The sequence below is a fragment of the Homalodisca vitripennis genome, chromosome 4, assembly GCF_021130785.1.
Source record: "Homalodisca vitripennis isolate AUS2020 chromosome 4, UT_GWSS_2.1, whole genome shotgun sequence".
Lineage (NCBI taxonomy): Eukaryota > Metazoa > Arthropoda > Insecta > Hemiptera > Cicadellidae > Homalodisca > Homalodisca vitripennis.
This window is the reverse complement of record NC_060210.1, coordinates 174,000,389-174,072,477: the sequence shown is the minus strand read 5'-3', so window position 1 is coordinate 174,072,477 and position 72,089 is coordinate 174,000,389. Positions and strand designations below refer to the sequence as shown.

At 33.3% G+C, this 72,089-nt stretch overlaps 1 protein-coding gene across 1 annotated transcript; it reads right to left on the bottom strand.

The window, feature by feature from the left end:
- Positions 1-22,415: 22,415 nt before the first annotated feature.
- On the bottom strand, positions 22,416-53,442 carry LOC124360678. Its single transcript, XM_046814500.1, has 4 exons — positions 53,423-53,442; positions 38,331-38,517; positions 34,278-34,396; positions 22,416-28,025 (listed from the first exon to the last, which is right to left on the bottom strand). Exons 2-4 carry the CDS (start codon positions 38,461-38,463, stop codon positions 23,232-23,234), a joined length of 5,046 nt encoding a protein of 1,681 aa, XP_046670456.1. The 5' UTR covers positions 38,464-38,517; positions 53,423-53,442; the 3' UTR covers positions 22,416-23,231.
- Positions 53,443-72,089: the final 18,647 nt, after the last annotated feature.

Sequence of the window (72,089 nt, the reverse complement as noted above, 5' to 3'; positions counted from 1 at the left end):
GTACCGTGTGGGACTCAGGTAGCAGAGCGTACTGAGTGTTTAAAATTGTATACGCTCACTCTTGTTTAATTATGATATAAATTAGAAACCGTACTCGGTCGCTTGAAAACTTCCATCAGCTAATAATCCAGATTTAATTTCTTATGACGTGACTCATTATTTCCATTGCTCAATGATCAATGTTTAGCCATCATATGATTAAATTAATTACATTTTAAAACGTTACTGAGAGATTCAATATTTTTAGAGTCCAAAGATTTAAAATTTAGAATATAATCATCAACTAAAGTAACCTTATAAATTGTAAGAGCTTGTTCAAATATTTTATATTTCCTTTAAATTCAAAAAGCAATTTGAATATTATGAGCTATGTTAAAATGTATTCTTGAAAAATATATTATGCTTCTGAGTATTTCAACATAATTTTCAATAATATCTTTTTACATTTTTTATATTGTGTTGTTTCAAATTTCCCCAAAAAATTATAATAAATCTGAGAATTTAACATTTAAAAATTTATTAAATTTGATAGGAATACGTTCTTTTTACAAGAGATTATTTTGGGTTACCTTGAATCAAATTATGCATAGAAGTGAATATTTGGCTAAAGCATGGATACTTTAGGACAGTTTTTAATACGCTTATATAACATTCATATGCCATTATGGCATTGCTAGTGTACGAAATACCTACTATATATTTTGAGGGAGTTTTACTTGAGAAGTGGTAATAGAGGTAACAATTTAATTTATTCTACCAGAAGTATAAATCTTAAACTGTTTAGGTTACCAAAAGTCAAAAAATCACAATTCAGACAATCTTTTTCCTACGCTGGTCCAAAAATATTTAATCAGTTGCCTTTGCACATTAGGCAGATAGAAGACTTTAAGGCATTCTGTGCACAAGTAAAAAAGTGGCTTTTTAGAAAACCAGAATTAAGTTGTTTATTTAGAATACTATCATAACTATATCAGTAATCTTTTGACATGTTAATAACTGTATAATTTAATATATTTTAATTAGAAATCAAGTAAAATTAGTGTAAATAATTAACTATTAGTAAAATATAATAATTGATTTTAAGTTCGAAGAATGGTTGTGGACGCTGCAGAAGCTCATATTTTTAGATATGTTTTAAGAAGCTAGACATAGAAATTTATTTTGTTTTAAACCTTTAAATAGGATATTAATTGTTGTATATATTTTAGATTTTTATTTTTTTTTTCTCTCTCGCTGACCTCATTACTTGTAAAAGAGGTCAGTGTATTTTTCCTATCATTGTTAAGTTAATTCAATTTTGTAAGTTTATAGGAAAATAAATCATTTATTCATTTATTCATATTGGATCATTTTTGATTTAACGAAAAATAATAAACCATAACTCTATAAAACTTGCTAACTGAACCAAGCACAAAGTCAGTAACATTGTGACAGAAAACGATATTTTGACATATTATGAGTATTTTAAAAACATAGCCCGTCAGTTAAGTACGTTTTGAATCTTCTAAGGTTATTTTCTTCTGAACGTTACTGCTTAAGTTGATAGTATATGAAAAATAGAATGTTAAACAATAACAATTATTGTATTAAATAAAAATTACACTCATTATTGCAGATACAAATGTTAATAACCATGAATATTTAAAATAACACGTTTTAAAGCTTTGGGTTGTGTTTAAAGCTTGTGAAAAGTGATGTCACACTTAATATTTCAAAATAAATAATGCAATTAAATATATGAGATAACCAATTACATCAATAAATGCAATGTAATTGTTGTATTTAAGTGTAATCGTGTGGCCGGACGTTGTGGCAGTTCGGCCGTGGAGCAGAAGGCCGTGTGATGAGACGGGCGGGTTACCGCGCCACTGCCGGGGGGACTCTCTGGCCCACTTGTATAACCGACCATTCCCAGTGATGGCATCATATTAAACATCCAAAAATCATATGTATCGAGTGTGGACAATCTCCTGCATACATCTCAACCTTCCTGGAGATGCCCAATACTGTGATGGCGTCATATTAAAAATCCAATAATCATATACATATCGAGTGTGGACAATCTCCTACACACATCTCAACCTTCCTGGAGATGCCCAATACTGTGATGGCGTCATATTAAACATCCAATAATCATATATATGTGTGTGTGTGTGTGTGTGTGTGTGTGTGTGTGTGTGTGTGTGTGTGTGTGTGTGTGTGTGTGTGTGTGTGTGTGTGTGTGTGTGTGTGTGTGTGTGTGTGTGTGTGTGTGTGTGTGTGTGTGTGTGTGTGTGTGTGTGTGTGTGTGTGTGTGTGTGTGTGTGTGTGTGTGTGTGTGTGTGTGTGTGTGTGTGTGTGTGTGTGTGTGTGTGTGTGTGTGTGTGTGTGTGTGTGTGTGTGTGTGTGTGTGTGTGTGTGTGTGTGTGTGTGTGTGTGTGTGTGTGTGTGTGTGTGTGTGTGTGTGTGTGTGTGTGTGTGTGTGTGTGTGTGTGTGTGTGTGTGTGTGTGTGTGTGTGTGTGTGTGTGTGTGTGTGTGTGTGTGTGTGTGTGTGTGTGTGTGTGTGTGTGTGTGTGTGTGTGTGTGTGTGTGTGTGTGTGTGTGTGTGTGTGTGTGTGTGTGTGTGTGTGTGTGTGTGTGTGTGTGTGTGTGTGTGTGTGTGTGTGTGTGTGTGTGTGTGTGTGTGTGTGTGTGTGTGTGTGTGTGAAGAGTCCACGGGTAAAACGGGTTTGTCCATTTTTTTCATTTTTGAGGTTATGGTGGATCCTTATAGCTTTACATCTGATCTTTTAAGTGTATTAATCAACACGGGTAGAACAGGCTTTGTCCCTTAGTTACAAGAAGAAACAAAAACTGCTGTTCACGGGAAGGACGGGATTTGTCCAAAAACAGGGGGGGGGGGAATGTGTGTGTTCTTTGTCCACTTCTACTAATCAGCTGTTTCTTGGCCCAGCTGGTTTAGTTTGGCAGTCATTCTGTTAGTTGTGGTTATGCTCTGTCTGCTGTGATTGTTGGTAGTCTTTATTAGTGATTGTAATTAATTTAGCAATAAATAAAAATGGAAGTTGGTGATGCAGAAGATTTTATTGAAGAATCATTAAATCCCAGAAAGAGGCAATCTTACGGTTGGTTACGTGATGCTACTAAGAGACTTAGGGCTCAATCGTTTGAGCTTGGTGAAAATTGCTTTTGTAAGAGTTTTAGATGTTTTGAGGTTATCCCAGTAAATGAGAAAAAGCGCATATTGGGTAATTTCAATGAAATAGGAGCTACTTCTCGTGAACCTTGGAATGCCCAGTCATCTTATTTGGCTGGATTGATTTCTGTATTGCCTGTAAATAGGCGTAGGTCTCGGGAAGCTGATCAAGCGGCTGCTCGTACTCATGATTGCACTTTTGGCTACCGGGTAAGAATGTCAAGAGTAATGAAGGAAATTGTGACGTTCAAGTCTGTAAAAAAGCCTTCATGGCCGTACATGGGATCACAAAAAGAAGGCTTACCACTATTCAAGATTCATTAAAAAAATTTGGCGTTTCACCTAGAGACAAGAGAGGGTCTCATAAAGACCGGGCTCACAAGCTTTCCCCCGAACAAATAAATTGTGTATGTAACCTATTTCGATAGATAGTACCTACCGAAAAACCGTTTTTGCTACTACACAGCTTAAAAATTAAATAGAAAACCCTGATAAAAAATACAAATTTCTTCCACTAGATTTACGGTTATGCTCCTTCAACTTTTCGAAAGGAATCAGAAGTAAATTATCAAAATAATACCCACCATCTGTTTTAGGGTCAGAAGTTCTTTATTAATATACAGAATAACTCTGCAAAATAGCGTCAAAAATAATAAGTAATAGTAAACTACACCAGGTGATTCAAAATAACCTTTTTAATTAAATATTAAAACAAAGTCAGACTAATTAAAATAGCACTTAAGTTGTTGTTAATGCTAAAATAAACTAAATCTTAAACAGGCCTTTCATCAGAGATTAAATTAGTCTGACCAGTGCACTCAACAAAATCCCTGACAGTGTAACAAACCCGCTGTACCAAATGCCGCTTGACCTTCCTCGCAAAAAAGTACTTGTTTTTATTTTCATAGAATCTGGGAGAGCATTGTAGAGTTTAATGCCGCTGACTAATAAATGTATATCAAAAGACTTTTTCTATTGGGAGGAATGGTCATTATATTGGAGTGACATAGATTGTGGTGATGGTGGGGATTATGTGATTTGAAAAGGTGGAGGTTTTTGTTAACAAATATGACGCAGTTCAAGATATAAATCGATGGGAATGTTAAAACTTTGGCGTCCCTAAAAAGCAACTTACAAGTTCTACAAGGTTACCAAAAAACCGCTCTCGACGCACTTTTGCTTTTACAATCAAACATTTTCGGTCGGTTTACTAAAGGGTTATGTTACCTTTCATTTAATTCTTGAAGATTCTGTTATGTTAATCTGTAATTGTTTTCAAATAAAGAATAATAACTGAATTGTTTGGGAGACTGAAGTTTGATTAAACCATATTGTTTATTAGTGAATCCGTTACTAATAATATATTACATAATACAAAAATTATATTATAATACTATTTTTTTGGGGTAATATAAAAATACCATCTAAGATTTTATTGATGAAATGTATTGTTTTGTTCAGGTCGTCTTGTTGGCGGTTGTAAGCACGGGTGTACAGATGTACTCTGGCGGCAACAACAGAGCGGTAGTGGAGCAGTCAGCTGGTGATCGCTCGTCGTGCTCCGCCTAGGCGGCAGCGGCCACATGCTGTCGTCTCTTGCGAAAAGTCTACATTTTCGCCCTGAAGAAGAAGAGAGAAAGGATCACCATTGCCTCAGATGCCCTCTAATTACTGCGCTTAAACACTATTAAATGCTCCCGATCCTTGTTGTTGCGGACTCTGACCACAGTTACGTAGATCCAGTGACAGGCTTTCGTTACTCTCGTACATTCAATAAGTCTACCAAAACAGTATAATATAACAATAGTATTTAAAAAAAAACTTTAAAAATACACAATGTGAGGAAAAATAAGTCATGAAATACTTTTCAAGTTATTTTCACGTGCTTATAATAAAACAAGTGAAGAAACGCGTCAGTGTGCTGGGCGTTGGGTATTATACAATTCAGTACAGCTGGCAGCTGGGTAGTACAATTAAACACATACACAACATCTTCTGTGCTTGTGTAATTCCTACAGATATATACAGAGCTACAGCTAGTAACTGACATATACACGAAATTAATAATGGGTTTTATGGCTAATGCTAATAAGTTCATGTAACTGTTTCAACCTTAATAGGTTTTCACAGTTCTTTCACTTTCATATGTAATTTATCTTAGCGTTTATATAAATAAACTGCCATTTATGGGTGAACTTAAGAATTTGATTCATTTTTTTAACATTGTTGAAGGATCCAAAAGCACGAACGGAATCAGAAATGTGCTCACTAACACTGTACTGTAAATGCTCACTGTTTAGTAGGCTACATCAGGTTAGAGAACTAGTGGCCTCCAGTAATGAGAGGTTTTCAGACATTTCTGATACTAGTGATGGGTATAATCTCTTCAAAGAATCTATTTTACTTTGCACCATGGCTGACAGCATTGCTTACATAAAAAACGTGATACTATTGATTCTAAACTCATTGCATGTATAGCCAAACATAATTTATGAGTAACACATCCATTCTCAACAACAAGGATATCACAAAGTTAAAAAAAAGAAAGTAAAAAGAAAAGTAGAAAGAAAATTAAGAAGAAATAAAATAAAGAAGAAAGAAAGAAAATAAAGAAGACAGAAAGAAAATAAAGAAGAAAGAAAGAAAATGAAGAAAATAAAGAAGAAAGTTATTTTGATTTAATTTCTGAAATAACTTTTCTCCTTTTAATTGGATAATACCATAATATATATATATATATATATATATATATATATATATATATATATATATACAACATGGTCGTTTTCAAAGATATTCTGGAAAGTTTTTGTAAATTTATCATGCAGTTTACTAAATTAAATGTTTGCCATTATCTTTTCTCTCCTACCAGCCGCGTTACACCACCATTTAAGATACACAAGCTTCACCAAAATCTGTCATTTCTGTCTCATTGTCACAATAAAATCGGAATATATCCTACCTTAAGACAGCATTAGTATTTTCAATACTGTTCTAAGTGGGGTGCGGTGTAGGCTGGTGAAATTATTTTATCCACGTTATAACGTACCACTAATAGGGTTACGAAATAAATGGTTACAGAATAAGCAAGGTTTACGTGTAGTGGCTGTAATGAGATCAAAACTATCTCAACTTTTCACGTAAGTAATGCAGAAGTTATCAGTCTTCATGAGAACAGCTACCCAGAAGTAATAACTAACGCACCAGACACGTATTTAGTTACTGACAAGAAACTTTACGCTCAGCTGTGCAATAGCCAGGATGTGGAAATACTGATGGTAAACACGTATCAATATCAACGCCTCATGAATAATGGGACAATTAACCATTGATAGCCAAAATGGTTGAATTTATTTATAGAATGTACAGCAGTAGCTTCTGAACCACTGCTTTGTCTACGAACCTGAAGTTTTTTTGACGGATTTTGGAGATGAAGAAGATATATTGTCCATCATGATTATTTGATATTGTTGTTTTAGATTAATTAATTACGAAAATCCTGTACTTTAAAGTTTACGATTTATGACTGACACATAACGTTTAACATTTAAAACTAGCAAAATTAATAATTTAGTATGTGGATTATAGCAACTCAAAAACAATGAATAAACTGGATTGCTGACTGAGGGTATGTAGTGGAACTATTGAAACACTAAACTTAACAGTCGGACAACAGTGACTTTGACAAATCCAACCATAGAAAATGCATCTTTCAATCAGCATCTGTTACGATGTCACTTTAATAATTATTGTAACGTTGATAATAATAACTAATTTAAACTATGGAAAATACATTCCGCAAAGCAGTGAAATGTACAAGGACACCTCTTCGTAAAGCGCCCATGTTTCCACAAACGTTATTTAGACACACTGAAGACGTTATCTTCTATATATAAACCATTATGAGCTTGCATATAGAATAGTTTTTTTTATTTTTGAAAAATTGTGTTTTTTATTTATGAATAAATACTTTCAATTTATAATAAATATGTAAGATATATTTACCTCGTGTTTTCTTCGACTATATTATGAGAAAGAAATAGTGTTGAACTGATGATTTACATGTAGTGTAATATCCGAGAACGTTGGACAAACACGATTTGGTCAGATCGCTATATGCCGCCACAGGAACAATCCGGCGATGATTGGCCGGTAGCGCCGGTACTGTTACCTAACCTCCACCTGCTATCGGGACCTCGCGGTCGCCCCACAATCTGACGCTATTGTGTGTGTGAACCGGGAAGTGCGGCGCGGCTCGCTTAAATGGTGCTGCTCAACTTCAAACAAGTCATGGTTAAACGTGTGATTAAACTGGACGCTTTCAGACCTTCAGGAAGTCTGTCCGTACATCCACACGTGGAGAACAACAATACTATTTCTTTCAACAAACTACAAACTTGTATCTGGCAATGGTAAGAAATTTAAAGCAAGTTAATCCAAGTTAAAAACCCAAAATCAAAATCAGAAAAATGTTCAACAACATGTTATTTCCAAAACTTCTAATCAATAACGAATGTTGTAAACGCCATACAAGCTGAATATTTACACCAGGTACATTCAGAGTAACGTACATCAACTACCACGAACTTATCAAGGTCAATACAGTGTTGAATACAAGTTTTAAGCTTACATTATCCATGGTTGTTGATATCAATAAACAGTTTTTCGTTTCTAATTTTTGGGAAAAAAAGCAGTAATCATCATTGCTTATTACGAATTATTTTTCACGTTATTCGAGATAATTACTTTGACCCAACCCGTGACGTTGGAAAGTATCTGTAAACACGATCACTTCACAAGTGTTTAATGGTTAAAATGTCACTCTCTAGCCAGTGTGCTCTAACTTTTCCTACGAATCACGATTTACAATTATGATTAATTCTATTACTTTTTTAATAATCTGCCTCCTGTCAAGTTGAGCCCACCACTCGGGAAGTAAGTGAAGTTTCTACTGTAACCGTTTGTTCGCCATAACCCTGGTAAACGTAAAACAATAAACAATAAAATCAGTTTTTTGGAAATTTGAAATAATTAATTAAAGTGTTGGCAGAAAGCTCTGTAGTTCAGGGCACTACAATTTTAGTTACATAAAAGACATTAGTTGTAAAGATTTCACTACTTTTACAATATTTACGCAGATAATATTAAATACATGGAAGTGAAGCGACAATAGTGGTATTCACAATGTTATTGTACACTGTTCATTCAAAATTTTAAAAATATATTTAATTTTTAAGTGTAAACTTAGTTTTTTAATGTAATCTTTTATAACTTCATGGTAACATATAGAGTAGTAGCGTCGCTTTACAGTAACTTATTAATATAATTAATAATTAAATGGTACATAATGTAGCTATGTCTAAGGTAGCTACGTAGGTAAATAATTTTGTACTGTAGTTAACTAGCTAATAGCTAATAATAATAAATTAACAATATAGTTAGAATTGCTAATAATAATGATTAGTTCATATGGCTTTAAAGGAAAAATATTTATTTGTATATAATAAAAGTTGATAAACGATTGAATAATAATTAATATATTACAATTACAATTATATTATATTACAATTTTGCTCAACTCACGAGTAGTGGGCGCGGTGCAGCGCAGCGCCTTCATTTCGCAGATCGCAATCGAGATACACAAAACACGACCAGCTACACATCATAGAACACACTGTCACATACCATATTCCAATTAGAGAGACTATAGTCAAACGATCTTGAGTTTTATCTCATAAGATCAATGTTAAACCTCAAACAATTTTCGCCCTTGTTTTCGGTAGGTGTATTATTGTAGATAATGAATTTAAAGATGCTGTATAATCAATCCGCATCTAAACGCTATTTCGTTTTTCTTGTAAAATGTATACTTTTTTAGTATTTAAACGTGAGGTACAAATACATTTGAGAAAATTCATAAAAATAAATTCAGATACATACCAATGTACATCTATCCATAATTTTAAATAAAATTAAGGCCGTAAAATGTTTTGAAATTTAACATTATTATGGAGCTAAAATCTAAATGGCCGCCAGTACATTTGGCTCTTAATGTATATTTTGAGTTTTACTAGACTAATTAAAATTAATTAAAGGGGAAAAAAGACATTAAAAACATAAGTTTTTACTTTATAAAGTTATTTTTTATATCTAGAATCACTTTATTGTTTATTAACAAATTAAAAACGTTGAGAAAAATAAGTGTTTGTGGGCAGGCTAGATTATTTTTCCTGGGCTTCAGTGAGATAACTGGCTGATACGGTCTGAAAGGAATCTAACATGGGTAATGCTCCCATTTTGGGATTCCCTAAACAACTCACTTCATTCGTGGATTTGTATTTTAGTCATTATGTTATAGAGATGTGTGTTTTGATTAGGGCCCAAGGGGTCATGTCATTCGAGACTGTCGTCTGAAATGTAGGTATTGAAACGACCAATGATAGTGTTTCACCGAGGATTTCAATACGCTTATAAAGAGCTGTAGAGAGTATGCTAGGGAGGGATAATACCTAGTAACAATAAAATATTGAAGTTTAAAACAAAATTAACCTAAATAAAAGTTTAAAAATATTCTTCCCAGAGGAAATATATATCCATCCGTCTTGGGTGTTCAGCCTGGTCGCACATAAATGTTAATTTTAGGGGGAGTGTGAAAGGTAACGCCAAAGGCAGTCTGAAACCTCCAAAATAATTAATTATTTTCCCCTGGGTAATTACGCAGGTTAAGCTTAGTTCTGTAACCTGCTGGATGACACAAACACACACACACACACACACACACACTCACACACACACACACACACACACACACACACACACACACACACACACACACACACACACACACACACACACACACACACACACACACACACACACACACACACACACACACACATAAATGTAGATGATTTTATCCGCTTGTCTAGACGTGTGTCTATACAGTTGTTTGATAAAATTACTATGAGGCAGCTGTGTTAGAGCGTGGAAACTTGTATATTTGTCACTTTTCAAGTAATAAATGCCACAAGATATGTCCATATTTTATGTGCGAAGAAACTATCAAAACCGTTGAAATGTGATGGGATTACTAGCTTATTTAGTACTGTGAATATAAATGGCATACATGACGCGCCTGCAATACGTCTTTAATGACTTTGTACAGTTCAGTACAGCGCATAGTATCCATTTAAAACAGGCGTTGCAGAATTTAAATTATTGCACTGACAGCGAGGTTTCTTTCAACAAAACGATAAAGACAGCCTTTGCGCCTCAGTCGGAAGGTAAACTTCATGCGTATTGTTATCTCGAAATGTCAAACTGAAGATGTATTATTATTTTTGGATTAATTTGTAAAATACAGATAGTGTGATAATTCGTATGGTTGGCACGTTAATAAACTCGAAAGAATTTTAAAATTTAAGAAACCCTATCACTTAGTACATTAAAAAAATTTTATTAACATATAAAGTAGTTTCTAAAAATGAGGACTAAAACAACTTAAATTAAATTGTAAAATTAGTTAAAAATTATGTAGTTGTAAACTTATTTGTTTGCTGTATACTTTACAAACTTTTTGGTATAAAAAGCCATTTAAAAACGTAACAAGATATGAACAAATTATTTCGTTACAAAACATTAACTGTCGTAAATTACCTAGGACTTTACTGTTTTGTTAAGCGATGTATAATGACACATATAACCTAACCATTTCTTTTCAAAAGTATATTCAAATAAAGGCCGTCGCGTCGTCTTGATCTCAAGAGGTTTCAAAACAATTTATAGTAATAAAATGCGCTTTAAATTGGTAATTTATCTAAAGTGACATCTAATAAAAAGTAATAAAATGTAACATATTACTTTTGGTCTCTGTAGTGAAATATTTAAAATAAATATTTTTGTAAATTCATTGGTGTTTAATTTGAAATGTTTTATTTGTTGATACTAACTCACGAACATATCTAAACCATATATAAGTAATAATTCTGTACGAAGATTAGTTTAGATTAGCACAGTTATAAATTACGATAATAATCGTCCTCACACCCTCTGTTTTTATTGTTGTGTTATGTATAAACTTATGAAAACTTGGACGGCTGCTATCTTGGAAGCATATGAGATGTAAAATCCTTACAATTTAAATATTGTTACAAATTACATAAAGACTCGAAATAAGTGTTATGTTTTGCTTTTCGATGCGTAATAACTTACATTTAACCATGTCGTTTCCAAACTTTGATCGGCCGTAACGTCATTTTGAAACCCTAAGGTAAAAATATTTATTAATAAAGGTGGCTTTTAATTGCTTAAAATTTTAAGAAACTAGTTACTTTTGTTGTATATTATTAACACAAAAACAAAATTCGGTACAAATTCGAAATATATGGTAACAATTATTTAATCATGGAGATGTTTTGGGAGTTGTATCGGTGAAATTGCAAAAAACTCTCTCGGAAAAACTATCATGACAGTGATTGCAACAGCATACTTTATAAAATTTAACTAGAAACTATTATGTTTATCTGCCAATGCCTCCACGTATCTACATTTTAAATCTTTCAATGCCCTTAAAGAGAAGATAGAAATATAAATAGTTATACCAAAATAATCTTTTATCTTAGCATACGTGTAGCGTATATTAGACGATTCTCCTGCGGGTCATTTGCAATTAACTACCGTAATCTATCTGCGCAAAACTTGTTCTTGGTGAAAACGTAGTTGGGAAATTAACTTATTTGCAGTACTTATTAAAGTAAAACTAGTCACATTGTTATTATTATCATTAATTTAGTATACAGTACATGAATTGATGGTTACAATTTTTAGCAAATGGCGTTCTTTGTTATAGTTTAAGGATACAGTTCACTGCGTTCTTCAAAACTGTAACGTAACTAATTTCAACCTCGTATATCGTAGCTATCAAAACAGACCAGTAACTGCTGTGTTAAACAACTGTTGTGTAACTACTATAATTATTAAACATTATAATTAATTATACTAGCAGTAAGGAAGGAGTACACAACGACTTGCAGAACAGGCTCGCTGAAGTTACCTACATAGTTAAGGATATAACTCATGTCATATATGAGATATTGCTCATGCCATTCTTGAAATGTCCTGCAGACTTATACACAGAGAAGCGATTACAGATAAGTAACTTTCTTACTTACCCCCTGCGGTAGACAAAAGAGACATTGTGTCAGCTTACCAAGTGATAGGCTTCAATGAAGTTCAGCCAAATTCCTTAGCGAAACTTACTCTAGATATAAAATAATGAAAATAATGATTTATTCCGATAATAGAATACACATGGTTAACAAAACTTAAAAAACTCTGGAATGACTGACCACTTTTACAAGTAATGTGGTCAGTTAAAAACACAAATATAAAAACAAAGTTAATTCTTGAGTCCAGGTGCCAGTTGAGCCGCACTCTGTGGCGTCTGTCAGACTTAGCTGACTCTATTCCATAGGTGACTTATACAAAACTAACTAAAACTACAGTAGCCTATACAAATTATGCATTACTCAGAGTACAACATATGCAGGGACGGCTAATTATACTAAAACAAACAAGTTCTTAAAATATTTTTTACATTAAAAAGAATAAAAATAAATAGTTAAGCATTTAGGCCAACATCTGTTTTTATAAACTCAATATCGTGATGACTAAACAACCAAAATTTTACTTTCAGACTAAAATGCTTTACATTATTAGTTTCTTTAATATGTTGAGGTAATCTATTAAAAAATGATGGTCCACTATATATAAAAAAATGTTTAAAAAATGATTTATTTACTTTATGAATTCTGAAATTTCTTCTATTTATACTTCTAGTTGCATATTAAAGATCAGTCGTTCCGGTATTCCCACTCCGTAAACAAAACAACCTTAGAACCTTAAATACGTAAAGATGTTGAATAGGTAGTATTTTAAAATCTACATACAAAGGAAAAGAACTGTGTCTCTTTTTTTACCTAGTATTATTCGTAGAAAGTGATTTTGAACAACCCTTAATTTGTCTATTAAATACTGTCCCTCCCCAACAAACTACTCTATATTGCATTATAGAATCAATTAAAGCAAAATATAAAGATCTTAATAGGTCTGTGGGGCAAAAATTTTTCAAAAAGTAGAATTTCCTAATCGATGATTTTAATTTTGACAAAATTTCTTTAATATGCGACTCCAAATTTAGTTTTTCGTCCAATGTTACTCCTAGATATTTGAAAGTCGGCACTTTAGTGATGTTATCGCAACAACAATTCACCATTAAACAATCCGTATCGTGATATTTTAAATCTGTTACCAAGTCAAATCCCTTAAAGTCGAAATTGACACACTTTGTCTTATTAACATTAATGGACATTTTATTTATTGAACACCATTTTCTAAGTGACCTCAAATCGTCAGTCATGTCATTAGATAAGGTTTCGATATTTTTATTTGAATAGAAAAGAGCCACGTAATATAAAACATGATATCTTGCCTCATGATGCATTAACATTTTTGATCGTCTCGTTTCATAACAGTGTACAAATAACAAAAGTTCCGGTGAGATAAAGAGGTAAGCCTACTATAACATACATCGAATAATGCCACCGACTTTAACGTTGACTTTCCACTCTATTAATTTCTCTAGTAAGATTGTCACATATTAAGTTCTCATATGTCCTGTACAAATATATTTATTCTGATATTTTCTCACTGCCATCATGGTTACTCATAAGACCAAGTCAAACATATTCACTAACGCTCAGCCAAATCCCACGGAGTGAAATGCACCGTCATTGAACTCAGTGTTGCCTATATAGAAATGAAGCTTCATGCGAAATATCAAGTCTATAGGTCGGTTTGTTTTCGAGCATCATGCAGACAGACATACAGATACAGACCTCGAGTGATATGCTTCACTAACGCTCAGCCAATTAATTACAAATGTATTGTTATATTTTTCTTTTTTTGCTTTATTCATTTATTAACCCGTTCTTTGCCCTTGCTTAACTAGCTATTGATATAAAATAAATATTTGATTTACAATTATTGTTATTGAGTTTATTTGTCACATACAGGGTTTCTTGGATTATACTGCCATGGGCACATAAAACAAATTATATCTAACATAGATAAAATTATGGTCCATGTTAAGTTTGAATTTATACAAACATAGGTTTGAATTTTGAAAGATTTGGAATCTTAAATTGGGTAGATCTTACTTGAGTTCAAATCCAGTTTTACTTTATATGTTCCATTGACACTTATTCATATTCCAATCATCCTTGTCGGTTTAGTGTAGATTTAATACTGGTAGTAGTAATCCTTGCAGATCTGAGAGTTCTGGTTGTCATCCAATATTCAAGTGTTCATCATCTAGTAAATGTCTTTTCTGTTCTTGGATTCAAAAATCGAGATTTACCAATTTAATACAAATAATAAAAGTATTACTGTATTTAATAACTCAAACGTTTATTAACTTTGATGAGAAAAGCTTCTTCCCAGTCTCCTATTAAGCCATCTTTCAAAAGAATAAAATTCCATTATTGTAAAGTCACCAGCTGATCTAAATTCACTTTATAACTCCAGGTGTTGTAAACTTACTCTGCATAACAATCTCCTTGATATTAAGATTTAATGTATTCTGTAGTATTTTGTCTAAAGAAATTATTTTTTTTATCTGATGATTCAATTTTACAATAGTTTATGTATTTCTATCTTATATGTATGATAATTTGTTTTATGTTAATTTTAACTAGGTTGCTAGTTTTTATTAATTTTAAAATCTATTGATTTATATATGTTTATTGTAAGTTATCAAAATTGCATGGGTGTATGTTCTTCTTCTTGTATGGATTCCTGTGTGTGTGTGTGTACTTATGTGGTATAAACTCCTAAGTTATTCATTAATCTTTTATAAAAAAACATAAAATAATATGAACTATTAACTTTTCAAACCAAAACTGTAACAGTATTTATATGTACAATATATTATTTGCCAAATTCACGTGACTATTTTTTAACCTCGGTTTAAGAGTCGCGTATTTATGAATTCGAACACACAGAGATGCATTTGTAAAACAATTCTTATATGATTTTAACTGAACAATTTATAAAAGCAAAACCGATCAATCGAGAAGCAAGAAAAGTTCACTTCTGTGTATCTATTTGTCAGGCTGTCCACACGATATCTCGGAAACTAATTGAGACATTGATTGACATTTGGTGTAAGCTTCATTCTGCTTGAATATTCTCATTTACATAAATTAGAGTTCGATAGTGGCTACCTCAATGTTAATTGACTGAACGTTAGTGAAACCAAATACTCATTGAGACATTTCAAAGTCGAATGAAGGCATGGGCTGGAGGTTTAGATGAAACATCATTTATACACAGGTAAGATCAATGTCTCTTCAGTGTAAGTTCCCCATCTTGCCAGGAAACCGTCAAAGATGCACGAAGCCTTAGTTATCAGGGGGGGGGGCAGGGGCGTCAGTCCTCCTGGCATGATAACATTTACTTTTGGCGGTATTTAAGTCAAGGGAAGTCAATTTTTTTTTAAATCGGAAGCACAATTATCCCACCTTGTTGTAGAAACAACACCTATAGTCTTGAATCTTAGAGAAGGCTGTTTGTTACCCAACGTGTGGTCTGGCTTACTCCTACCTTGGCACTATATGATCTCTGGAAGGATAACTTACTAGTATCTCTTAGTACTGAAAACGAGTAGATGTCAATCTATTTTATATACTAGTCAATAATGAATTCCAATAAATATTCCGAAATAAACTACTTTTTACTGAATGATTTTTAATTACTGCATTCCGTAAAAAGTGTATGTTTAAAAGAGTTTTCTTGGGCCATATGAAAGAAAAATACTAATTACTTACCATAAAAAATATTATTGTTAAAGTAAGGGCATCATAAACTAAACAGACATAGGGCAAATCTTTAGATGCTAACATGAAAACACCTTGACATCGAAATTAAATCGTTCAGCTTTAGCAGTTATTGTATAACCCTATTCTTCTGTACATATGTGTGTGTTTTACCTTAAAATAACGGTCAAACACTTTAAATATTACAAGAATAAATAAAATGTCATAATTTCAATGAATTTCGATGTTGTAGAAATTACAGTATAATCAAGCTATAAGAGCTGTGGTTATACAGTTCTGAGTAAGTCTGTGTAAATTAGCTGTTGAACTAATTTATCCAGACTTTACCCTGTCGCCCTAACAATTTTTCTATGGCAGAAACTCGCCTGCGACAGTTGGATGTTTTATGCCAAACATAAATGTAAAGATATTGCATACTTACCTATGTAGGCGTAGCGAAACCAGCACCACCAGTCTACCAGCATTATAAACTGTCATAATCTTCGTAGAAATTACTATCAAGGTATTATTATCAACATGTAAGAGCTGTGATCATACAGTACTAACGTAGCAATTCTTAATAGATTAGTTATTAGTTCAATATTGAGGGCCAACAACTGGTCGGTAGGATATCTTTTCATCCATATCGGCTAATATCAGATATGCAATTATTATACCTTAATACTTTCCGCTGTTGTGTCATGTGATAGGAAGAGATCTTGATCATGATCTTGTCATGTGATCTTGTGTGCAGATTCACGACATGCTGACACGTCTCTATTTATTACAAGGAAAATTTGTTCTAATATTTAATACGGATAGTAAAAATATTTTGTGTTTGTATGATCTTTCGACGCACTGTTAATTTCTTTTATGCTATAGTAAACAGATTTAATTATGATTACATTATGTACTTTATGTATGTATTCATGCGTCCACTAGATTTTTAAGATCACGTAGTAGTTTTGTAATTTGTAAAAACATAGTATTAAATAATTTATCTAACTTACTCTTAAATGTCTAATCTTACTTCAAATGTGCCATTATGCAGTATAAATATTTGATAAGAGTAAAATAGGTTGATGCATGTTTGCTGTAAAGGAATTATTAATGGATACAAGCAGTTTCGGCCAGAATAAAATGAAGTGAAGAAAGCTTTAGTATAAACCGTGTATTTGACATAGTGTTTAGAGTCTGCTTGAGAGGCAGATACTCGTTCAATGGACGTAATATTTTGCGATCCAATGGTCATTGAAATATACTATAATGATTATACATATCAGCATTATATTATGTACATTTAATAAGAAACTGTAATGTTATAGAAATCTGCAGGAATAAGTTAGTTACTTTTCTTTTATTTGGACGATTCTTTCTTCATTTACCACCACAACCTTTAAACATCATTAATCTTCAGCTTGTGCTATAACAAGTAGAAATACTTCTAGCTCTTTCAATGCATACCTCAATAGTACTAGTATATAACAGGATGTAATTTTGTTGATCCATGTTTACTGTAATTGCATCCAAAATTAAGAGTTGTTTGAACCACCTTGTTTTGGATTAATCAGTGCTGTGTAAAACTTTCCCTTAACAACATTAAAAAAACACACGTTTTAAGCTTTAAACCCTTCTGCGTTGAAAAACATTAAAGCAGTTATTGAGTAATTTCAAGTTACAAATCACGTACAATTAGTAAATAAATCCTGGTACATTAATCATGAGTTGTTTTAATATTCGGACTCAATTTTATTTAAGTAAATATAGGTATTTTGATTTCATCACTTAGATACAAATGGTATAGTTGTTACATTGTTCTCTTAATGAAAATTTTATTGTGCTTTGTGCCACAAAAATAACATTAACATTGCACGCACTATGTCTTTCTGTAAAGATTGCAATTTATAATGTATTAGAATGTTTTAGTTCAGTCATTTTGTTTTGTTCAGAATTTATTTTGAAGTTATACCACTACATTTTTGGTAGAATAATACAGAAGAGAGCAGTGTGATATTTTGTCTCTACCTCACATAAAGTATTCTTACAGTACTTCTTTATTTATCTCATAAGCACCACTAACCATTTACTTCTAAAACAATCAAGTACATTATATTACCTACTGAAAAACTTTAAAATTACACAATTTAATAAAAAGATATTTGAAGCATAATTTTTCTAAAAAAGTTCTTCTCGTATCACGATACGAAAATAGCAATATTCTGGTATTTACTTTTCAAATTGCTCTAAAAATGCTTTAAATCAATGGATTAGGCAATATAACAACAATTGCATAAATTCATTGGAGTATTTTATAATAACTAAGAGACTAAGAGTTGTAACAGAGTTTAATTAGTAATAATACCTTTTAAAGGCATTATTTTAAAATATGGTTATGACACATTTGGACAATGAAGATTAAAGTTTGAGTTTGCAAGATTCACAAGGTGCTCGGTAAATAGTGTTCGTAAATATTATAACAGCGGATGATTGTAAAGATGTTTGATACTTAATAAACAGAATAGACTGAATAGACGAAATTTGGCATCTACGTTGTTTGGGTATAAAAATAAAGAGAAGAAGGTAATTAATTAGAATATTTTGAATTTCTGAATAACATTTAATAGTTATGTTTCACAATCAAAATTTAACTGACACTAAATAGCTGTTGACACCTTCAGTTGAAGTTCGTCAAAGAGGCTGAACTTAATCTGCTTAGGTTAAATTTAGAAAGTATTAAGTATATAGTGATTGACCAGTTAAAATCTAAATTTTGAACCAGTGACGAATTAAAACATCTAATGCAGTGTAAATATTATTTAAATACTTTTATAAAACCAAACTTAATAAAAAAATCTGTGACTGTTTTCATTTAACATACTCCAAACTGGTGGGTTTCTATGCCATTTAGAAATGGAATTTTAACAGTGGCTTACTAGAACACGGTGAAATGAACAATAACATGACCCAAAGATCTATTTCTTACTAAACTGCAGTCCGAAGAATAACAAGATTTATGACACGTAAAGCCAAATAAATGACTATTTTGAAATGTTGCATGAACTTAATACAGTTTTATACCTTATATCGGAAATAGTTTGGAATTAGGTAGGATTTTCTTTTAGATATTAATAAGTTTCTCATTCTACGTTTGTATGCATTATTTTATTCATTGGGATAACGAGGCAAACTAACCATGATACTGGAAGTATCTTTTTTGTTCTCTTATTACAAGAAGCTTAGAAATTCCACAGGACCTTTGTGTTGCTTCTGGAGTGACAGCATATTCTAGATGGATACAGTTGGGGTAGGGGCCAACTCGTGCCAAAAAGGATCTATGAGAAGGAAAATTAGGGTATTAATCTCAGTCATGTATTCTCGAAAAAAAAAGGGAAACCGACTCTGAACCAGCCTGTCCAATCAAAGGTGCAGAGAGTGGCGCGGCCTCATGTCTAAGCTAGCTTGAACATTTGACACACTTAACCCCCCCCCCCGTCAACCCCAACAGTCATCTCCCGCTGTAGACTAGACCTATCGATCTGCCCTTGAACCCCAGCATCTAGGCATTTGCTGTGAGTGATGTGCCACTCCTGGACATCCATAGGGTTGCCCAGATTTAAGTGACATACGTTTTTTCTGTACCCAGTGTAGTTATAACTTGAAGGTATAAAATAGCCAAAAGTGAACTCTTCTGGGAATTAGACTGGAAATATCTTAAACCGGAAGTAGATTAGAAGAGCTTTTTGATCGGAGAACTTTTTGATCGGGGCAATAATTCAACAACCTAAGAAAACTGTGACACCGTACACTTACGGTGTATTCACTGTGTAATTCACTAATTTAATCGATTAGAAATTAGACACGTTTTATCTGAAGTAGCCTTCTTAGTGCTAAGTATGTATATTTTCTCACCGGGAAAGCAAAGCATAGTATAGACTATGGCGCTGGAAGTATATGACAGGATAAGTAAACACCCCTTACCGAAGTAGGTTTCTGATACATTATGTATTTATTCTTGATCGGAGCAACAAGGCAGCTATGGCGATGGGAATAAAATTAACGTAATTATAATTGGAACCAGGAATAGTCATACAAGAGCAAAACATGATATAAGAATTAGGCCAAAATCTGATCCTCTTACTCTTGATTACTAACATAATATGTACTTGATGTATTCCTACTTAAGTTTGGAAAGTTTAATGGGACTCCATCATACTACACCATGAGCGCTTTTCCTAAGTAGTATAAGTAGTTGCGTGCTTAACTGTCGGTAACCGCTAGTGTATATAGTCACAATATATCTGTAATATGAATTTTCACTATCAAACTCTACTTTACTTGCCATCCAATTGACGAATAGTACGTGAAATATCGTCACATGATTATTGAACTCTAAGAAAAGAGCCGGAAGTCCAACAATTTTCATTGATCGGTTATAAGTAAGCTGAGGTTGGTAATAGATTTGTCGTTCACCATGAAACAAATCTTTACAGCTCTTCTCTAATGTAGTGGTTAGAAAAAAATAAAAAAGTAACAATTTTTGCTTATCGTATTTCACAGTTAAAAAGCTGAGCGTGATAATACATTGTTCATTGTTCACGTGACTTTCCGACTTTACGTTCACTCTGTACAAATAGGTCAAATTCTTGATAGTTTACCTATTGCAGTGTGGAGTTGCTTAAGTATATTCAGCACATCAGTAAGGTATTCATTACATTAGCAATACAAGCGTGTAGAAGAACTCAATTATTCAGATATTATTGTATTTTAAAACTAAATGTTGAAATATATTCCAGCGGAACAAATAAGAAATATTCCTCTTCTGAGTACGTATCCAACTTCAATGTTCATAAAATACAGGGTGAGGCAGACCACCCGTACAGTACGTATAGCGGCCAAACCAAACGAGGTAGATTATTCATAACAACTTAAACCCCCATATTTCCATCCCAAAGAATTCGGAGAAATTATTTTGAAATCTCTAAAACTCCCCAAACGGGTAGTTTTTGGGGGGGGCAGGGGTGGTTTTTGGAAAAGTTTCAAATGTAAAGGTATGTTGTTATACCTCATTTTAAAGGTATTTCTTCACTGATTATTTTTATGCAAAAAGTTTGAACCTATCTTGCCGCTTATGTACAGGGTACACCAAAACGTTAAAAAATCAGGGGTTTGTGGGTAAATTTATTGCAACTACCTGCACAAATGTAGAGAGACGATATTTTTATTCAAAACTAATGATGAGACGGCTTATCGAAAATTATCAAATGCCACCCTACCCCAAAATTTACACATTTTTTAAATACATAGAATTTTGAAATACATCGTCAAATAGCAACCTAGGTTGTGTTGTACATAATTAGAAAGGTCTTTAAAAAATAAACATTTTGTACATTTAAATTTTTGTCTCTTTCTCCAATGGTTTCAAAATTTTTGTACTACAGTTGAATACTGTTTACTCTACTTATCCTCTATAGAAGACATTATAATTGTTAGGGTGTGTACAACAAAACTAAAGAGTTTATATCTTTCATGATTCAAAATTAACAGTCTCTCGTAATTTATTAGATCATTCTTGCTTTCAGCTTTACTGGGTGTTTTGGAATCACTTTTTGAAATTTAGCTTATATGTATACATGAACAACATACAAATTTTAAGCATACAACACATTTCATTGTATAGTGATATTTATATTTTGTGTTTTTGGTTAAGAAAATGTAACTCTAGCCACATAGCTCATGTACTTTACAAAAATATACCCAAGAACATACTGGAGGCTGGGGTGAAAGCGTAGTCGAGTACTGTCTGGGTGGTGCTGCTGCGGTGGTACTGACTGATTCGCAATACTAATTATTGATTGAGTAGCTAGCTAATAGAAATTATTTGAAAATGGTGTCCATATGATTCTTAAAAGTATTGGGTTTGCTTAACTTGTGTGATTGGATTGTCATCATTGGACAGTTAACCTTATATGTGGTTGAGCGTGTCTATAGTTAGTAGATGTATATTCTCTTTATATAATAATTTATTGATACAATCTTAAATAAATGTGTTGCACTTTTTTTATAAAAGCCATACAATGAAGCATTCTGTTTTAAGGTAAGACTGATATGTGGACTCTTCCACTCACCAAGACCTGTAGTCTGTATAGGGAATGTTTCATGTGAAATTTATTGAATATGCATTTTATGTGAGGGAGTAAATAAATACAATTTGTAATTAGTAAAGTAGTTAGGGAATTTAAAAAATGCATATGAGTGTGCAGCAACACAAATGTTTTATTGGATCAAATGTTTATTTTCTTTATTGGAAGTGATTTTGTTTCATAAATATTTTTATGTTGAATTAGGAAAATAAATAAAAACGCACAACAACATTTACATACTTATATAATTACAATTTATATTACACTAAAATTTTAGCAAATTTCATATACACATCATACACACACGTAACAGACTTAGTTAAATAGGCAATGGCAAGTAACAGTACAAAAAATATTACTAATCTAAAACAAAATCTTAAAAAATACATCCATAATTTACTTCTTTCAGTAACGGTTCTGTTATTTGTTAGAAAATATTTAAGAGATTTAATTTCTTAATTTAGTTTCGTATTGTGTGAATGATACTTAAACATTGAACACAAATTACGATGATTAAAAATAAAATGAAATAACTTTAATAATAAACGTTTTTAATTCACTTGGTTGAATGTGAAACTAACGTAAAAATCGTAGAAAATACAACAGTCTTACTGAATTTGTAAACATCTTACAGAAAACATTATAACTAATGTATAAAAGTAATAAATCTATATAATACAGCTTATTATATTATTGCACTAATATCATGTGAGGTACGACAATCTCTCGTATCCTTAACATACGATAATATCTCTTGTCAAGATCAGGAGCTTGGTAACCGATGTGAAAGTATGTATAAATATCAACAGTTTGATTATTTACAACAGGAATTACATTCATGATCAGTAGAGCTTCTAAATTGAAGATCCAGTAATCATAAAAATATATCCAGGAAGGATCCTAGCACTGATTGACTAGTCCAACCGAGGGAACAGTTGAATTACGTACAAGACTTTATTGGGGAAATTGATCCTAGGATTGAACGTCATGAACACACTGCCTTTGGATCGAGACTCGGTAGATTTATCACAGTGTGAGTATTTTTATCCCCATCTTGCAGCAAGATTGTACAAGGATTTGAGTAACTCCACAGCCCTAGCATCTGGGTCAGCACCAAATGTTACAGAGGGGTTTGACGGAAATAGATTTGGTGATCTCAGATATTGAGGTTCAGGTTTTTGTTCAGGACTCGAACTTGTTAAAGCATCCGATTGTGTACCACTGAAGGTTTTTGAACCTCTTTCCCTTGTATTTTGGGTTGTTGTAAAGGAAGTAGGTGATAAAGTCGAAAAATTTCTTCCTCTATTCCTCGTTCGTCCTGATTTCTTGTTTGACTGATTATCTGATTGATATTCTGTGGTATGTTCTAAAGAGGATGTGTGGTCGTCCATTTTCTCGGATGTTTTAAGCAGTGCTTGTATTAATTGTGCGCGAGATTCCTCATATGATTTTCTTTCTCTACCGTTCCGATCTGCAACCAGCAGCAAAACTAGGCGTCGAACGGTCATGTTTGATTCTGCTTGATTCATAACGTTCATTAACATATCAGCACTAGTTTTGTTAAGTTTTCCAAATATCTCTTCCGCTTTTTGTTCTAACATGCTTTCCTCAGCAGTTTCCATTGTAACATTGGGTGGTAAAAGTGTCGAAGCAAAGGTGGAGAATGAATATGACTGATAATCTTTTCCATTTCGAGAGGCATTGTTACTATTTATGTTTGGAGGTGTTCCTGAAAGATTGTCAAGTATTTTTGTGGTTTCTAAGTCATTTGCTGTTTCTGCATTCCATTGCCAAGAATCGCGTAGAGACCCACGAGGGTCAGGATAATCCGATTTTTTAGGAGAACTTGGGTGATATGTAGTAGCTCTCACCATATTTCTTGTACTTAAGGATTGTGTAGATGGATACTTTGTAGTAGACTCAACTTCTTCTGAAACGAACCCTAACTGCTCATTGATTGACAGTGGGTTAATACCTTCTTCAGAAATTGCAGGCGATATAGTAGATCTGTAAATATCTCTTATCTCAGGAGTCGAATATCTTATGGTTTTGGTCCTTTCCAAAGTAACTCCATTACCAAGATTAACATTCTGGAATGTTACTTCCTTAAGAGGTCTTCTTCTAAAACTTGATATATCTGAGCGGTCAGCAGATGTTGGAGGGCCAAATCTGATGGACCCTCTATTATTTGCTGGTGTTGTTGATTGCAACTCTGTTATCGCTTCAGTTGACTGTGTTTGTTTCGTGTTTAAAAGTTTGTCGGAGTTAGGTTTATAATCAACATTTTGTTTTGATCCAATCAAGCGAACAATATTGTCTCTTGAAACAAAAGACTGGCTTCCAGAAGCTACAAGTACTTTCTCTTCGCCCGTATTTTTGTCATAAATGTCTTCTTCATCACTTCTAGGATTTTTATTTTTCTTTATATCAAAAGATACATTGTCGTTTTCAAAATCATTTTCATGAGAATGTGTAGGCGTGTTACAATCTTTATCATGGTCTAGTAAAGAATTGATAGCTTCTGCGGGAACTATGCCTAATTGATCAGGGATCGATTCTATTTCAATTTGATTTGATGATAAAGTTGATACATTGTTATTGAAGAATTCTAACCTTCCTGATTCATCAATCGTAGTTCTAAATGTAGATCCCTCAGTTACGTAAGAAGCTACCGTTATCGGTTTTCCTGTTACGGTTTCTGATACATCGGATCCATAAGGCTTGTAATCGAAATTTACAGAATTATTGTGGAACCCTCCATATCTAGGCCTGCTTTTGTCATCTACTCCACCTGCAGTAGGAAAATATGACTCCTCTTCTAAAGCTTCATTCTTGATGTTGGAATTTCGAGAAAGGAGATTTATATCGACTGCTATTGATGTGGGTTTAGTTGTAGTATATGCTTGGTAATCAGTATTTTCGGCATTCTCAGATGGCAGTACAATGTCTTGCGAAAGTTCAGTCATGTTTTCACCTTGTGCTAAGTCGTTTATTTTTTCAATATCCAAAGCATTTATTGAATCTTCAGAGTTTCTTGGAATGTTAAGGTTATTATGGATAAGTCTTGGACCAGTGCCCGATGCATCGGAAAAGTCTAATACTTCATCTTCATTTTCTTCTAAAGCCAAAGTTGTAGTTTGTGTATTTGAGCTTGTTGGTTCAGTTGGCCGTACTTCAGATAAAATTCGACGGAAAGAATCAGGATCCTCAAGATATGCTGATAATGCCCTACTAAATACCTGCGCTAGTTCTCGAAGGTCAGTTGAATCTCTCAATTTAAGTTCGTCTGGAAGGTCGTCTAATGAAGAAAACAGACGGGACGTTTTCTTTGCTGATTGTGTTGGTTGTACTATCCCACGACTTTGTTCACTCTCCAAATCATTCTTTGCATCGTTTTTAAAATCTAACTCTTTATCTGGCAAAACTTCCTTTGCTATATCAAGATCATATGTATCGTCATCGTTAGTACAAGATGTATTATCTGCATGGATATGTTCATCAGTAGTCTCATTGAAAAGCATTGAATAAGAATCTTTCGTAGCCTTTGTCAACACTGAAGATAAATCCTTCAAGGCATCAGAAGACTCTACTTTTGATTGTGTATCATCAATCTCCGATTCATTATCTGGGCTACCAGAGTGAGATCGAAGAAGAATTTCATCGGAAACCTTGCTTTTTTGCTTAACAATAACATTCTTTTGGACGTCATCTGAATTTGACTTATTTACAACGTTATCATTACGGAGTTCTAAATCTCCCTCTGCCTGAGATGACAGTGTATCATCTGAAGTGTACGTTGGTGTAGTGCCTGAATCTGACTCTGATGTAGCATAATATAAAGCAAGAGTGTGCAAAGCGTTAGGGCCAGAAGATTCCGGAATTATTAAATCGGGTCTGCTCTTAGGTTTGCGTTCAGATGGCAGCAGGTTTATTTCAGCCGGATCAATGTTGCTGAAACTGTCAAGTTTATCTAAACGTGACGTTTCATTATTACGAGACACCAGCTGTTGTGTTGATTGCTGATCTTCAAAACTACTCTTTGTTACTTCAGAAGAATATTGACTGTCTGTTGTTACAGAATTTAATGTTGTCAGTGAAGAACCATGAGATGAGAAATCACTACTACTTTGTGATCGTGTAGGTGCCCACTCAGTTTCATATTTATTTTCTGGGAAGTAAGTTTCTGTAGTATCGTATTGGCCATCTTCCGCAGTGTTGACTGATGACAATTGTCTGTCTTCGGGGGATGTTGGAATGTCATAACTTATAGATGAAATTGATGAAAAAGGTTCCTTCGTCGATGAATTATTGGTTTGGAGATTGTCTAGAGGGGAGCTAAAATCTTGTTGAATTGTGCTGATTGGTTGAACGGAACTTGGACTTGTGGTTGTTTCTGGAGTAGTTTGTGTTCGCTCTAGTTCAACGTAAGAGAAAGCTTTGCTTGATCTAAACTTAACAGTAAACACCGGTTTTTGAGTGGTACTAGTAAATCGTCTCTGTTTTTGCCTTCTCTGAGAAACTGCTTCATCAAAAGGAGACGCTGTTGTTGGCGAAGAAAAAGTGTTGACTAAAGACGGGAATAACTGCCGCGTTGTAGTTGAAGTGGAAAATCGATTTCTATTAAAATTTGCATTATTCTTATTATTTTGATTTGTTGATAACGTGTTTACTTGTTTACGTGTATTTAAGACACCGTTGTTTTGAATAGAAACCTGACTCGGTTCAGGAGGTTTAAGATCAGGACTTGGTCTCGCAAAATTACTTTGAAGTGGTGAGGGAGTCTGCAAAGAATTTATCTGTATAAACTCATTCTTGGCAATAGTGGGCGTAGATAATCCAATTTGATTAGTAGCACTATTTGGAGTTGTTCTATATATTGGTTGCTTTGTAGATCTACCATTCTGAGCATTATTGGATGATTTACTATTCCTGAAAAAGTTATTTTGAGATGAACTAGGCCTAATGTTGTTGTTTTGCGAAGAAGTTGGTAGCAACCGTCCTTCTGGTCGAAGATTCCTCGATGGAGCAACCGGCGCTGGTGGCGTATTCGGTTTGAAAGGCAGAGGTGTTGTCGGATTCGAAATATAGCTGTTTACAGTTGATATCGATTGCTGCTGTGAACTGGACTGGAAATTATTTTGTGTTAGAGGTTTTGATGGAGAACTCTGGCTCAATAGGTTTATATTGCTTGGACTAACACTAGTTGAGATAAAACTGTTAACTTGTTGTGAGCTAGGAGTTAAAAATTGACTTTGGAATAACTGATTCCCAAAGCGACCCCCTCTGCTACTCGCAAAAGATGCCGTCTCAGAAAGAACTTGCTGCTCTTTTTCTTCAATGCCGGTGTTGATTCCTCTTATTTCTTCAGAAGATTTGTACTGCAGTTGGTTTAAGTTCTGATCTTGGTTAGTATCAAATTGAGTTCCCGTTTGAGATTTCTGTTGTCTTCTGATAAACGAACCTTGTTTCCTCGCATTCTGTCTATTCTCAAAGTTTTGTCTGGCCGTAGCAAAAGCCGGTGCGTCAATGTGAGTATCGGACCTAAACCTCTGACGACCTTCTTCTCGTCTGGGCGGTGGGGGTGGAGGTGGTGGCGAGCTGGATACGCTGAAGTCTGACTGAGTTCCCTTGTTCATGGCCCGACTGATGGCCTCCGCTCGTTCCTTGTATATCCGCTGATCTGCCGCCAGCTGCTCAGCGCTCTCCTCGTACTGTTCTACCGACTTACCGCAGTCCACGCGGAACCACCAGTCGCATATCAGATGGGACTGTCTGAAAATGGTTCCGTTTGGGCACAGGAAGGAAATCTTGCGTCCACCGTCACAAATGTGGAACACCTGGGAACAATTGCATGAGTTAACGTAAAAACTGTAAAAAAGTGCTCGATTTAGCCATGTGTAACACATAAAAAAACACCAGTTCCTTACTATGTACTAGTTATACTACTAAAACATGCATATCATTCATAGTGTATGAATATCTTGAAGCTATCTTTTAATTTAAGAGTGAAAGTTTTGTTATTGATTATAATAATGAATGTACAGCTTTTTTTAGTTTCGATCTATTTTAAATATACTGTATTGTTATCGTCTGAGAACGTTTTTTTAATGCAGAGTAGTGATACTGTAAATGAAACCAAGCACAGAAACCAATATTATGCTGCAAACACAGAACACAGACCATGCTCAGAATTTACGTTCATGTGGGATATACCTATTGTTTATATTTGTAATTATTGTTTATCTTTACTAGTGCAAAGTAAACATTAACAAATATTACTGACAGCGGAAGACATATCCTGGCATGGAGTCAAATCATTTTTAAATATTCTAAACATTGTGAAGCTCCAGTGGAGATGTTCATTTTTTCTCCTGAATACAGTAGAATACTTATGAACGGCGTGACTATAATTTATATAAATGTTTCACACATATTTTTTAAACTAAGTGTATTGCGTTTGGTGGAATTATAGCAATTTATAATGAGACTATTCTATTTCAAGGATGAATCAATTTTTAAGGGAACACATTTTTATATCACATCTACGAACTTTTTATACAGAATGTAAATATATAAAAATATTATTCCATATAAATAAATTCTATAACGTAATACGTTCATCTAGTGCTACAACACTGATAATCATATTTTAGAATCATAAAAGTGTGAATGTTATATCACTTTTTAATTTAGGATCCAATAATTCTTTAATGAATCATATCTCAATACTTTATTTGTGATAAAAGTTCGATAGACGATGAAGGTAAATTTGAAATAATTCTTACAAAGACTTTTTACTCTATGTTTTGTAATACATTTTAATAACATTTCGTCGCTACCTTTTTAGGATCTCTTCAGACCTACATAACTCCAGATTTCAGGAATAAAGTGTGTGACAGCGTCAGATCTCAAATACTGCACTAAGAAGAAGGTGAACTGGAGGTACACTTAATATTACCAACATTATTATATGTACAATACAAGAGATTAAATCTTGATGTATTATTTTCTCTTTTTTCCAAAGAAAGATGTGCTTTCTCATTACCATGAATATATTCTTATTTGTTGGAAAACGGTGAGAAAACACATCCTGACTAGCAGAATTTTCCTCGTTAACACACAGAGTATGAACTTATACATGCAGAGGTATATATTTAGTAGGTTTTTCTGGTGCACCTCATGCGTTGGGATTCTACTGCTAGAAAACCCAAAGTCTAAAACATCCAGAGAAAATTCCCGAGAACTTGTGTGTAAAGTGTAAAGAGAGAGTAAAGAGAGTGTAAGAGGTTAGTTGTTTTTTTCTATCGCAGTGTGCATTGTGTTATGCATAATGTACAAAATAGATTGCGGGAAAGAAATAAAACAAAAGCATCACTTATTGGTGATATTAATGTATCTCGCAATTCGAAAGTGTTTACATAATTGGAACAAATCCTTGAAGCAGCTGCAACCCGCAACTTCCACGGAATTATTCACCGCTAAACCGAGATGGCATAGACAAATTATATTAAAATTACATTGTAAGAACTCTTAAAACAGTTATTCTAAACTCAGAGCATTCTAAACTCTGCAAACTTGTAAGTCGCCTGTGGCGACACCTTTACATCAGAGACCATTCCATTTGTGAGTCGGTATACTTAACTGTCAGGTATTTTGAGTAAGAGTCTGTGATTTAATGAGTATAGTTTACATACTGAGTAAACAGACGATGGTTTTACTGTATCATATACTGTATCATATACTGTATCATACTGTATCATATACTGTATCATACTGTATCATATACTGTATCATACTGTATCATATACTGTATCATACTGTATCATATACTGTATCATACTGTATCATATACGCCATTGTATCTACAAGCACATACTTAAAGAAAGACCATTTTCACTACACTTTTACAGTTTCTTTTTTAGTAACATCAAATAATAGAATTTTAATTACAACATTTGTAAAACAGTAATGTTATTTTTATTTTATTTGGCTGTAAGTATTTGCAATGTATTTTTTTATTATTTCATCTTTTTGAACACTCACATACACAGAAACGTTTGAAAGAATTGTTAAAATAAGTACCAATCGTAGGTAATTTGGATTTGGATTAGTGCATCAAAATCTAAAATCTAAATTTTAAACGTTATGTTTAATACCTTTATAAAAAAGGCTGTAGTTTATTACACTGCTGAATAAGCTAATAAATAGTAAACTAGTTTATTTTGAAAATTATGTTACATACCAAGTTAGATATAATATACTGGAAATTGAGTATTGTAAGAGTTTAAATTATATTATGGCCGAAAATATCCAAACTTTCTCTATCATTCGAGGTTTTTACGTGAAATCGGTCGTCCGTCTTAAAACACGCCAACAATGTAACCGAGGTGAACTGTTCATTCAAGGCGTCCACTTCATTGTGCACTTCTTTGAGGTAACCAGCCTTCCCACTGTGAGGTTAGGTGACAACTACTGACAATGAGCTCAGACAATCATTGACGCTTCCGTCATGTCAGGACAGACTGGCTCAATTGTGTATGGATGTGTCGGTGCGGTGGCACGTAACACACACAGGTGACACAACTCGTATAATACAAATATAGGCATGCTACTAGTACAACTAACACGTGGGTTCCATCAACTTTGTTCAAACCTGGCCTGTTCATATTCCCAAGGCGATACATTAGCGCTAAGATATTACCCAGTAGAGTAGGGAATGCTGAATCCCTACTCTACACCAGCACGATCAAACATTTATTAATCTAATTGGTTTATCTAGATTAACAACAGCTCGAAACTGTGAAGACTTTTCACCGTTACTTCAGTAGGAGGCTTTTCGTTGTCACATGGAGCCTAACAAAACAATGTAGGAAGAATAACGTTCGAGGCTTGAATCATAAAGTAAGCTTCGTATAATTGATCAATCTATTATTTTACGAAATAAATCACAATTAATATTATTGTTAAATACAAGATTGTGTGAGAGTATAATACAGATGAGAATACTTAATGCTATAACTTAGGAAACAATGGGATGTTCTAAAGTTCTGTTGGTTATGAAGATGTAAGGGAACCGTAATCGATATTAAACAGAATGACCCTGGTTTGGATATTAGAGCAATTAAGAGAATTTTATGTATTACTAGCTGGTTCCCGCGGCTTCGCACGCTTTTCGTGAGCTTGGCCTGTGCATGAGCATTTCTGGTTCAAGTGAATTATATTTCCTACGCCGATTTAGAGTTTACCTTGTTGCCACGATCAAGAAAATCTGTAAAAAGTGTATCTTTATAGCCATTGTACACGTGTATGTACTTTATTCTAAAGTGGTATAACACTCAACCTTTAAGTTCATCCAGAAATTTATTTTAAAGACAAATGTACATAATAACTTAGCGCCTTCAAACAGTGTTAGGCTATTATACGTTACTGTCTCGTAATTGCAGTTTATAATGTGCAGGAGCTTTGAAAACTTTTATCTTTAGCAGCGCTGCCTGGTGGCTAGTTACATCAATGGGCATAGGTTATAAACCTTCTCCGTTTACCATATACATATTAATTTTCATAATGATCGGTCATCTAGTTTAAGGACAAACACACAAACATTCATTTATATATATATATATATATATATATATATATAAATCCTTTAATATTTCGACTTTTATGTCGTTTTCAAAAAGGTACAAAAAGTGTATATAATGTAAGAATTAAAAGTAAACATATGAATTTTTATAATCAGCTGAAATATTCTATTCTGATTTATACTGTAATTTATAAACTCCTTGGTATATTATACTAAAAATGGCTTTATATTAAAATTAAAATTTAGATTAATAACATAAAAGGCGTTCTAACAGCATAAAATTAAATTAAATATTAACAATTTTGTAGTTTTGTAGTTGTACATTCATAAAAAATTAATAAAATTTTAATAAAATTAATAAATTTAAATATAGACAATACATTGTTTTAGATTTGCTAGATTAATTTAGACTATTTTAACAGATCATTTCTTATTTAATCCAAAAGGTAATTTTGACTTAGTGACTAATTGATATGCTTGTTCTAAATTTTCTAATTGAATTTTTGAAGAATCTTCTGGTACTTTACAAATCCCTTTTAATGTGTAACAATTATTAAATATTTCGTTATGAGCCAATGCATGTTGCGAAACCAATTTGTCGTCTTGTCTGTTGGATGAAGACCGATGGTTATTCATCCTAATATGTAAGGGATTTGTCGTTAATCCAAAATAGTCCTTGGGACAAAATTTACCATATAGACAGTAGATAAGCAACTGATAGATTACATTTTTCGATTTACAGTTAATGTTATTTGAAATTTGGTATGTTTTATTAGTTGTGCTACTTGTAAAAGTTTTAGAAGGATTTAGAATTTTGCATGTAGCACAACGCTTGTCTTCGCAAGAATGGCAACCTAAAAACTTTTGATCAGCATCTGAATTTGGAATTTGGTTAGGCAATAATTTAGGTCTTACCAGAAGGTTCTTCAGATTAGGGGCTTTACTAAAAATAATTCTCGGGGGTTTTGAAAACAAACTATTTGTCAAAGGGGATGATTCTAAAATGTTGTAGGCCGTGTTTAATATATTGTTAGTTTTATGTAGCCCCGGGAAATATTGCGTAATACATTTAGGATCATCTGTATAATTGTTCTTGTTCATGCTGCTGTTGTTATTTATTTTCGATTTGTTAATTTGATTTCTAATAATCTTGGTAGGGTAGTTCCTAGCAGTAAAAGCTTTAGATAATGTTTCTATATAATGGTGGTAATCCGAGTTGTTTGAACATAAATTTTTTGCTCGGATTGATAGGGTTTTTGGTATGGACTTTTTGATGTGAACAGGATGGCAACTGTTATAGTGTAGGTAATGCATGGTATTAGTTTCCTTTACATGAATTTTTGTCTTTAGATAGCCGTGTTGTATAAAAATGTCTAAGTCCAAAAAGGTTACAGTCTTAGAAGAAAAATTCCAAGTAAATTTTAAAAATGAAAATAAATTGAGTTGTTTTAAAAAAGTTTCCAATAAAGTTTTACCATGTTCCCAGATCACAAAAATATCATCTATAAATCTCAGCCAAACGAGAGGTTTGTGTGGCTGAGATTTCAGAAAATCTTCTTCGAGCTTACCCATAAATAGGTTTGCATAGGAAGGTGCCATCCTAGTTCCCATTGCTGTACCATTAACTTGTAGGTAATTTTGATCTCTAAATTTAAAATTATTCATTGTGAGTATCATATTAATTAAAGTAACTATAAAATTTGTGCTAGGTTTCGAAATCTAAACAAAATTTAATCTATATATATATATATATATATATATATATATATATATATATATATAGATTAAAAATATATAAATAACGATTATTATTAACCAAATAACTAATGCATTGTGACAATTCAAATAGGTGACAGAATTCAGATACAAACTGGAAATTTGGGAGCATGTTTCGATCATATGACGGGATATTTAAGGCTTTAAGTAAATTAAGTAATGCCAGCATTAACGATAAGAAGGTAGCGCTGCAATAGTATTGATTCCTTATAATTCACATGACAATCAAACTTACACCCTCGGCCCTCTCCCACATGTCTCCTACTAATATTCACGTGGTTACCTTATAGAACCCTCACAAGTAGTCACGAAGCAGCTGAGGTGTAAAACCCAAACACACATCGCACATCGCGTTCCAGGCATCGTTTATGAGGAGAAGAACATTTTACTGTAGTTTAGAAGCTTCTTTAAATAAAATGTACTACATTGATAGTAAGACACTGTGCTTATAAGACACAAATCCTCAGATTTCTTCTTCTAATAACAGATAGAGTTAAGTTATACACTGATTAATCAATCATGTAAATGGAACATAAATTGTAAGTGATTGTAAGATAAGGTTATAGGGATGCATTTACTTCTCCTGAGATATGTGTATCAGTGGTTTTTCTAGGAACGTCTTAACAATGACAAAAGTGTTTATTCTATGCGTTTGGAAACAAAGAAAAGTCGCATTCGTTAATATACTTCTATAAGATTGTAGTAAGAGACTGCAGTTCGGCCTCCTCACCTGACAGTCGGTGTCCAGGTCGGCGTAGTAGCCCGGCTTACGCACCGCCCGACAGCTGAAGCTGGTGGACGGGATGCTCGGCAACACTGGGAAGTCGACCCCGGGTCTCCCCATCACACCTGCAGCCACACACGGCTCATAAGTTACTTCACTCTGTGTGCCTATTACAGGGAGATTAATACAGTATATAACAAGTAAGGACCATTACACACAACACGAGATATCCGGTAAAATTAGTACTAATATTACATTTACCTAAGATAATTATTCAATTTTACAAAAGTAACATTCTAGAAAAGAATATTATTGCTCAGGGACGTTATTTAGGCCACCTTGACGAGACGGCTATATATACTGTGTCGTTGTTAAGTTTCCACACATAATCATACCTACAGCACCCATATAATATCAGCCTGTTACTAGTCCTTAACTTAAAATATGTTGCCTCATAGATATATAAGTAATATTTTGTCAATATTGTCAATACTATAACATTGGTTGTAAGATCATATTTGTGAATACACGACTCTCTAGTTACGTAAGAAATCCCTGAGTCTAAAACCTTTATAAACACGTTAAGGTTATTATGTATAAAAAGTAAGCATTTTAAAATGTATTAGAAAAAGGCTCTTGAAATAATTTGTTATCTAAGACAATTAAAAAGAATATATTGAATGTGTTTTATTTTCGAAGTGTATAACTGCAAAACAAATTTTTCCCACTTAAAACGTTGATCAAAAGTGGTTTGTTTAGAATGCCCATGGTAGCATTATGTAGTACAACAGACATACATTGAAAAATCTAATCCACCGAATCAATGCATTCAGACCTTTTAATTCTTAAACACACAATAATGATAACAAAATATTTGTAAACGCAATAAAACGGATATCCGACATTATTATAGTTTCTTTTTCGAGATGTTTTATATAATGTTTAAAGAAGTTTGTCCAAACTTTTATATAAAATTGTGTAAATGTAAAAACGTAATTCAATGCCCGGAGTGACAAGAACAGCTATTTCGATTCCTGGTACAGTGATTGTATTGATTCCATATTAAAAGATTCTATCTTAACTTTCTGGTAAGAACAAACTACTCCTCCAGTATTGATTTTACCGTGTTGATTTTTGTATTTTCATTTTGATGGTATAAATGAAAAAATCTCTAATGTTGAAATCATCAACTGGAAAGACTTTCAATATAAATTTGCATCCGATATTAAGTTTACACCTTAACAAAATTGAAACATTGTGTTATGTCTAAAATAATGCAAACAATGAATGAGTCAAATTTTACTTTACCAATTTGACATCATCTTTACTGTAAAGCATCCAGTGACATATGTGAAAAAAGTTAAAGACCTGGTCAGCTAAAACAATGTTAATACCTTCCTTATATAAGTTTGAAACCAATGCAAGTTACTTGAATTGCCCAACGATACAGAGTTTGATAGTATTAAAGATATATTCACAACTGAATGGAACAGTTATACAATGTAGAAAAGTTGCCCTCGCCGTGGTCAGTGTAGAATGGCATGACGCTGGAGCAGTTACCGGTCTGTCAGTCAGTGGGTTTGTGTTCTGCAGCTCACTTATCTCAGCCCATCTCGACACAATGGGTCATCTCGCCTCACCTACCTTCACTCTGATTGCTCGACCACTGCATATTGTCTGCACTTTTCCTTGGACATTCCGTGTCGTCCATGTATCAACGTCGGTCCTCTCAGCTCATCTAGCCTACTTTCTAATTACCAACACAGAATGATAGAGCACTAGGTCAGACTCTTGTTTATATTTCATAAGATAAACAAGAATCATTGAGCCCACTCAATCAAACAAAGCTATGTATATTGCAAACGCTTAATTTTAATGTACGTAATTTGAGTTTTTTTGGTACTGTATAACACGTTCTGCTACTATTGTGTTGTAATTAACAAACAAGAAAATAGTTGCTAAGCTTAGTATTTAACTAACCCATAAATAATACATAAAAGTATTAGTTTCCAGTTGCATCCAAATCTTCAACTTAACTCTGCAATTTTATAAATGATTTTACAGGCCGTAAGTTGAACAAAGAAATTGTAAATAATTTAGAAAAGGGCATTATTCTACCGTTTAATTTTGTCACAAATCAACGAGTATTGACAATGTAAATACATATAACTGAAAAGGAATCCTGTCAAAATTATTGAATGAAACTGTGGACGATAGTTATATTTGTTTACACTGATGGCACTTATTTCAACAATAATTTTGTTATTTGTTGTTTAGTTTGCTTCAGTCAACTGAAAAAATCTGACATTTTTGTCAGTACCGTAACCACTGTACTGTGGCTTGAGGTACTAAACGATAAAACATGATTGACAGAACAGTTGAATGACTTTTCATACAGAAACCGAAACTTTGCTAACAGATCTCTTTTATATCTCATGCTTAAAAGATATAAACATTTTTATAACTTAATATTTTAGTTTAAAAAAGTGTACAATGCGTAAATGCGTTGCATTAAATTGCATTGTACAAGCGGTAGGAATAGTTGGATCTTTGATAAGCGTATGTAGAAAGATTGTATACGTTATTTAAGTAAAATATATACTTTTCTGTAAAACACACATCAGCAGTCACTGTGTATTTCGAAAATACAGCAGTGCTCACGTTAGCTTAATAGATGAAGGTAGGAATAGTCCACACCATGTGTCGCGTATGAAGTTTGGCTGAGGTTGTATGCCAGATTTCACATCTATACCATACATTAAAATGTTGTATGATTATATTCAGTTTGCTTACTACATTATTTTCCCAAGATTTTCTCGTTACCATCATGGTTACCAACAAGAACAGTATAACATGCTCAGCCTATGGAGTGACAAAACCATCATGTAGAACTCGATGTTGCCTAATGAATAATGAAGCTTCCTTCGAAATTTTGGTTCTATCAGTAAGTTAGCTCTTAAGATGTCGTGAGGACAAGGCCGACAGACAGATAGAAACAAAATGTTCCATCCCCTCAAGTGATAGGCTTCTCTAATGCTCAGCTAAATAGGGTGGGGTAGAACAGAAATATCTATATAAATTGAAATTTTGTGAGTCAAAGACTCTGAGCGCATCTCACAGTCCAGATTGTCTTTCCGAGGTTGTCCCATTGAATAAATCCTTGTATAGGTGTATAATCTTGATCTCTCAGACCAACATAACAATAAAAATGGATCTGACAGTGTAAAATTTTCCAAAATTACATTTATTTACCTGTGGAGTGCTTGGAGTCATTTTGCTGTCCAGGAAAAGGGTTCCTATTGAGGACCATTGAGGACACCATCTATACCATTAAGGACTATTAAGCTGTAGCTGTGATGTGGGATTTGGTGCAAAGACTGATATAAATGATACGTAATGCTATCACGATTTGGGGTGTCACCTGAGGGTTTAGAGCTATAAATTCAGATATCAGGGAATTTAACTCAATGACTAAACCTATTAGAGGAATACATGTAGCAGTTTGGTTGTCCGTATAAGGTTTTCGTTTATGCTATTGAGGGGAAGGGGCGGGTTTTACTCGTATTTCCATTGAAGTTAGACTAAGAGTTTCATGGGTAAATATGCCATTTGTTTTCAGCATTAAACTTAAGGGAAAATCAAAATTTGTCATTTTAGTGTTATTCATAGCTATAAACATTAACGTAAACTCTGGGGAATGTGGATTTATCTAAGTTCTCAAATTCGGTAATAAATACTGTCCGATAAAAGTTTTGCAATAAAATTAACCGTTTATACAGTTTTAAATTTAGTAATAGCCTATATGTGAGCTAATATATTCTCTGGTTGGCCCCGGGAGCATTATATGTTATCTATAAATTAATTTGATATAATTGAAGAAATATAAGATATAGAAAACAGCAAAAGTTTGAAAATATAAAATATTAGTAGCAAATACAAATATCTATACTTAAATCATTTTTAGCTTTCATTTGTTCAAATTCACCTAAAATAGTTGTTAATTTCCACACATCTATTCTATAAACCTTGACGTTAAACGTTCACACTACTTATACTTGCCTTGATATTCCTGGTACTCCGTGTTGTCTCCCAGATCCTCGACCCCGGTCACCAACTTCCGCTGCACTCTCTGCCCTGTCTCGGCCGGCTCGGAGTCCGTCTCCAGCGACTCCTCAAAGCTGGCAGCTCCCATCTCCCTGGCCACCGCTGCTATAGTCTCGCTCGTCGGCACTGGCAGACGAAGCTCCTGGAAGTTCACACAGTGCCGTATGTCATTTTATTTGCATTAATCATTGTAAAGGCATAACTGATTAATATCAAATTCACTTTTTAATGATTTTATGACTATGCATTAGGCGTATAAAAGGTTTGAATCGATTGATAGCGTACTAAGAATATAGGATTCGGTTTCAACACCTACTTGCCAAAAGTCTTCCTCAATATAATTTCTAATCACACCCTTTTCTTTTCCGGGAAAGCCTAAGATGGAAACCAGCAAGTTGTCAATAGAGCTTATGTCTCTCCAATAGTTGTGAAAAGTGCGCTAATACACATCAACACTCTCAATCGAGTTTGAGTTCTGGATAATAGATAACAATGGTTTATTTAATTTCAACAATTTAAGCAAATATTGTGTTTTATGCAGCAACATAAGTATATTTATAACGTACTTTGCTTTTGTATTGTTCGAAAGGGATGCGGGAAATGTATCAGTTTATCATTATAAGTAACCGGAAGTTATTTTGTCAGCACTGTGGTGGAAGAAAGTAATAAGCTGCCACTTCAATATTTATTTAATTGTACGTTTCTTGTATATTACTTATTATTGCAAAATATATATGATGGCATGATTTGCCTGTACTGTTTGGGTTTAATTGAGATAAAATCTCTCTTTTACACCTTGAAACACAATTGTAAGGAATATGATATATTGATGGACTTAGAACCACAAAATATAATATAAATTTAATGCTTAATTCAGTTTAGTATTCGTTTTCGTAGTGATATACGTAGGTGTCTACAAATACATATAACATAGAACACATTAAATCTCAAGAGCATGGGATTTTTAAAGATTTAAAAATTCAATTATCTAAAATATACAATATGTCACACCTTATTTCTGGAGATACTACTATTGTTACATACTTTACATTTAGAATGTATTTTATTTGAAATAATTACATCACGTTTATCACTTCTAGCACTTGCATCTTTGCAAAACACTCATACGTGCAAGGCATGTTCTTCGAAATTTCAAACCATAAATATTGTTATTCCCCGAACTGTACACTGTCGTTATAAAGATGAGTTTGCAATATATTCGAACTAATATATTCCCTGGTCGGCTGATAGGTTTTGGAAAGTGACTGCCACCACAACCTGATGGACTATTCTACCCACACAGATCATCAATCATCCTCACACGGTGTACAGTAGAGACACACAACCTCAGTGTGAGATGAGTCAGCCTCGACTCTGAGTACCTTAACATTTAGGAAACAAGTCAAATGAATGGAGTGGCGGATCAATTAGAGGACGACCTTGAAGCCTTTCACTGTTAGCGCGCGTGGGAACTGCGAATGCGAGAGCTGGAGACTCATCGGGACCATGGATTCCTCACAACCACACGTCACAAACTTGTTAATCCTGAACTACATAATATTTGTGACACGATAATACAGGGTTCAACTAAAACTTTCTACACAAACTTTGTAATATTGCTCCATGGACCAGCAGGAGCTAAAATCTAAATGCAACCAGTGCCTTGTCTATTTTAATTTCTTCTGTCTGTATGTGTGTGATTTTAAATTTTTATTTTTATTTCTGAAACCAGTAAAGACAATAATAAAACGCAGTTATTTTTCTTGCAGTTTTTTTTTAAGAAAAATATTAATATTAATATCACTTCTCAAGATGGTGAACGTCATGAAGGCTTAATACCCTAAAGAGTAATAAGATCATGAAACTATAATAAAAGTTGCGATTATAAAACTATATAATTACAAAAATTTGAAACCTATCACATAAAAATCGGACGTGTATTACCGTTAAAAGCTTGGTCCATGAAACAATATCCTAAAATTAGTGAATAGAATTTTGTTGTGTGTATAAATGAGTAATAAATGTGTAATAAATTACCTAATATTTACACTTAATGAAACTATGATGGGAAAGGTTGATTTAATGCACTGTCACAGACTTGACTCCTGGAATCTGGAAATTCTTCTTTGCCAACTCTTTTTTATCTTTTCAGACGAGAACTCCAGGGGTTGAGATGGGCTTGCAATCCCTAGAAGAACTATATTTTGTATTGTAACTGCCCACTATACAATTTTGAATTCTGTATAAAAGTTAACCTATATACATATATATATATATATTGTAATCTACTTCCGGTTTGATATATATATATATATATATATATATATATATATATATATGGAATATATCAAACCGGAAGTAGATTACAATGGCTGAAAGTAGTCGCTTTTTAAGGAAATTATACTTTTCAGACTAACTTATTTTTATTAAATTTTTTATCGTAAAAATAAGGCAAATTTTATTATAGTTTATGAAATATGACTGTTTCAACCAGAAATACTTCTTCACGAACTCTGAATGTCTGAAATAATAGCCCCATCAATAAATTTTGTTTAAATTTTGAAACATCTTAAGAATAAATTCTTAAATAATATGTCTTCTAAACATGTTTACTTCGGATTTAAAGTTACCTTAGCCATCACATTTTATTGTAAGTGCTTATACTAAGATTTCTACGGACTTTGTCTCTACTCCTATTAAGCAAATGGTTCAATTGTTTATGAATAGATTAATTCAATATTATGGAATGTTGTAGAGAAATTTGTGTATTCCATTGATATTCATAAGAACCGTTATAATCTCCTACTTTAGGGTCCCAAAACAATAATAAGTTAAGGAAATAGGATTTTTCCGGACATTTGCCATCGTTCAGTGAAACAAGAAATCAGTACACTACGTTTCGAGATCTGCAATCTCCGGCAAATGCCCGGAAAATCCTATTTCCTTCACAATCCTTCCATCGTCAAAAATAACCTTCAAACAAATAATAATAAGTCATTCTATACCAAAACGTTGTTTTATAAATTTGAAGTCAAATTATTCTGAATTAGACCCATAGTAGATTGGAATCAATTACCAATAAGGAAAAAATCGTGAACCAAAGTTATGACGAGTATTTTAAAAACCAAATTGTATTTCATTACCAGACATGTATTAGTTAGAATGGCTGCCGTATAAGGTTCGTGCGGGCCAATTATGTGAAAGTGAATAGCTGCATTGAATATGAATGAAGCTGTAAACGTACTCGGTAGAATTATTTATTTGCGAGATTAACCACACGATGTTAGTTACAAAATATTTATGACGTTATATTGTATGCTACCGAGAACATGAGCTGTCATACAGCCAGTGATTGTTATAATACAACCTCAACACGGAGTAGTACCACAATATATGACAATTACAGTAAAAAATAAAAAGTTTAAAACTTTATAATTGCTGGAGGACTATGTCGTATTAGTGAGTGACTTCCTTTTTCCGTATCAATTTTATGTATTGAAGGAATCAATGAATGAGGTCTTTTTTACAGACCTAGTTAGAATCATTAGGGCCTATCTTACACTCAACCTGCGTCCAAAAATGTAAATATAAAATGATTTGAAACTACAAAAAACTTATCCTAGAAAACATAAATAAATAAATTTAACTTATAAGAACCAAAACTGAAAATAAAACTTAAAAGTATTATAACTGTTTTGACTCCTGAACTATATAAATAATATGTACATGATTATTAAATTAAAACTAACAATATCAAAATAACAAAACATTATGTATGTACGCTTATTTGAAACAAATTACCAATAACAGTTAGAAATATAAAATAACATAATGCAATATCAGTTATAAAAACAAAATTGAAAATAAAAATAAAAATAAACAGGATAAAAGAAGAATATACACAATAACACACTCACGCATTCATTCCTCTTATCACTACCCAAGACTAGTCATTTTCGTGTCTTACAATCGCGGCCATCCTCTGCAAGTCAATCTTAGCAGTTGAAGCATACCGGTCCCGACTGTCCGTACATTTTGTGAAGCTTGAAGGAAATTCCATATACGTTCGACATTCAGTTACATCGAATTAGTTGAATGGTTATTCTACTCGTATAGTGAGGAATTCGCAATGTAGGCGAACCAGTGCGGGAGTTCCTTGCGTCTTCTTCAACAGCAATACATTTAATTCCATTCAGATTTTCGATATCCCCAATCCCAAAATATACCATCATGGTAATCCAGTTCTTAAAATGGAAAAAGCACGGTTAAAATTGGCTAACATTATACAACTAATACACTGCAAGTTGAATATAATAAGGGGAGGTATGTTCATATCGTCTTAAATTGAACAGTAATTTTGAACCCTTTGTTATCTATTCCTCAAGGAGATAGTCATGTAATTAAACACGGTACAGTAGTAGAGAAAGTGAGGTAAAACAAGAAACTTAAGAAGAACAAGCTTTATGATTTTTTTAAAAGCATATGACCCTTTTACAAGTACCATAACATATTGAGTCCAGTCCAGTGTGCTATTAATAGTCAAGCTCCTCACTTTTACAGTATAGTAAAAGAGTCCCATTCACTGACATTACTTAGATAGTCTTGAAATCAATAGAATTTAAAAGCTTAGAGCTTCCAATTATTATGGGTTTACACTGTTAACACTCCATGTTAAGTTTTAGTCCATCCTTGTCAGTCCAAACACACACCACGTGTGACAGGTTTTCACTCAGATTTATTGTCATCAACCACAACTCATTGCTGTCTCCCACTTAAATAATATCCCATCCGCAAAAAATCCATATACGAGTTTCAAATTTTCAATCAATAGAATGTGATTTTAACTATTTACTTCATGTAAAATAATAGCGCTACATGACTGTTACATGACTGTTACTTGGATGTGGCAATAATCCAAGAAGATTTATGGTACGGTGTGTGGGTACATAAGATTTAACTAGAAGAGAGGCGGCAGCGAACTCTGTGGGAAGTGAACAATTACTTCGAAGAGGAGGTAGTCGTGATGAGGCGGCGAGGTTTTGGTGGACCATCACGCCTAAATCAGTTATATTGTGACTATGATTGATTAATCATTGCTTTCAATTGTTCAAATTTTATATTTTCTGTTGAAGAACGTTCTTAAATGGTCCAATCCAATTGTCCACATTGAAAAATATACTAGTTAATCAGTAATTATTCTGCTACGAGATAGGAAATCTATACACAGTTTTTTTTTTAATAAGAAAATATATTGTCACCCTCAGGAAATAAAAATATTACAATTCACCTATGAACATTTTGTGTGAACTCTCGTAGCCAACATATATTACTGTAAACCTAGAACCAAAGACGTTGACTTTGCATAAATTCATCTACGTCCTTGCAACATAACGTTGTATTCAAGAGATAAATTGAGAAAATGTAATAAGTACTCCATTTCTCAAGGAAGATGAGTTGGCTGGGTCACTCCGCCTCGGCCAGTTGTGCAAGGAGCGTCTTGGTTGACTGCAGTGGTCCAGGAAACGTAGTCTCTGGGAATCCGGAAGGATCAAAACTTGTCGATTTAGGACAATGGTGAGGGGTGGGGTGGGAGCGTTATCAAGGAGTTGCGGATGTGTTGAAACCCATCATTGCGTGTGTAGTATGACCAGTCGACACACGGGGCAGTTATACTCTACCATACTGCGAGTATCATGATGGATTCATGGAGCATCATACTGCGCCTCTGAACTGTCTAAGTAAAATATCCGTTAAAGATTTGCATTTTTCTAAATGTCGGTCATATTTATGTACTCGGTAATGTTAACTATTTAATTATGATAATAATACAAGTATTCTATTGCATAGAATACGTCAACAAATCACAGTACTATAAATAATAATGTTTATAATACTAACAGTATCAAGATTATTCGTACACTATAGTTTTGTGTATGTTATGTGTGGGATTTTTCTTTGTTTCTCAATAATCTTCATTACTGCGGTCAACACGAACTGCTCAACAGACTATAATGTCTTTGATACCGCGAGGTTTTTACTCGAAGTTTGTATTGCATGGAAACGTTAAGACGTTTTATACTTTCAGGGAGGCTATAGGTTGGTACATCACACCAACTTGGGACGCCAAGTGTTCAAACACCATCGTTCCATGTTGTTCATTTCGAAAGTTGTTCCTACCTCTAGTCCCATATATGTGGTCGTCAGTCACAGCCTTGGACTAACTCACATTTGACTCTACAGTAGAGAACGACCTCGATAGAAGTGCCGATATATAGATAGGAAAACGAAAACAATTTAAGTTTTCTTAAGGTATGATAAACAAGGTAGGAGTGGGCCACACTACATGTCGCATAACAGGGTTAGCTGAGATTACATGCAAAATTCCAAAGCTCACTTCATTCTCGAGATAACATGCGGACAGATAGACAGACAATCATACGTAAAAGAAATTTTTACATTTCCCCGCAGACAAAAGACTAACTGTGTTTACTCAGTGATAGGATTCAATGACAAACAAATTCCATGGCTGGACATGCACCATCATACAACTCGTTCTTTTTTATTTAAAATGTAAATTTATGTAATATTTAAAATCTATGAATGAAATGTTTCTCGAAATATCTTGCCACATGATGCTTCACATTTTTCACTAAGCTATGTTTTATAGCAGTGTTGAAACAATAAAAGCTCCGGTGAGCTAGGGAGTGTGCTACAATGCAAGAGTGCGCCGAAATTGAATCTTAATCTATCTTTTAACATAGATTTTCCACTGTATTATTATTTATTTTAAATATATGAATATAAATGTCACATATAAATTCATATTATACTCAGTTTGTTTACAGATTTATTTATTCTGATATTCTCTTGTTGCCATCATGGTTGCCCACAAGACCGATGTATCATATATTTTGCTAACGTTCAGGCAAATCCCATGGAATGACATGACTCATCATCGAACGCAAATTTGCCTATATATAAAAAAAAGTTTCATGCAAAAACTTTAAAGTTTGCAGATCAATTCGTTTATGAGATACCATGTTGACAGATAGACAGATAGAAATACATTTTTCTAACCCCGACTCGTTCAGAAATATTTGTGTCAAAGGTACGTCTCCAAATATAGCCTTTCATCTATATGAAATTAACGTACAACATGGAGATCTGCGTTATAATTTGGCTAGTAAACATTGAATTCTATGTTACACTTTGTTGTGATCCCCTTAAGGTCAATGATATTGATTTAAATAAACACTCCACTTCCGCCTCCTATCGCGTTCCTTGGTATCAGATCTGAAACTTTATAGACACCAATAAGGTTGATGCTGTTGGGCAATCCCTAAGCTTCCCCTAAGTTTTCTAAATCATTTGACTGTTCCTGTATGCATAACTAAGGCAATTGTATGATATTGGGGGAAATGATCATTCTCCCTTACCTCCATCTCTTAGCTAGGGTCATATCGCTAAGAGAGGAATCCTCGTCACCGATTCCGACATCTGTTTAAACAGTTGTCTGAAATCAGTCGTGGACCTTACGAAGAGTTCTCATCTCTCTAAATCATTCTCTTGTCCCACATTTGGTCCGGAGATCATACTGGTTTTTCCAACAGAGGTAACAACGGCTCGTGTACTGGGTCAGTATAAATTACGTTGAAAATCCCCCCTTGCTGTACTAGACCTGGAAATTTGTAACCTCTCTAATGGGGAATCCTTAATAGAATTATTTTATCATAATTAGTACGCACTCAAAGCGGGTTAGTGGTTAGAGTGCGAAATTTTGTATTACTGCTGTTTGTTTCAGCGTTGCTCTGGTAAAGACTTTAATTTAAGAAACACAGCTGCAAAATATTAAAAACATACAAAATAAGTGAAACAAATTAATTAGTTAATAATTGTAGAACCCGATAGAATAAAGTACTAAAGACGAAAAGCGAATAAGTTATACCACTTGATTTAAAGGTCGCTTACTTGCCAGGAAGGTTGCAAAATTTTAAAGATACTGTGATTTGGAAGATTTGACGAGAGCGAGGAGTAATCCCGCAAGTAGCAGGGTTTCTATGAAGCAGGAAAATGATGTAGCGGATGAATGCGATTGAAGTGCAAAAGTTTGACATCTGTGAGATGAAAGTAAAATCCTTCATACTGATCCGAAAAAGAGTGTATATTTTTTTTTTATTTTAATATAAGCATATAATAAATAAATAATCTGCATTGTCTCCGTAAGAACATAACACATTTTGTATACACAGTACATTTTCTGCGACTTTTCTTGTTTTTCTTACAGAAATAAGTTATTACGTAATTTCACCAGATTAGTTTCGTCTATTTGGTGAACAAGAAGTTTATGATAACCACAAAGAAACTGGTGCGCTGTCATCTGGAGGAGCCCCACTCTGCTTGCATGCTGTTACATCACTAACGGTACATCTCTCGACAGGGCTGCTGCGGTAGTAAATGTCGTCTGTTCCCGTATAATTATAAGTTAAGACCAAAGTAACCACCACAAATGAGGGGTTAGCGAAGCCGTTTGTCTGACGCTAAAATATGTCCGGTGACTAACAACACACTATTTGACCTGACTGCTGCATTAGCAATGTCAACGATGAGTAATAAAACGCCTACGGTAGGTTACGAGTATCCGGTACTTTTCTAACCTGCGGGCCAATGGAACAAATTGTTTTAGAGCCGTTCCAACTTACTTGCACCACCTCAACTCTGACTAAAAATTACTCAAACACTCTTTTTCTGACCACTTTTATTGAAAAATCTCTGAAACCAAATTTTAAATAAACACAGGTTATATGGCAAAATTTGTCCATTCCCAACTATATTTACGCACGAGGAGTTGTGTAAATTATATTTCTGGCTTGGGCAATATCCAAAACGCGATGTGGGTACTATTTGACCAATGACAGAATTACGAGTAAATCAACATTGACATTTCCGCCAGTGGTTCACGAAATGTGATGTAATCATGCCAAAGTTGGGTGAATTGGTTTCAAATCCAACTGAGAAAAATAATGTTTTAGTACTATATATTGAGTAGGTGAGACCCCTTTGAGTGTATCCAGCTTTACATAAAATCTGTGGTTTGAAAAGGCTAATACGACGCGTATGACGTGCAATAGATTTTGGACATGAAATAATTTTGTTGTTGGTAAATTCACTGCCCTTAAAATAACTTTAAGTTTAAAAGTTTTGATCGCACCACGAGAAATTACAGGCATCTAAATGAGTAGGAAATGTATGGAATTTTGTAATCATCCCTACAAAAAATTGAATTAAAAACAAGAAATTGGCCTTTTTCTTTTTAACTTGTGTGGTGTGGGTACTATTTGACGAATGACAGAATTAAATCAACATTGACATTTCCGCCAGTGGTTCACGAAAAGTGACGTAATCATGCCAAAGTTGGGTGAGCTGGTTTCAAATCCAACTGAGAAAAATAATGTTTTAGTATTATATATTGAGTAGGTGAGACCCCTTTGAGTGTATCCACTTTCTGGTGTTTGAAAAATACGACGCTTATGACGTGCGTACGATTTCGGACATGAAATAATTTTGTTGGTAAATCCACATATTTTTAAAATAAAACATAATTTTAAAAACATGTAATGTTCTTAAATTATATTTAATGAAGAAGCTTATATTTATCTGATTTATATATTTATGATTATTATGATTTATCTATTATAAATGAATAAAATGTTCCTCCCAGAAACTATAACTAATGTTTTATTTGTTCTTGTGGGTTTAAAAAATCCACTTTAATTATAAGAGCACTTTCATAGTTGAGTAAATTCTTAAACATATAACTTAAAATATCAATAACTAAAACGTTAATATTCGAACTGCGCATTATATAAAAGAGTGAACTTCCCGGGACAAAAACCTTTTTTTTTATTATAAATATACTAAATGAATAATACATTTGCAATACAAACTTGCTAAGATTTCCGAGTGGTGTGTCCACAGGCATTAGTTTTAATAAGCATTATAATTACCAACCTGAGAACCCCTTTTAAATAGCAAATTAAATTAATATATTGTGAAACTGCATCGTTCTTACTTTTTTGTTTTATAAATAAATGAATTAAAGAAGTTCTGCTCGCATCTGCATAACCCTTATTGCTAAAACAGTTTTTCGTTCTTTAATATTAACAAATATTTTGGCTTTAAGTGTCTTTTAACCTCTTCAAGGACGACTTTTTTCAAAATTACAAAAACTGTTGATTCTATACTTAAAACTAACTTTTGATACTAACTTTCTTCTATACTTAAAACACAGAAAAAGTAATAAAATAATTTATTTTATTATATTTTTATTTTATAGTAGAATAATGAAATGTTTTAAAGCTCAGATGTAATTCTAGTAGTTTGCTCTAATCAAGGTCAACATTTAAAACTCGATTCATTTTGGGTACGTTAATATTTAAATGTCAAGTTAATGTGTTTTATTTAATAAAATTATTTTTTATAATATTCCAATCAAAATATAGTAAAAACTATATTTTACTGTAGAGATCTGTCGGCTAACAAGTCTAAATCAACCTAAATCCCCACCAATCAATTTAAAAGCCAAATGGGTACGTTTGGGTACGGCTTTGATCCCAAATGGGCACGGATTATAAACTCAATGTATTCTTTTTATAGTTACTGCTTATGTAAAACAATCAAATGGCTCAATAAAAAAAAGTATAAAGCATCAGGTAAAACCCAATTTTATACTCACATAAAAAATGTATCTAACACATGTTCAAAATTGAAGTGTTCTTGAGGTACAATGTGGAGACACAAAATCAGCTGCAACAGTTGACTTAAATATAATCCAGTAATAATAACAAACAATGCTGCCAACTTATAAGATGTAAATGTATTTTGTCAGTGCGGAGTAAATGTTATATGTTTTGTAACTTTTATTATTTTACTACTCACACATGACCCTTCGGTATAACAATAATTCTTGATTTACAAATTGAGTTGCTAATTTACAATTAAATGACACTTAATTTACATTGGTTAATAATGAAACTATTATATGATATCTCACGTTTACGTGAACCTTTTAATGTTAACTAAATCTTATTTGATGTTAACCAAAACTATTAATAGATTAGAGACTTTCACCAACCTCCTTGTTAAAAATGAATTTTCATTTATACGGACAAATCAAATTTAATTAAGTTTATGACAAAATTTATTATATTATAATTTACATGTTTTTAGATACTATAATCGATGAGTTCTTTATAAACAATAGCAGTCTATTGATTCGGATACGTATGACGTGACTTTGTAATAGCAGGTTTTCACTTGGACTGACAGGTTTCAATAATCGCTGGGTACATCAGAGTGCCAGTGGGGTCAAGGGTCATCTGTTCAGGTCAAGGGGCTCAGGTTTACAGTGCAGTTGAGCTCGGGGCTCTCGCCAGTGTGCACATCAGTACAGTACCACCACCATTCACAGGAACATTTGGTGACCCCGTGTAGTATACTGTAGTGTTAGTAGTCGTAACTGAGTGCAAACACGAACATTCCCAACCTTCGTTAAGCACGAGAAAAAGTTTGTTTACGTATATAAAGTTATATAGACTACTGGCAATTCTGTTGAGTAATACTCGTATTTGTTGTACATCTTGTTATTTACGAGTATTATGATCTCTGCAAGAATTTATGACATATTGTCATTATTAAATATATGACAACTATCAAAAGGGGTTTGTTCAGCAAACATCACGGAATTGCAACACATACTTGATTAATGCTTTATAAATATGTATCCGATTTTGTATCCTGTGTTCTAATACATTTAAAATTTGGCACATGACCTCAGTCACATTATAAAATTGAGATATTTTAAATTTTTCTACGTTTGGTAGTTTATAAGCACGTGTTATTTATTGCACGCAGCTGTCGGAAACTATTCTCAATTGCCCAAGAGACAGAGATACAAACGACAATGATATTTAAAATCCAAAAAATTAATCTATCATGATTTTACAATAAACGTTATAACACTTTTTTAGTTTTAAAGGGTATTTTACAAATTTATATCAAGGATACTTTTTAATTCATTCTAAGTTTTGAATTTAAAACATGCCGATTGTATACACATACTGATAACACCGAAATATTATTAAATAACCATAAAACTCTAAATTGTCTCAATGAAACAAATTTGAAGTATATGCCATCACATATTACGTATTAGAGTTTGAAGATTAGTTATACTACAAGTAATTAGCCTAATAGTTTATTTAAGATTTCCTATATTATAGCTTTCAGCGCCGAATACTAACCTCCCAATCCACCAAAAATAATATGAAATTCTTACTTGCCAATAATTCATAATATTCATAATTCTTCATTATCATACAATGCAGCTTGTCGCATCACAAAATATCAGTAATTTCAAAAGCCAACCCAAAGTATATAAAGTTAACTTTATATGAACCTAAATAGTTTGTGGTCTCTACCTAATCTTCATTTACATTCCTAGTATAAAAAAACTAAGTATTTATGAGGTTAGCATGTATATTCTCATATAGCATAAGAGCCGGATGTACTGGAGTGTAACCCCATAAGAACAATGTTAATCCTCATGCTCTTCACGACCTTATTTTTAGTCAAACTTTTATGGTGGATTTCTTATTTTAAAGACAAAATACTCAGCTAAACGCTTTAAACTGTTTTAAATATCTTTATTAGTTACTTAGAAAAACTCAAACTTTTAGGTATTGCATAATTTAAATATTCAAAAATTATACACTTTACAAAAAACTGAAAAGCGTTTGGATGTGTATTAATTATACCTTTAAAATGATATATCTCCCACTACACTATGATAAAAATAAAAAATGCAAAGTACATGATATTTAACATCGTTCTTGTGGGGAAAAGCAACAGTTATTTTAGTACAGCCGGCCCTTATGGAAGTGATTGTTATACAAATATTATTTATTGCTCAACACTTAATATTCTGTGGTCTTACAAAGGGGGTTTTTTAATTAAAAATACAAGTTTCCTCCAACTTCCCAAAAAATTTGCAAGTACATATAGTCGAGTAATTTAAATCGGAATTGTAGATTTTATTATCACTTCCCCCTTAACTCCGTCACTGCAACCGATAAAAATTCTATACACACAATCACAATTCTATACAAGATGTCACGACGGAGAGACTCTATTTAGCGATGCATAATATTTTTAAATATTCAAAAATTATACACTTTACAAAAAACTGAAAAGCGTTTGGATGTGTATTAATTATACCTTTAAAATGATATATCTCCCACTAAACTATGATAAAATAAAAAAATGCAAAGTACATGATATTTAACATCGTTCTTGTGGGGAAAAAGCAACAGTTATTTTAGTACAGCCGGCCCTTATGGAAGTGATTGTTATACAAATATTATTTATTGCTCAACACTTAATATTCTGTGGTCTTACAAAGGGAGTTTTTTAATTAAAAATACAAGTTTCCTCCAACTTCCCAAAAATTTGCAAGTACAGATAGTCGAGTAATTTAAATCGGAATTGTAGATTTTATCAGCCCTTCCCCCTTAACTCCGTCACTGCAACCAATAAAATTCTATACAGCAATCACAATTCTATACAAGATGTCACGACGGAGAGACTCTATTTAGCGATGCATAATATTTTTAAATATTCAAAAATTATACACTTTACAAAAAACTGAAAAGCGTTTGGATGTGTATTAATTATACCTTTAAAATGATATATATCCCACTACACTATGATAAAAATAAAATACACAGGGTGTAATACAATACCTCCATGGCTATGGATTGCTGTCGAAACAGTGAGCACTCAGACTCAAAATGTTCTATATGAAGTAGAAAGGGTTGGCCAACTTACCATTGTAGTAAATAAATTAAGCCCTTCCAACAAATTAATTTCTGTTCCTACTATTTTGTGATTATTTAAACATTGTATTATTTTTATTTTTATAATACATTGATGTTAAGAGTATTCAACTATTACTGTACAACCTGTGTCTAAATAGTATTAATAGCCCCAATATCTTATATAATGCGTGACAAGAATAAAGCAGACAATAACGCCTTGCGCATACTTATTTTATTTTGAAAATAAAAACTTGAAAATGTGTGTAGATATAAATCATTTGACACTCTTTATGTACGAGTGAATAGTCACACTGAAATGTCTCATGCGGTGACTCAAGTGCAGCTATTTACCTTGTACAAAGTGGGATGGATGAACAACCAATCAGAATAGTATAGTTGTAACAAATTGCATACCTTATCGTTATATCATGATTCAGTAAACAGCAAAAGTGCACGAATTTCTATGTTTTGTAATAAACAGAATTAATGTTTTTAATTCTATTGCGCCTTTTATCGGGATGGTAAAATATAGGTCCTACAAATAATATTCATTCACATTTATTTGAAATTAAGAGTATTTCTTTCTTTCTAGTAGTTTTGTAATATTAAATTTTACTGTCACTTGAAAAACAATTAATGTATGGGTACCTGCGTATTAATAAATCAAATGTATAGTGTATTAATTAGTTGTAAGGGGTAATGTAAGTAATAGTGTAATGTGTAAGTTTGTGTTATAATCATTTTTTTATCAGGCATATATTATTTTAAGAATCATTATCATAGTGAAATCTTTAAGATTTATATAAATACTCGTTTACGTATTTTACTTCCTTTATTTTACAATGTATATATATATAATTTGAAACATTTAGAATTTGAAATTAAAATAATTTACAACTTATATAAACTGTTATTGGATTTTTAAGTATTGACATATAATTTTTAAGTTAATCTGTTACTGTTTGTCCAACAAATCAATACCTGGTTCGTAACAAGTGTCAATGATTCGGATTCGTATACTTTACATGCATGATAACTAAGTTGTTTAAGATCTGTTTAGTAAGAATTTTCAGTCAAATTCCTAAAATAATTAACTTATTAAATTAGCCGTCGTCTACTTACTAAATTGGGTATACTTTGTACAAATAATACACACGAGTGGGGCGAGATACTGACCTTGAAGCCGGCCAGGGAACTCATCCATAGACCTGCAACAACAAATAGTGGGTCAATGTCACTGTTCGAATATTACAATTGGTTAACACTGATTCATAAAACTAGTTCTTGTCTCAATTCCCAAAAACGGAGGAAAATCAAGAATTTGATATTTCCCGTACTTGCCAAGTCAGCCTAATAAAACTGACTTTACGGAAATATTAGTGTGGAGAAGGATCTTTTACAATAAAGCGCCCTTTACTAGTGCTAGATTACGCTGTAAACCTCCACTCTCTGCGATCTAATGGACAGACAGATATTGTTTCTTCATTGTTAGACGACCTCGTCAGGTCTGCAGAGTTCCATATTTTTCTCGCTAAAGTCCGATGGTTTGCTGAGGTCGGCAGTAAAAAATATGATGAGGAGTAAACGGGAAGATAAGGAAATACATCAGAACCTGGAATAGAAGAGTGCAAGGTATAAAAAAGTAATAAAATCATTGGGGCTGTGAAACCTGAGTAATTTAACATGGCTGTTGTAGATCCCTATAACAAATGTTTTAAAAAATACTTTGTTTCCTCATAACACTCCATAGTCCTTCCCTAGTCAAGCAAACGATTCACCTTCAACTCAAATCATTATTTTTCTGAAACTTAGTTCATTTCGTTTAGTGCTAGAGAATGTCCATGATAATATTTAAAAAAGTTGAATTTGAACAAATAATAATAATGAAAATCTTTTATAGCTGTGAATATGTCAATAGTACTCACCAATAATAGATTACACATGAAAAAAAAACAAAAGCCTGTAATTCGAAGTACATATAACTAAGCATACATGTCATACACAAAACAAGACTAATACGAATATAATTGAGTTTCTCATATGAACAGACAGACAGACAGACATATGGAAACAGAACACCACACAGGACTCAACATTGGTAATGGCATTGTTTAATAACAACATTACCTTTGAGTGAATGTGCTTGACCTTTAGGACAGCACAGTTCAGCAAAGGTTGTAAAGGCTCATCAAGTCAAGGTCTGGAGTGGAGAGGGCAAGAGGCGCTGAGGCCGCGTGAGACGACTCACCGATTCCCAGCAGTGCTTTCTCTTTATGTAAGCCACTGAGACAATAGCTTATACTCGCGTGAGACAGTTGATTTACACAACACTCATTATTGGCCGCAACCTCCCCGCGACCGCGTCAGGGAGACCTATTATTGTTAATAATTAAGCCAATGTAATCGGACAGTAAGTTGGACATTGCTGTTTTGTTGTCAGTTGTGGCTACCTGTCCTGGAGAACGGATCATCACGGAACTGGAAGCTTGGAAGTGTTACGTTGAACGTTTCACTATGATTACCTTGGAACCACATTCACAGTTTGGGGAAAAACTACTCCTCTGCAATAAATTGTTAGAACATGATAGCTAAGCTAGAATTTAATGTTGGCGTGTATTCGGGGATATAAGCGCCGGACTGTATTGACGGAGATCAAGATTGTAGTCTCAAACCGTTGTAGACCCTTATCTTTGGTCCTATAACTATGAGAGGTGACTCATTTTAAACGTACGTTTAATACGCATACTAACACCTTATAATCTTCTCGACAGTTTAATTCGATATTCGGGAATAAAATTAAACGTTTTTACTCCATAGTTAAAAATTCATACTATGCAAGAAAATATCAAAATTATTTGGATACATATTAATTGTATTTGTTAAAAATAAGACGGATGTTAATCCTATTCTCAGAACTTTTCTTGTGCTGTGAAAATATATATAACTATTTTTCCAATCGTATATCGAACAAACCTTGAAAAATATGCATTGTAAGAAGTACTTGTGTGCAAAAGCTTCCACAGGACGTAATAAAAGCGGACTTTAGTATTGAATAGTCTCTTTTTTGTAGTTGTACTTTTTGTAAACGAGTATATAACATAATTTTATTGTCATATAGACCATATATCTAGATAAAATGCTTAGGTTGGGAAAAGTCACAGTTCGGACTTTTACGTCAAAATATATCGGTATTTTTGACGTGTTGTTGCAGAATGAATATACTATTATCATTTAGATCGTTCGTTAAATGTCCCTAAAACGTGGATCCAATAAATGAAAATCAGGGTTTAATCGTCTAATTCAACAAAAATCGTGGAAATATTGAGTACCCTATTTGAATCTAAACTTCAGTTTCAGTAGTAGCGGCAGTAGAACGACAGCTAGGTTTACCTTTTATAATGAAATTTTAATGTTCAGATTTATCAAAACCGGTATTTTGCTCAACCTTTTCAGACTCTACACCGTCAGATTCACGATCACTACAGTCAAGTCCATCGTCTAATACAGATGAATCAGCAGTTTATAAAACAAATAAACGTTTAAAGGAACTTATTTAACTTAACTTAGGAGATTTCAAATCAGTATCGTCTTTAGCTCTTTTCAACTTACGACTGTAAGCTTCACAGGCAGCATGTGACCATTCTTTTACTCATTTTTGAGTATTCACCTGTTGTTCTACTGAAAATGTTTCATAATCGTTGACGACCATACTAGTCCAACAACGAAGGCTCGCGATAATGTAAAAAGTGATGTGAGCAAAATAATCAAATGATGTGAACGCACTGACTGGTGCAACGGAGGGTGGTAGGAGTGACGTGTGGCGCGGCGCTTCAGTAGGCACCCGCCACACCGTACTAGCGTGAACACATGAACCGTAGCGCGACATCCTACTGGTCCTTGACATCGAAAATCACTGTTAAAACTGACAAGCACCGTAAGCCGTAGTTTACTGCCTCCTTAATTTCAATATCTTGAGTGACTACACAATTTAACAAGTAATTGCTGATAAATTGCACTGATACAATTTACAGCAAAACAGTTGAGGTCCCATTGGACCGTAGCCGCAGGCCTAGTGGGCCTACTCGTATTTGTAAATTCACAACGGTTTCTCACACAGAGATGAGCCGCTGACCCGGGCGGGTTTTGCAAGACTTCAGTTCATCTATCTATATACCAGGCATTTTTATTACACTGCGCTTATTATTTACTGGGTATTATTTATCATTATTTACTCATTATTTCTACATACTTATAAAGAAAAGAAATTTAATATGGAGTGTTACGGCTAACAAATTACAAGTTATTGCTGTGTATAAGTTATATACAGGGTGTTCATTTGATAACTTCAAACTCGTATTAAAAGGTTTATAGCTCGAGTATCAAAATTCTGTAAACGGGAGTGTATAGTACTAATTGGGGGAACAAAAAAATATTTTCAAAATGGGGGTGCTCACCCCTATGCCCCCTGTACCCAAAATCAAAATTTTGAAATGGCAACATTTACCTTGTGACACCTCAAACTGAAGCTAAACAAAAATGCTGTCTCTTGGTAAAAAAACTGAAATCGGCCTAGCCATGGGTATCAACCCCATTTTGAAAATGAATGTTTTTGTTTCCCCAATCAAGGGCCCTGTTTACATCAGGATGAAATATAGATATTTTTTAGAACTAGAATGTCATCTTTGATAGTGTTATCTAAATAAGAAGAATTCGTCAAACATTACTCGTATAACTACATTCTATTTTTTGATTAATTTACTTTATTATATTTCAACAATGATTGCTTATTTATTTTAAATATATACAACTCCTTTATTTCATTTGGATAGTTTAAAGACGTGTTTTATTTTAAAGTACATACACTGGCCTGTTGGTGTGAAAAGATAATGGTTAAATGTAATAAATAGTGTAATATTGGGGGGAAATTGTAGGGAGATGATTTGTATGACTGAAAGGAATTTCGGGCCGAGGGCTCATCAGCATTTCGTATGTGTCAAATATTTCTTACGGATCAGGAAGACCGCGCGCCCAAGAATGTGCTCACTGCCCAAGAGACCCTAAGGATAGAGCAACAAATATGGATAACAATAATATGGATATGGATGGATGGTTTTGAGGATATGGTGATTCAAATATCAGAAGAACATGAAATATCCATAAAACAGGGAAACGCTGTCACTGAAGTTCTAGGGCACCAGAACACCCGAAAGTGTATAGTGTTAGGTCTGGGGCACACAGAGACGTTTTGTTCGGTTGTTTTAAACCGAATTATAGATTATTCTATGATTGTAGTTCAGTAGTTACACAACTAAGAGACTCGAGGTCGTCTCGTAAGCTTAGTGATGAATAACAGAGATGCACATTCATACATAATCTACAACAGTTCCTGGTTGTAGGCTTTATGTGAAGGTCATCCTTGACACGGTTTTATTAATTTTTTACGAGTGCAGTTTCTGAAATCGTTATGACCTTAGAAGCGAATAACAAAGTAACACTCATAAAGTAGTTGTATCCGACACTCTAGTGCCAACTACCACTCAGCCACACCTGTTAATGCAATGTTACGTATCTCAGTTAACAGAAACAGTTGCAATGGTTAACAAATATCTCAGTCTGAATCACGTTTGCCTGCAAATTTCACCTATAGGATTTGCACAGAGATTTCAAGCACAAAGATTTACCTTTTTTGTTTTACCCTACTAAAAGTATCGTGTAGATAATTTTAAATTATTGTGATCAAGAATTTTGTACAAAAATTTACAGAGTGTAAACAGAATGGAAATAAAATGTCTGGGAAGTACAAATAACTTTAAGTTTACTTCATATTGTAAAATTTAAAAAAATATAATATAAACTTACAAAATATTTAAATTAGCTTCATGTCTTATACGAATTTACAAATCTATAGTTTAACTGCACCTCCTTGTGTTTCCAAGCTCCTGGATTTTCCATATGTGTATGCTAGTAGATTAAACATTAGCTACAAACACAAATTAATTAATCGGTTTTCTATATATTTTAGTTGAGCCTTTCTTGGACAGGGGCGTTAGTTTACATAGCTCGTTGTGAATGCAGTAAGTTTGTTACCTCTGTTTTGGAACGCGATAAGCATGTATTCAATAAATGTAATGCCTTAGTAAAATTCCCTTCAATTTTATTTTATTTTGCATTTTTTATTGTGTATTTCAAATAATATTCATTCCAACATAACCAATATAAATGCTGTAAAATATATTAGTTTATTGTGTATCCAGAATTCATGTTTGAATAAATGTTGCTAATTGTATTGTTTCAAGACATAACTTATTTAAATTTTGTTTGGAGTCAGCTTTTATGGTATTTTATGGTATAACTTATTTTCCTCAGCATTAGATAGACCAGGTTGATCTCAGCATTACCATGAGCATTACTGTGTCATGAAATGACACAGTGAAATGACACAGTAATGCTCATAATAATACAATGCTCACAATAATACGTTGTTAATGCTCTTAAATTACTACCATTGTCTAAAAATAATTATTCACACAATATGAAACTAAAATGCATAGTGAAGTTCTGATTTAATTAAAAGCTGGCTATCAAATTCCCGATAAAAGCAATATATTTATTTTCTCTCCAGGCTAGTTGAAGATGTACGTATTGAGATATAATGGGCTCAGAAGAAATGTAGTTCACAAGGGAGGGGAAAGGAATATGACGCAGAGAAAGTGCATGGTGGATTAGAGGAGAAAAACATAAATGGAGAAAATACTGTTTGGTCCAGAGCAATCTGGGAACTATTTGAGCAGAGACTCGTACAAGCGTATCCTGTACACGGACACAGAGGCTCTTCACTCTCCAGGACCACGTGGCATGTGGGTAAACAATGTAGTAAACAATATAGGTAAACAATGTAGTAAACAATATAAGTAAACAATGCGCGTAGCATGTACTTTCTAGACACATACTTTTTAATTCAAATCCCTTATTAAATCGTAAACATTAATTAACAAATGGTTTTGGACTGTCAATGTTTCAGAAAATAATTTGTATGAATGGACAGAATTTAATATTTAATTGCTGCAGCAATATGCTAATATTGAATGAGTTGATGGATTACTCTTTCTCTCTCTCTCCCTCTCTTGTCTATAGCTTTCTTGAGTTTGTGTGGAAATCATTTGTAATGTTAGGAAGTTCTAGTTGAGAGCTGACATATAATTTCAGTTCTATAGGACTCTTTTCTGTCACTAGATGGAAAGACTCATAAGTTACGAAATCTTTTACGATTTACGTATATTTCATGTTCAGTGAAAAATTATAGAATTGAATTTCAATTTATTAACCAAGCCATTTAATCTTTTCCTCTTTGATTTTATAAAATGCCTACATTGTTTCACAACCACTAACACAAATCTTCTATTTTACCTAACGTAAAAGATCTGGCTTCATAAGCCTACATAAGCAATCTATCCATATCTTCTATCTATACATAATTTTATTACATTTTCCACTTAAAAATTTGAATTTTAGATTTAATAAAAATGTTTAACGAGAAGAGCTAGTTTTCATTTGTCCCTTGAACTTTTATATTACGCTACTTTTAAAACATACTTACTAAGTATTGTATTTTTAAACATTATTTTAAATATTGAACATATTAAAATGACAAGTTACTTCATTATTTTTTTAAATTATAAGCATGTCAAAATCTAAAGGCATACAATCTCCTAGTACCCCTATTTTGTTAAGGTTTTGGTGAAAACATGTCAATTGCTACAATATTTTACAACACAACTTCAACGGTTACGGTATAGCTTTGTAGTAATTTGTTGGTTTATGGGCACAAGTTACTTGTAGGTGTATGTCCAAGCCTATGGTCAGATTTTGACAAAACTACAACTTAATTTGTGTTCATATATTTTACTTTTATTGGGTAAATATTATGCACCTGTGTGTGTTACTATAGGTTTCAATACATTTCGATCGGCATCCAAGTTTAAAATTAAATAATTTGTATTATTAGTAGTATATTACATAACGTAATGACTAGATTTAATTGGAAATGTACTAGCTACTTTTACAACGGTTTTTACGGCTAGTTTCAAAATTGGTACAAGTTAGTCGTAGCATACAATATAACAATATACTGTATAGAAGTAGTCAATAAAAAGTTAAACTATGTCTCAAGCGTTTTGTAAAATAACAATTTGGAAGAAATATCAACATAATAAAAAACAATACTTAAAATACCTTAAGCCAAAAAAGTGGTTAAATGATCCATTTACGAAAACATGCAGATACTGTTAACACTCCTCAACTGTATTTTGTTAAAATTTTATACTAGGTATTGGATTAAGAACTGTTGTCCTAAATATGTAAACAAATGTCGAAATATTTATTCTTTTACTATCCGTAATCCGACGTTAATGTACAAATCTTCTTTATTATGTAACGATATTTATTCTCGTAACCTAAAATTCTACTAGAGGTCAAACATATCCGTTGATATCCTACTCGGATGTCGATCCAATCGATTCTGTCTTAGGAGAAATCTTCTTTTTCAATTTCACAAGAAAGTAGTTTGTGTTCTTATGCGATGCCAATTGACTTTCGCGACCCAGGCTACAGCTGGGATTGGCCCAGTACCATCATACAGCTGCTGAGTCTCTAGTGTCCTAGTCTTACAGCCATTGTGGAGTATGAAATACAGACTGTGCTGTCAGTAGTGCCGCAAACACTTAATACTGTGAGATTCTCTCATGGAATCCTTGAGAACGACTGAGATATAAAAAACTTAGTGATGTTTAATAAGTACTTTGCGCAACTGTTAAATTCTGTGGCACGATTATTATAAAACACAAGGGATATTAAAGTATCAAGGCATTTTGAAAATATCAACAGATTCATATTCAGAAGGCGAATTTGAATAACAATCAATGTAGGCAAGTGACGTGAGTGGGAGGATCCACGGTGCACTCAGAGGTGTGAAATTATTCCGTTCGTGCAACAATGAGGGTAAATGTCGGAGGACTTCCGCCTCTCGTCAAGCGAGGAGCCGCGAGCGCAAACACCTCGTCACGACAGTACCTGGAGCAGCAAATATCGCCACTTTGTACGCAGAAAGTTAGTGGAATGTAGCCAAATTTGAGAAACTTTGACTCATTGGACCATTTGAATTTAAAGTTATATCCACTTACTCCACGGAAAAGTAAAGGCATTCACATTTCATTTTTATGGTCCCAATACTGTTTTTCAAACATAAACCTAAAATGGATAACATTTTTATATACCTTCCAGTGACTATCCCTTTTAAAAATATGGTCATTGTGTCCCTGTTTTTCGATAAGAAATAGCGTGCGAAGTCGCGGATAAACTGATAGTCATCAATAATAATTTGGCCTGAAACTAAAAAAAAGAAAAATGAACTTATTAAAAATACGAGTAAAAATAATTTGCATCGATATAGATCATGAAATATTCCTATATACTAAAGTATGGTAATAACGTGAAATATAAACAATGAAACTAGGCAAACTAAAAAAAAAACAGTTAATTAACAAAAACCACTTCACAACTACTTTATCAACGACAGTATAGTTTAAACTCAATAAAAGTACAGGAAAATACGTAATAGATAATAAGCTAAGAAACGGGAATAAACAGGATATTAAATATGAGGCAGCAAGAAAACAATGTTAGTAGATAAGATAACAAAATTGTCAATTATGAGTGTGAGGGGATGTGTCAGATTCAGATTGTTAGTGTGAGGTATTCCGCTATAATACAAGAACTATTTTCTTAAAAACTTACAACTAAACCCAAAGAATTCGAGTTCTGCACACTCCGTGTTTTCAGTCATCCATAAGCGTGAGGCAGTACTATTGTATGAGTAAAATGGTGCTCAGAGAAAAGCTGCCGATTCCCTCAATATTTGAATCAATATAATGCAAGAATATAAGGAAAGTATAACAAGCTATTTAATAATTATGCGGGAAAACTAAATCTAAAACTGCTCTTTGAACAGAGAATTTGTAGTGGAAGTTGAAGAATCAGTTGCACTGCTTCCACATTGACATCCAGATAACGGTAGCCCAATTTGACACCCACCATTCTTACGAGACGTTTCCCTACGTTATCAAGCTCCATCATCAAGCTCCAAAGTCCAAGCGTGGCCTTGGCAGAGTATTGAAACACGCACTAGAGCGAGTTAGATGGTTCTGATATGTAGGATAGAGATATGCAATCCACTAACGCAATGAACTGTCCAGTATGTTTACAGTTTTGTACTAATGTTCCGTATTGCACACGAGGGTCTAGGTTGTTTGTTAAAAGTATTCCGAGATCTTTTACACAGTTGACCCTTGTAAGACAAATCATTTTTAAACCTGCAATCATGGTATTCATCTGATTTACAATCGGTTTCTGTACCTGTTACAAAGAATACTAAAATTACATTTTTTTAAATATTAATTGCCTTTACCACTCATTAGAAAGACCCTTGGAGCTTTTCGTTTTCTCAGAAAAAGCCCTTTGTATAATTATGTTGTGAAATATGAATCTCCTTGTAAGATATTTTCCTTATGTAGAATTTCAGTGAAGAGATTTTGGGGCCTATAAAGACTTGTTAGTGACTTAAAATGTGTTCTTAACAATAAGAATAGGCAATCCAATAAAAATAACTGAACCTGCTGTAGCTATCCAAGGCTCGCATACATCCAGGTTTCAGGAACATCTTCATCCCTGGATGGAATCAAAATTCAAGGACTGTGTAATGGATTCCATCACCTCTTGCAATTCAGATACTTCTTGCTACCTAATTTTAATTCGCCAGGATGGAGATATGTTGGTGTAATTCAAAGTTTGAATTTCACCCTCAATAACTTTAACATCTTCAAAATACTCTACGAATATCAGTTTAAACTTCTTCTTTGCACTCTCTTATCTGTTACTTTTGACAGAGTTTTAGGTTCGGTATTACTACAAAGCTAACTAAGAAAGCGTTTACAAAATCTAAAATAACTGATATTTTAAAGATTTAAAAACATCACATTGTGTTTTACTGTCTTAAGCAATAGTTTATTAAACGGTTCTTTGATAAAAAGTTTTATGTTTTACTGAATTAAAAATAATTTATGTTTTGAGCACCTGAAAAACCTAGCGTGTCACGCAAAATGGCAGTTTTTGTTCTATAGCTCTATTAATTAATTGTACTAGTGATCTGTATTGAGTTTCTCGAAAGGCTAACTTTCAATCGTGTTTCCTCGATTCTTCAGAATTCAGGATATCTCGAAACTTACGTAAGCGTAAGGAGGAAAAGTCCTTTGTGACGATTTACGACAATTCCCGTTCTCATATGTTACAAACTGTACTCTCTATGCTGAGTAACCATTTGGTTAAGGTTTAACCCGGGAATTAAGGCAAATGGTTTCATACAGTTTTATTGATGATTTTAAGCTCCTGTTATTTACATTTATATTTACATTGTTGTCATACCTGATACATAATATAAAACATTTATTTATGTGAATGATATTGCTACAACGTCTACAGATACAGATATTCCCATGGGACAGAAACTATTCCCATTTCCTTTCCATCCTTGCCGGGCTCATTCCTCAGCCTGAAACTTCCAATGAAAAAGTAGTTTGCTTTCATTTGAATTGCAGAATAACTATTTTAATAAACTCAATACCTAGTTTAATGGTATCGACCGAAACAAAATAAACATCTAGATTACTTTGGAATCTCTCTACATCGATTTTGCCCTTGCGAACGGCATCTTAAAGGCATAGTTTTATTTTTACAACAATTTAGTGCAAAGGTACGATTAGGAACTGATGTATAGTTGTGCTTAAAATAAAATGCTACAGTTCAATATACTAACAAAAAGTATTAGTCCTGTATCTTTAGATATTATAAAATTCCTGATTAATTACACTTAGTTGTGTATATTCTGAAAGAAAGTGCCGATAAAGGACAATTATTTACAATGTAAGGTATTGTTTGGTTGGCTGCTTCATGATCGCATGTCACTCACGGTACTTAAGTTTTCAATGACTGACTCGACCAACACCACGAAGAACAATTCTTCTGGAGGAAATTCATTCCATAAGATTCTATTGTTGAACCACCGATAAATATATCGTTTTACCCGTTAAACAAATGTCATCCAGCCGGAATTGATAAAAATGAGTATATAAATGAACTGTATGAACTGGTTTACGAGACTTAATTAGATTTTCTAGACTGGAACTTGTTGCAGAGTGGGAAAATAAGTTTCTCATAAAATCATATAATTAAAACCTGATTTGGAAGGGCAGAATTACTTCGTATAGGGAAACCTTTGAAGGATGGTGACAGTATTCATCGTGTTGCCTTCTGCTATGTAAATTAATTTCTCTCATTTATATAACCCTGTTTATTTATATGAGAGAGCAGTAATCGTATCTGATGTTCACAAGACATGTGCATTACTTCGGTAACCATGGTAATTATATGTATCTTACGCTGTATACCTTTTTTTTAAATAACGTTTGAAAATTTAAAATCAGACTAGAGTGAATTCCGAAGGATGTTGAATTGGTTAGAGTTGACACCATTGGGGCAGATACTGAGTTTATACTGTTTTATTACATACAAACAATTATTCTATAATGCATACATAAAAGCGCATGTGCATATCCATATACAATATACGGTTTAAATGACCCAGGACCTTTATTTTGTAAATAGCAGATCTAACTAAAGTGTACAGTGAGATAGTGCCGCGGGACATCCGTTTAGTGAGACTAGGAATGTTTAGAGTTGCGCAATTTACGCAAACAAACAGCTTAGCTTAACTTAAACATATAACGATGCCAATTTTGTGCGTTTCCGGTAATAGTCGCCCAGTAGCTGAAGCTGACAGGCACGATCGCTCACTTTCTCTGAGTACTGTAATTACAAGTCTATCGCTGAGGGACTGGGGACGCACATCACAACGTCGCTTCCTCGCTCTTCTCGGCTCCGGAAGTCTCCTTTCATTAGCACCTTTGTTCTACAGCGAATCGGTTTCTACTCGTCTAAAAGCGCTTAAGAAATGTAGGTTACGTTCACATTCTGCTACGATTGCATCGTTACGCACTAATTGAAGTATGCTGAATGTAGATTGGGTCATCAGGGTGGATTAAAAACATACAGATCCACCGTAAACGAGTTTGAAACACATCTGCAATATGGCTGTGAATGAGGTTAATATTACGTAATATGTTAATTTAATTAATTGGAATTAGGTGTATTTTTACGAAGTATTGCGAAGCCACATAGTCTTGAAATTGGGACGTGCAATCGCCTTGAAACCAGAGATAAAATTAATGAATGTTACTTAAATATCGGATTTAGCCTGTAAGAGATAAGAGAAAAGGTCCAAGTATACATGATAAGTGTTCTCACTGGAGACAGTACCACAGGTGTTATTAGAGGTGTAATTACACTACTTTGGTACAGTGAGCAATGAGGAGAAAGTATATCTGGTCTAAGAAATGCCAACAGTCTCAATTAAGCTGTAAACTAATGACCAAAAACCTGCTGCTACTCGTCCTCTGACATTGACTGTGGTTCGTGGAATGTTGTTTATAAAATATCTCTTGCGCAGCGTCGATGTCATAAGTGGTTAGGCAAAGTTTGTTTTTACCATCTGCTATTTTAACTGTATTATATAGTAACAGTTAGTATTAAAGTGCATTTATCTTCTTAGTTACTATCAAACATACATAAGTATAATTAATTGTGGCATATTTATAATTTAGAATACGTAATAAAAGGTACACTTGTAAAAAATATGACGCATTACAAAGTAAAATAAAACAATTCTTTAAAATATGCTTAAAAGCAATAGTTTTTTAGACCACTGTGTTAAAAATAGTGCGTAATTTTGCATTATCATAAATTTAATATTATTGTTCTTTTGATAAATTTTCTCGTATACCAGATGCGTCAAAATGATGAGTAGTTCTACACTTCGTTAGTAGTGGGCACCGTCATCGAAAGTACTGAACAAATTTTGCCCACAGTTTAAATGTTTTATTTTTCAAAGCAAATTGCACTGTGCTATTTAAAATACTCTATCTACATATCATCACAACGACCGCAGTTTTACATAAATCTTTACACCAACCGGTATGGACGTCCTTACTATTTGGACGCCATGTTCACCGAAGATACATTTTATGAATATAGTAATATGAATGGAATCAGATGAAGTAAGGGAGGTGGAACCGGTGGGGCAAAAGCCGTTACGTCAAAAATAATACGAACGCAATATATATATAATGCTCCCGGCGGAGCGAGTGCTTTGTATATATATATATATATATATATATATATATATATATATATATATATATATATATATCCATTTGACGGAACCCAAGGGCTAAAACGATATCCTAATTAACAGTCCTGGAACTCTTTATCATTAAAGAATATACATAAATGAATAATGATAATAATATATGTCACATGTAACTTCTATATAAAGTATATTATAATCCAGGATGAGGTTAGAACGAATATATTTAATCATAAAGATTTCTAAAATTATTGAGTTTCTACATTTTGGAATATAATTTATTAAAATGAAATGTCGAGATGACAGCGGCACGTGAAACCTTTCTTTCAACTGGAACAATATTTCTGTTCCAGCACAAGGCATAGGGCCACAGCGAGTTTAAATGTTTAAACTAAATAAAATAAAGCTTACATAATCGTATACCACAATTACTAAAAAAATGTATGTTTAATATTTGTAGCAAAATCTTCAAACAATAATATTAAAACTTAGAAGTATTGATGTATAGAATCACAGTTGTAGGTCAAGCTTTAACACTCTTCTTCTCGCTAGCTACCTCGTACCGGAAGTACTATGAATGAAAACCTTATTTAAGGTAAAGTTCAATAATAATACTAATTTGTGTGTTGTATTGTAATGAATTTATAACGTTTAAAACCAAGTCAGTCATTTTATTAAATTTGGTGATTATTATTTATTGCTCGTTGATTATGTCCTTCACGATGGTTCCCAGGTAAAATATAGAACTAGTTTCAGAATGTATAGAAAGATTTTTGTAATTCTAAATTCGGACACAGGAGTGGTTTTCAAAGGAATATCTTTATATTATACTAGTATTACGAATATATTTTATATGCACATCTATATATACTTGTAAAACACTACTTATCCTTATTCCAGAACTTTCTGTATACTGACTTTAAATGAAAGATACTAGTAATGTGACTAGAACTGCAGATGGTGTGTTTGCGAATAAAAATACTTGGCATTTCTTATTAACACAGTTAAAGAAATGTTTTCCGTTTTAAGTAAGATCATTGTTCAATGTTAATTTTGCCCTCTTGCTCAAAGACTTGCTATGTTCTTGCTCGTATACCAATAACGTATGACCAAAGGTAAGATACATTTTATATCATAACGTATTTCAAAAAATATAAATTAACTCTATATTTTATCAGGCCAAGTTATGACGACATAGTCCATTTTTTAAATTTAGTCTGGGTCCAAATTCAGTTAATATTCTTTTTATTTTACAAACGACGAAATAAAGTACTCATTAAAACACAATGCATAAGACAAATTAAACCGCATAAATTCGTACCAGCGATTTCGTTTTCTTTTCACATTTTCTAATGACTTTTTACAAAATGGTTATTTGATCGGTCAAAATGGATAACTTATTACATGTGCTATAACTGATATGCAAATCTGGAATGGTTTAAGGATTGCCCCAAAGTTATTGTTTATACTTTCATAAGGGGGTAACTTTTGATAAGAATAAAACATATAAGTATTCAACTATCGGTGACCCATAAAGAAATCTAAAATGTTTGATGTTTTCAAATCAAGTATTTGACCTTATTACGTATTTGTAAAATTAGTGTTGTATCAAACTGAATGTAATGCCTGCAATACTCTGACACTACAAGAAATACAGGTCTATCTCGTGGCTCGCAGACAGTATTTAGCAGTGTAAGTCACCGTGTTCTAGAGTGAGTGAGAGGTCCGCACCTCCTCTGTCTGATGGCGATGGCGGTGGCGGTGGCGGTGAGGTGCCGGTATTGGTGAAGATTATGTAACCGTCTGGCCACTCATCCATCTCGTTGTTGTTTCAAAACTGACCTCTTTTCAAAACCTGTACTGAAGATTTGGTTCTTCCTAACATTAGTGACATGGTGGCCATTGACGTTGACCCATAAAACTCTAAAAATACGGCAGCTTGGATTACTACACGACTCGAAGATCCCCAGAAACCGATGACTCCCACGCCCAGTCGACTATTAGGCCTACTTTTCTGTAAAATACCTAAATGCAGTCAAATAACACATTGTGATGAGAAGCAGTCCCTGGGAGTACGTCTTTCGATACATTGTAGTCATAGGACTATTGTACATGTGACTGAAGAGTTTTCCATAAATATATTTAAGTTTTTCATTTTACTGACATATATCTTAGTTACAAAAACTAGACTTTCGAAAAAGTTGTAAACCTGTTGTAAGTATATATTTTGTTACCACCAATGCATAAGATGATTTTAGTTTCTGTCACTTATTGTAAGTTTTTAATATATTTGTGTGTGCACATTAAAGTTTCCGTGTACATTAATACGTGCAATCAATTATATTATATTTTTATTCTATAGTTTTACCTTATCACTAGACAATATAATAATTAGATCTGGCTTCCTGATGGGGAAATGTTTTTGTTAGCAGCCTTCATACGAATAACGTTCTTCTATTGGCTTGCAGACTTTTACGAATTGGAAGTATTGTAATACCAGCCAGAATCCCATTATCATACTACCAAAAAGACTTCAAAATAAGAGGGGTTCCTAGAAGCCAGGCACACAACATTGCGAGAGCTTCCAGGAGTCGTAGACTCTCGTTCACATTCAAAACTCGTAATCTACAAAAAAGAGAATTCCAGCCGTCTGAATTCTTTTGATACCAGTGATAAGGAAGTTCTAATACAAAGTATTTCAAGTGAATCTGGTGGTCTTATAAAATGGAGGTCTTCTGAGATTTGAAATTCATATACATATATATGAATATGTATATGTACTTTAAATCCATACTCCAAATGAGTCTAGAGGTTGCATGTTCCTAAAGGATATGAGTTACAAAATAATATAAAATCAAAAACTACATTAGTCCTTTACACTGACCCAAGTGTGGTCTAAGAGACCGAGTTATTATAAAACGTAAGGCTATCCTATAAGTGGGAAGATTCAGTGAGTGAGGGCTCACATAGATGGATTGATTACATACGTTAGATAGAATCCAAGGAATGGAATCCTCCCGAAACTATGGGTTCTATAGCTATGGATTCTTCCGGAGATTACATAATCGGTAATTCCGATTTCGAGACTTCAATCCAGAATTCGTTCATGATTTTTTATGACGTCATAAAAAAGCATCTGACGTAGTTAACTACTAATATTTGGAATGGTAGAGGTTTGATTATTTAAAAAATATAATGCCATGTGAATTTAAAAAAAGAAACACAAAGAAAATATTGGCAGCTACATGTTTACTATATAAATATAGAATTTAGACTTTGCCAGAATTAAAGGTGTTGTATCACTATATTTGACTTAAATGCATTTTTAAAATAAAGTATCCGAGTGGTGGAAAAAATTTCAGCAATTTCAAATAAAGCAATTACTACCCAACAATGGTTGAGGGTTAATTGGTATTGGTACCTAATAAAATATAGACATAGGACGATAGGAGAGGATGGTGACTTTTAAATTCACAGTGTACCATATATTCAAAAAGACGATAAAAAACTGTAAGATATAAATTTAGCGGAACTAACCATACGAGGAATGTGCACTTGTGTTATGTAATCAATAGTTCATTGCTTCTTCTCAATGGGATGCTGGAAACGGTTAACTATTGGAACTGAAAAAATATATTTTTATTAGAAAGTAAATCATTCTACAGTATCACAACTATTTTTATTTATTAGTCCTACGCCTCTAAGGTTTAATGTATTAATCCATTATTATGTATAAGTCCATTTTAAACAAATTAAAATAAAAGTGGAAAGTAAAGATTAGGAGTTATTTCATTATGTTATCAGTTCTGGTTTACTTATGAATGAATTTGAGTAAAATACCATGCACGATACGAACAATTTTATATTCGGGAGATATTACTCGCACTGTATTAAATTACTTACAATACATTTAATTGATTCATTGGGATTTGTATAACCGTTTAAGAATATAACAAAATAATATGTAAATAATAAATCAGAAATTAGGTACTCTGGTAATATCTGGAGGCCTTATTTTGAATGCTATTTTTGGACGAGCCTTTATCACAAGAAACATAAAACACACATTATTAAAAAGAACAGACTTGATTTGACTGACTGTAAAAATTACATATCTTTATGAAGATCGGTTCTTATTTTCTTCATCGCAAAAGGAAACGATGTCGGCGAGGAGACCACTATGTACCTATCTACTATGTATTATTAGGCTAATGTAAGTAGGTTTAGATTAGGTTATCATAAATATGTTACTATTAGTACCAAAGTTAATGATAACCTGTACGAGTTCCCACGTGATCTGAGCTTGAATTTGGATGCTATCTACAGAGGCTTTTCCAACGTCAGATCACGTTGGACGATTTGGCACGTGATCTGACGTCGGGAAAGTACCGATCGGGTGCGGTGGGCTGCGGTAGCACCTTCTGCGCCATACCTTAAATCTGGTGGAAAAACATCTTTCGAGATAAAATATAAATTTAAGCTCAGATCACTTGAGCGCTCATTAACGTTTTATATTCACAATACGAACGTATGTTTTTACCTACTTATATAGCCCAATAACAAATAGTGGATACGGACGGAGTGGTGTTCTGGTCGATACCTCCCAAAAGGGAGGCAAAAAAATAAGAGACAATCAAATGACGTAATTCTTACAGTAGATCCCCGGTAAGCAAAACTTATCCAAAAACAGTGGCCTCCGGATACCACCAAAGTACTAGAAATTGTATAGTACAAAACAAAATTGTATTCATACTATCTGAAATTTATGTCTTTTCAGATCCCATGGTTGAATGTTCTTTACAAAATTGGCGAATCTGAGTGATTTCGTAAAGCAAAAGAGTTGTTATACGCTCTACTACTTTAATACTTACTACAATATAATACTGGATTTAAGTGGGTGGATTAAACCAGTTATTACTAGCTGTATTCCACTAAATACATCCAATAAAAGTGCCTAACCTTGGAGTGAGTAACCCCTCTCGACCACTGCACACTGCACACTGTACATTTATTCTGAGGTTTCTCTTCTCCATCAGATGGTTGTGCTCTTATGACGGTTACACTGAAAGATTGATATATAGAACAAGCTGTGTAAAGCGTGATAATAATAAACATCTTCAAAGCTATATACATGTACACGATATCGGATATGGAACTGTAAAGTTGAGAACAGTTAATAATTCCCGATTTGGAATAATTATGATTGAGCTTATAGCCATTTTTCGTCACTCATTAGCCTATTCAGAGATATAGTGTACAACGTTATTTTATAAGTCAAATAAAATTATAACTTTTTAGAAAAAGTACCACTACCACTAAACTTCAAGCTAACGTATTAATGCACATGTTACAACATATTTAATAGTCTTAACGTTCAATCAGTTGTGACCGCAAATTGATTTTAAATATTATCCGATTTTTAGGAATTTCTTAAATAGTGTCTAGAATAATTGTTATTCTTTATACTTTGTATGAGATTTTAAAGGTGGCTTCATATTTATTTGTCCAAATTGTTATCTTATTTTCAAGAAA

Bases quoted from the DNA above. Each gene is read 5' to 3' on its own strand.
- LOC124360678 (XM_046814500.1), bottom strand. From the start codon at position 38,463: ATGGGAGCTGCCAGCTTTGAGGAGTCGCTGGAGACGGACTCCGAGCCG. The intron at 34,397-38,330 runs GCAAGTATAAGT...GTGTGGCTGCAG, and splicing joins GGAGTACCAGGAATATCAAG to GTGTGATGGGGAGACCCGGG. The intron at 28,026-34,277 runs GTGAGGAGGCCG...AATTGTTCCCAG, and splicing joins ACCTGGACACCGACTGTCAG to GTGTTCCACATTTGTGACGG.